The sequence below is a fragment of the Euphorbia lathyris genome, chromosome 10 (genome assembly GCF_963576675.1).
Source record: "Euphorbia lathyris chromosome 10, ddEupLath1.1, whole genome shotgun sequence".
NCBI classification, from domain to species: Eukaryota; Viridiplantae; Streptophyta; class Magnoliopsida; order Malpighiales; family Euphorbiaceae; genus Euphorbia; species Euphorbia lathyris.
The window spans coordinates 59,021,752-59,093,840 of NC_088919.1; the positions used below are offsets into that span (position 1 = coordinate 59,021,752).

Sequence of the window (72,089 nt, forward strand, 5' to 3'; positions counted from 1 at the left end):
GCTCCACCTCCATTCCTGCGTCTGAGCCAACTTCTACTGAGCAATATGCCTACCTTAGTGCAACTCAGTCTGGCCGTCGCATCATTGAAACGGCTCAATCTCTTCTCCAGAAGTTCACCACTTCTGATGCTGCTAGGTCTGCTCATCCTGAGTCCACAAATATACCTGCCATCACTCAACTTCTCATGAAAATTAAGGGACTTAAGGATCTTGTCAGTATTGTGACTACCGTCCAATCACAGCAACCTAAGCAAGATCACATTGCCAAGCTGACTGAGCTATTCCTTCTGATGATAAACCACATGAACTCCCTTGAAGGTAAAATCAATAATCTCTCTGCCCCTAATCCAGGCTATGCAACTTCAGCTGAGTTAGATCAACAATTTGCCAAACTGAGAGCAGAACTACCCAACCTTGGGCCAACAGCCAATCCTGAGTATGCAACATCTGCTGAGTTGCAGGGATGCTTTGCCAAGCTGACTGCCGATCTTACATGTACACGAGAGCTCGTTTCCTCCACTTCTCAATGTACAATTGATCAACTCAGTGAAGTCGTGAGTCTTCTCTGTGTCAACAAAGCTCAGATGGATGTTGACCCCATCAATGATAAACTTTCACAAGGTATTCTACAGGCCGTTCGCTATGACAGTGCTCAACACATCTTCTATGATTCTGCCCTCTTGAAGATGTATCATCAATCCTTTGCTCAGATCACCAGCTCCCTTACTTGGCTTAGTAAGTCCCATGAGTGCATTATCAACCTGATCACTGGATCCATCCCCGTTCCTCGAAATGTTCGAGATGATTGCGTTCCTGTAATAGACGGCTTGAGTGAGAGCACGAAGCATTTACAACGCTATTCGAATGTTCTATCCTCAGCTGCAAGAAATGAAACCTTTGTATACAAACCCGATGCTGGCAAAACGGGGGAGAGAACTGGAACTCAACAACAGACAGGTGCATCAGGAAGCAAAGTGAAAGGAAAGGGTAAAGCTGTGTGACTAAGTGAAGAAGTGAAACTTTAAGTCTTTGTTAAGTTTTTGTTTAAAAATCTATTTTGTGGGCATAAGTTTTATGTATGTGTATGTTTCATTCAATGGACTGTTTTTCTTTATTCTGTTCAAATGTCATACTTGTCAATACACATTAACATAAGCCAATTGAACAAGCTGATACTCAGTATATACAATAACGAGTAAATCAAACTGAGTATTCAAGCATTTCTGAAAGCTGACCTAGACTCAAAATAAATTAGAACTAAATCTAGTCAGTACACACATCCTTAGTTTATCTCAAATAAATCTTGGTAGGTTTAAGAGGTAAATTAACAGATGCAACCCTTACGGGGGAGAAATTTCAGAAATATGGAAGATAAATCAATCATGGGGAATTTCAAAATTGAGTTCCATAATTATGCATTTTGCCAACATCAAAATGGGGGAGTTTGTTGAAACACCTTTCCACAAGATTTTGATTTGACAAAATCATCCATGATTAAGAGACAATTAAATTTATGTGCTTTATTTTAATTGTACTAATGTTGAGTATAAATATAAATAAAAGATAAATATAAAAAGTAAGACAGGAAGAGGTCAGCATAGAAGCCTAAAGTATCAAGCTGAGTGGAATCAAACTTAGCATCAAAAGACAAAGACATACACGCCCACAACAACTGTCTCACGAAGCTGAGCTGACTAAACTTATACTCAGATTGAAAATTGTAAATGACAAGTTTTTACGAAGTAGAAGCTGAGTGATTCTTCAGGACAGCATGAAAAAAGTCGTTAGCTAAAAGACAATGATTACCGCCCCTCTGTACCAATAATTGAATCCTTGGAAATACGCAGAAGACACATTCCGAGATGTATGGGTCAATGGATTATTGGTAAAGGACAACTGACACAAAAAGACAAGCCAGACGCAAGAGGACAAGCCCGACGTCTGAAGAAATGCAGAGGAAAGGAATGGCCGAAACAGTCTGAAGCTGACCAGAATCTGTCCCCTAAAAGAGCCGTTTTAACCTTAACGGCTACATCATTTCAAAATGATCCGATCCCAGATTTTCTCCTATATAAGGACAATCAAAATCCTTGGATCATTGCCGGACAACAAAGAGAAAAATACAAGAGAGAAAAGATACAAAAGCACTCAGTTACAAAAATAGATCTTACACCCATCTTTCATTCTTTGTGTAAATGCTAGAGTGATTACTTGTAATCTTCTAAAGTGTTCTTTATTTGAAGAGGAACAAGTGTTTATCAATTGTAAAATTGAGAGTGTAGTGCTGGGTGTTTGGTTGTAAACATTCAGTGGTAGAGAAATCTAGGTGTTGGGCTGTAGCACTTAGTAGGAGTTGAGTAGACGAATAGAGGAAGGTACTCTTGCATATTCAACTGCCTTGTAATTGGTTTGTGCTCTACCTTTAAAGAGCTCAGTATTGGATTCTAAAAGCCCGGAGGACTCTGGGGACTGGACGTAGGCGGAGAGGCCGAACCAGGATAAGTGATACTGAGTAATCTCTAAACTCTCTCTCAATATATATATGTGTATGTGTTGAATATGAAATTTACTCAGCATATAAAATTGTTTAAAGTTGACTCTGAGTAATTTCAAGTGCTGAGTTAGAAGCTGACCTCCAAGAGTGTCAATATCTAACTTATAAATAAAACAGCTTTAGTCAATATCCGTCCAAAGCTGTCTTATAGCATATCTGGCCAAGCTGACCAAAAGCTGAGCTGACCAACTTGCAAAATAACTAAGTCAGCATATAATTAAACGAGAAAAAGTTATATTAGTTCCTAACCCCCCCCCCCCCCTTGGAACTAATCACATGGGACCAACAGGTGTCACTTCCTTGGAAGCTGTCTAGTATCTTGGTTCAGTAAGAAGCAATCATCAGTTGCCTTGTCAACAACTGAAGCTGAGTATATTGCTGCTGGAAGCTGTGTGGCTCAAGTCCTGTGGATAAAGCAACAGCTTGAGGATTATGGTGTAAAAACAGAAACAATAGAAGTCAAATGTGACAACAAGAGTGCCATTGACTTATCCAAAAATCCAATCCAACACAGCAGGATGAAGCATGTCAGCATAAGGCATCACTTCATAAGGGATCATGTACTCAAGGGTGAGATCAAGCTGACCTATGTTCCTACAGATGAACAGCTTACAGATATCTTCACAAAGCCTCTGGCTCGTGAGCAATTTAACATACTAAGGGAAGCTATCGGTATGTCTAATCCTCTTCACTAAAATTCTATGTTTAAATTGAATGTTGAGTGATTACCATGCTGAGTGATTTGTGCTAAATTAGTAACCATTGCATGCTGAGCAAAAAATGAAGTATATCACCCTATGCTGAGTAGACATACATACTGAGTGATTAACATAAGCTGTGTTACTAAGCATAACGAAATTCTTCTACGTAAAAACTGACTTCCTAGAATCTCAAACGATTAGGATTCTTGAAACTGAGTAAAACTCTCATGCACAATAAATGCTAGCACGCGCATTAACAGCCACCTAGGATGACGTAGGCGTAATAATTAGAAAACACATACGCCGGTTGTGTCATAAATGCCAGAATAATTGTCGATTGATTATCTCGAGGTCAAACCGCCACTTCAACGTATCAGATCAACTCGACACCTCTATAAATAGTGGACGAATTCCCACTCATACCTCTTTACACTTGCAAATTCTGGCATTCGATCTCTCTCTCTCTCTCTCTTGAATCCCAAAATCTCTCTAAAATCCTTGGGAAAATCATGTCTGATTCTCAAAACATCTCCGGTGGCGATTACGACCAGAATCGCTCCGATGAAAATCCTCCATCTCCTGCTCAGCAGGAATACGTAGAGACTTCTAGTGAGTCTCAAGGTCATGGTCAGCATGACCAATCTAAGGTCAGCATCTCTGGTAAAGACTCTCAAGCTGACCAAGCAACTCCATCTAAGAAACAGAAGAAGGAGAAGGGCAAGAAACCACTGGAAAGAAATTATTCTCCGGTTTACAACAGTGTTAGGGGATACAAGATCGACCATTCCCGCTGGTTCTCTAAGGGTTTTGTAGAAGCTGAAAAACCCTTTTGCGAATGGATCTCTAAAAATGGCTGGACTGAGCTATTTTCCCTCCGTGAAGCCACTTATCCTAAATTGGTAAGGGAATTCTACACCAACTTACGAGCTGCTGATGATGACTGTGACTACATGATCACCAAGGTCAAGGGAAAGAAAATCTTCATCAATCCCCCCTATCTCGCCAAACTGCTCAAACTGAAGAATGAAGGAACCGAACTCAGATGCACAAACGACTCCGGAAAAATCAAATACCCTGTTGAGTTCTGTAAGCCCTCTGGTCACAAAGGAGAAATAGCCAGCACGTGTATGGGTGAGAATCAGAAAATGGCTCATTACATCCTGACCAACTTTATATTCCCTAAGGTCAACTCCCAATCCTCCGCATCTAACTTTGAACCGTGCTTTATCTGGCACATGCTGACCCACCAGCCACTCAACATGCCCGTTTTTCTTATCGGCGCATTTCAATGTAGTACCGGAACACTCAGGTTGGGATCCTTTATCACCAAAATACTCAAAGACTACAAAGTGAGCTTGGTAGATGAAATTAACGTTTGGGGTACGGAAATCTCTGCTGGCATACTATTCGGTTTGGCCTATAACCAACCCATCGTACCCAAGAAAGGAAAGGGGGTCGTGGTTGACGAAGTGCAAGATGTGCTGACCAAGAAGGGGAAGAAAGTGTTGGTGAAACCAACTGGCCGCACTCGGCAGGACAAAAAGCGGAAAGCTGACCCGTCAGCAAAGGATGTGAACACTGCTCCGAAAAAGCTAAGAATAATATCAAGTGCGAAGAAAGCTGATGCTGAGCAAGGTCAGGAGGAACCTAAGTCAGTAGAAAAACTGAAAAGGCAAGTTGAGCCTGAGGAAGAGAGTGAGGATACTCCTGAGAAACCTTTGCAAAAGAAGAAGAAACCTTCTGGGTTAAAGCCAATTGATGCACCTCCTCTAGATTTTTTAGTCTCTGAAGACTCACACTTTGTGAGAAGTCAAGAAATTGATCTTGAGAAAACTCCTGCTGGCCAAGAAGAAGAACTGGGAAATGATGAAGGTCAGTTTGATGTTGAAAGGACAGATGATGTTGAGCCATGTAAAGAAGTTGATGCTGAGCAGGTTGAGAATCCAACTGTGCCGAGTAAGACAGTTGATGCTGAGTCCACAGAGAAAGACAGAGTTGTGGAAGATCTCAATGCTGACCTTGGGTTGAACTCCTCCTCTAAGTCTCTTGACTCCATTCCTGCTGATCCCTCTCCTCCAACTCATAAGAACAGCAGTGGCAAATGACTCAAGCGCAAAGCTAAAAAATCTCCAATCATTGACATTCTGGATGATTCTCCACTAAGAGAGCCGATTACTGCCCTTACAAAACTCCAGTTTCAATTCTTCTCTGAACCAACTCCAGATCAACTTAGGGAAAAGCAAGCCTCTGTTTCTCAAGCTAAGGAACAAGTCGTCCCCAAAGCTCCACAAGGTTCTGTCGAGCAAGTGCTCGAAGTTCCTGCTACTCAAGACAACGAGTTAGCAAAGGAAAATCCTGCTCAGGTCAGCTCTGAACTACCTCAACCTTCTGAAACTACTCAGCTTCAGACTGACTCTGAACAGGTCAATATCTTTGCCGATCTACCTCTTCCTACTCCTTTATCACAGAATGATAGCCAGTCAGTTCCTGCTGGTGATCTGAATAAAAGCCCAGCTGCTGACCAAGCTGGTACCTCTAAGTCTGGACAGCACCAAATTCCTCCTCCATCCGGTCCTATTCCAATTCCGGCCTCTGAAACACAACATGATGAATCTTATGCCTACTTGCATGCTACTGAGTCTGGACGACGAATCATTGACTCAGCTCAAGCCTTACTTCAAGACATTCATCAATCAAATGCCGATGCTGCTGGGTCTGTCAATGTTGAGCCAACTCAACTCTCTTCTGTCACTCAGCTTTTAACTAAGATCAAGGGTCTCAAGGACTTACTGAGTGTCATGACATCATTTCAATCTCAACAACCCAAGCAAGAATCTATAGTGAAGCTGGCTGAACTCCAGTTGACAATGGTCCAGCATATGAATGCTATCCAGGGCCAACTCAACACTTTGTCAGCTGCGAACCCAATCTATGCAACCTCTGCTGAGGTTAATCAACTCTTTACCCAGCTAAGTTCTGAGCTGACCGGGACTCGTGAATTAGTCTCCTCCTCCTCCCAGTGTTCCATTGAGCAAATCAGCGAAGCTGTTCACCTACTCAACTTGAGTAAAGAAGAAATGGATACTGACCAAGTAAAAACAAATGAGATTCTGCAGTACTCTCAAGCCACACTCAAATATGTCCGACATACCAATGCTCAACGTCAGTTCTATGATGCGGCATTGCTCAAAATGTACCATCAATCATATGCCAAGCTGATAGAATCCATTACTTGGATCGGGAAATCCCAGGAGTATCTTTTGAGCATGCTAAGTGCTAACATTAGGATCCCTGCTGTCACTCTAGACGATGGCATGGCTGTCTTCGACGATCTTCGGGAGAGTACAAGTCAACTCCAAGCATACTCAGCCAAACTAAATCGTGCTGTTCTTCACGAGACGTTTATTCCCCCTTCATCTGATGCTGGCAAAATGGGGGAGAAAGAAACGCAAGCTGCTAGAACTCAGCAGAAAAAGGGAGAAGCATCTGGTTCAGGAAATCAGGGTCAGCAACAAACCGCCAAAGGGAAAGGCAAAGTAAATCCTGCTCACCAAGCTCAAGTCAATAGGAAGAAATAGATTGGCTAGTTTTAGTTCTTGACTTGTAATCTGGCGTGTTCTATCCTGTTTTAAGCTGACCATCTATATATTTATGCATCTTTCATTCAAACTGATAAATCTTATGTGATGCATCTATATATTTATGCATCTTTCATTCAAATTGATAAATCTTATGTGATGCTTACTTACTTATTGTGCTTTGTGCTGATCTGTCTTAAATGAACAAACAAACAAAATTAAAAAGGAACATACTCAGTACACATTAGCTCTGATACATCCTTCCATAAACTCTGATACCTAAACTATCTATGTATCAAACTGAGTAAACATATGTTTCAAGCATTGAACTCTTCTGAAAGCTGACCTAGGTTCATCTGAATTAGATCTTGGAAGGTCTAGAATTGAACTAAGTCAGTATAGGCATGTCTTAATTTTACTCGATTAAAACTTAGAAGGTTTAGAGTTAATTTAAGTCAATAGATGCAACCCTTACGGGGGAGTAACTTCAGAAGTTTAAAAAGGAATTTCAATCATGGGGAATCTCAATGCTGAGTTCCATAATTAAATATTTTGCCAACATCAAAATGGGGGAGTTTGTTGAAACACCTTTCCACATGATTTTGATTTGACAAAATTATTTAAGTTAATCCATGATTAAGAGGCAATTAAATTTAAGTGCTTTGATTTAATTGTACTAATATGTTTGTTCAATGTTGAGTATAAGTATAAATGAAAACAGAAATAAAAAGTAAGACAGAACGAAGTCAGCATGAGAACATAGCACAAGCTGAGTGGAGTGCAACTCAGTATAACAGAAGAAAATTCATCTTCAGAACAAACGCTTAAAGATGAAGCTGACCAAAGAAGTTGAGTGGAACGCAACTCAGAGAAGTCTTCCTCTAACCTTAAAGCTTGCAGACGAAGCTGACCACGGAAGCTGAGTAAGAATATGACTCAGAAGCAAAGAACAAAAGCAACGTCAATAAAGTCAAGCTGAGTGTTCGTCAGGACAGCATGATTGACCCGTTTGCTAAAAGACAAGATCCGACATCTGTCTGCACCAATAACAGAAGCCTTGGAATTACGCACAGAGTCAATTTCGAGATGCATGGGTCAACTTTCTGTTAGCTAAAAGACGAACTGGCACTAGAAGATGCACCTGCAGGAAGAAGACAAGCCTGACGCATGCAAATTTCAAACGACAGGATTGGCCTGCAAATCTGAAGCTGACCAGAACAATGACGCAAGAAAGAGCCGTTTATATTCAACGGATAGATCCAGATTCAAATCATTAGAGCTTCAGACCTCAACTATAGAAGGACAAGTTCATTCTTGGATCCTTAGCCGATTGCCGAAACAAAAAAAAAAAGAGAAAAAGAGCATACATACAAAGCACATTCAAACAAGAAAAAGATCTTACACCAAATTTCCATTTCTGTGTAAAAGCTAGATTGATTTTGTAATCATCTAAAGTGTTCTTCATCTAGAAAGAACAAGTTTGTATCAATTGTCAAATTGAGAGAGTGGTGCTGAGTACTCTATTTTAGTAATCAGCGGTAGAGAAATCTAGGTGTTGGGTTATAGCACTTAGTAGGAGTTGAGTAGACGAATAGAGGAAGGTACTCTTGCATATTCAACTGCCTTGTAAACAGTTTGTGCTCTACCTTTAAAGAGCTCAGTATTGGATTGAAAAAGCCCGGAGTGACTCTGGGGACTGGACGTAGGCGGAGAGGCCGAACCAGGATAAGTCGTGCTGAGTAATCTCTAACTCTCACTCAATATATCTATATATGTGTTGCTTGATTAAATTGCTCAGGATATAAATTGTAAAACCTGACACTGAGTAATCTTGGTGCTGAGTTGGAAGCTGACCTCAAGGGTTAATTCCCAACTCACAAGTAAAACAGTTCTAGTCAGCATTTGACTAAAGTTGTCTTACATCTCTCGTCCGTGCTGCCCTAAACTAAGTTAAGTAACTTAAAGAATTGATTAAGTCAGCATAATTAAGCGAAAAAGTTACATTAGTTCCTAACCCCCCTGGAACTAATCATACGGGACCAACAGGATGTTGTCCAGTGATTAGCAATTACCCCCTTTAAAGAATCATTAGTGGTCCACATGGTATGGAATCTGAACCTAGCTATCTTTGGTTCCCAATTCTGCATTGAAGGAGCTATCCAGACGATATTCAACATGAGCCGCCCCATGCCGACCATTGGACCAAGTAAACCTCTGACCCAAAGTATCAATATCAATAAGATCACAATCATCAATAAAATTCCTGAATTCCCTGTAGGATCCAGCAGGAGGAGGGGAACCAAGGTTCTCATGAGAGCCTATAATAGCATTGAAATCCCCAAACACCAACCAATTATTATGTGAAAAGGCACAACTATAAAGAGAAGACCACAACTCCCTTCTTTCCGAAGCCAGGTTACTAACATAGATAAAAGAAAGAAGAAAAGACTTACCACCCAGCTGGAGTTGAACAGTAACATGCTAGACATGAGAAGAATGAAGAGAAAGAGAAGAAGCATCCCTAGAAAGAAGCCAAAGAGTCGACGAATCCTTATCATTCCAGGCAAAGAGAGATAGACCCAGAGATCTCTAAAACTGATCAGAAGTGTCACTAAAACAAACAAGAGGTTCTACAAGACACAAAAAATCAGAACGGTGTTGCAGGCATAGAAGCTTCAGGGCTTGTTGAGTGCGATCATTACCGATGCCCCTACAATTCCAAAATAACACAATCATTGAAACCGCATAGGCGGCTTGCTATGCCGTTTACCACTGACCTCAAGGGGAATGTTGTTATCTTTGTGCTTCTTCATTTTCTAGACTTTAGACCAAGTCTTTTCCTCTCGATCATTAACCACCTGCAAACTGTCACTGTTTTCTGAATGCTCAATGATTTGCAATTTAGGAAATTCAGAAACCTGAGGATTGGGGTGAGAGGTTTGCCAACCCAATATTCCCAGCTTTTTATCAAGTCGATAAGATGGAAAGCTAAGAGAAGAAGAGGCGGGGGCCGTGCCAGAATCAGAATCAAGAACCGACTCACTAATCTTGACTGAACTATGAAGTACCATCTGTAAGTCACAATTATTAGGTTTGTCAGACTCTCCTTTAGCAGGAGCCCCTTTAGAGGATTCACCAGTATCAATGTGAATTCCTGGCTTCTGTTTCCAAATCCGAGTAACAGACCTACCTCGGGGCTCGGAAGATCCCATCTTTTTCTTCCCATTTCTTTGCTTTATGTCAACATGTTCTTCACGATGAAGGTTCCTCCTACAAGCTCTAGCAGAATGACCAATGGAATGGAAAATGGAGCATAAGTCAGGAAGCCTTTCATATTCAAGGGAAATCCAATGCATTGAGGTGTCAGTATCCACCCTTAGTTTTATTGAAGTTCCTTAGAAAGCTCCACATCAATCAAGATACGAGCATAATGACCCATTTCACCATCCACATTATTCTTGTCAAAATGAAAGGGCACCCCAATCACCCTTGCAATGCTTGCCATGATCCGCTTATCCCAGAATTCCCAAGGAAGATTGTAGAATCGGACCCAGACTTGAGCAAATGTGGATTTGTGAGAGTTTGGATTAAATCCCAGACTCCAAGGAATGAAACGCATAATCCCAGGCCTAAGAGCAATAGCACCTCGACTCCAAATAGATTGGAGAGCCTCTGCGGACGAAAGAATGATGTGGTAAAAACCTCTACCCAGAGAAATCAATTTCCAGTTAGGAGAACAACCCCAAATAGATGAAAGTTTAGGGCGGCTTGGGTTTGTCTGAGGTGAGTCCGGTGCATGGTTGGTTGTTTGTTCGGCTCTCGCAGATCTGATGGAGATGGATTGCTCCATTGCTCATCTTTTTTTCTAGATCCTCTTTCTTGAAGCATGCCTTGCCTGGATCTCGTGATGCTGCGACTTGTCCTCCTTCGAGACCCGAGCCCTCTACTGGGCCTAGGTCCTATGCGGCTACTCTTGAGAGAGAGAGAATATAGATCTGAAAAAGAGAAGATAGATCTGGAAAAAAGAAGATATATCTGAGAGAGAGAAGATAGATCTGAAAGAAAGAAAACATATCTCTTCTATCATGTTTTCATTTCTAACATTTATTAAAACTCTTTTCCTTTTTTATATTATATTCAATTTTATGCTTTGCAAGGTTCCCCTCTAAACGCAAAAACCGACTTTTACATAAAAAAAATATGATTTCAATTTATTATAATTTTTCACTTTAGTTTTGCTTAAAAGAAGCCTCACACGAAGATAAATCTTTATACGTGGAAAATTGCATTTTAAAATTTTCACTATTTTATATATATAACTGATAATTAATGACTTTAGCAAATTATATCGAGTTTTTGGTTATTGCTAGGAATATAAGATATAGTTGTATTTTGTATTCCATTTTACATGTGTAAATTTCATTTTAAATTGTCGAGTTAGACTATTTTTTGAAAATATAAAGAAAAAGAATTGTAATAAAAGTATTAATGAAATATCCATTTTATCCAAAATCAGTCTATAATATAATATGATCGGTTATTTTTGTTTAGTTTCGCTGACTTATTTCTTTTGACATTTATCCTTTCTATCATCTAGAATTTAGGAAATTAATTGATTTTTTTAAATAAGTTCAAAGGATCAGTCGATTGTTTTTCAAATTTGATTGTTTTCCGAATTTGAAAAGACAATCGGTTTTTTATTTCAATTTATAGTCAATTTCGATAAAATCAATAATTATTTTACTTAAAAATATGATTTCAAATATCAAGTTATTCTTCATATTTTCACTATATTATAAATAAAACTGCTAATTAATCATTTTATCACATTATATCGAGTTCTCTATTATATTATTATCAATGTAAAAGATGTCTCATCGTAATTGTGTTTCATATTCCATCATACACATGTTAAGTTGTCAAGTTAGACTATCTTGGCAATATATGGAACATTAATAGCAATATTAATGAAAGATTCGTTTTTATCCAAAATAATCTATAATATAATATGATCATTTAGTTTTGTTCAGCTTCGCTCACGTGTTTAATTTATAACATTGACTTTCTCTGTCATCTAAAATTTATGAAGTTAATTTATTATTTTAATTAAATTCAAGAAATTAAATAATCGTTTTTAAACTTGATCATTTTCTAAATTTTGAGAGAATTTATTTTTTATTTCAATTTATAGTCAATTTAGATAATAATGATAATTTGTTCAAAAAAAAGATAAGAATGATAATTATTTACTTATTTTTTCTAAGAGTGGATAATTGTTTTAGTAAAAAATATGATTTCAAATATCAACTTATTCTTAATAAAATTTGGATGAACACTCAAGTTTCATGGACATCATTCATGGGTTAAACGCATTGTTAGTCACTAAACTTATATGATTGTTTTAAAATAGTCTCTCAACTTCAATTTCTCTCAATAAAATCACTACATTCTGAGTTTTGTCTCAATTAGGTTACTCCGACGATTCCAGCGATTAAAAGGGATAGGAATGATGACAAGAGTGACACATCAACATTATTTAACTCAGATATCTGATCAAAACAACACATGATATCCGTTTATGCGCCACCTAGTAGCCACGTGTCGGTTCTTTTTATGGAAAAAATAAAATTTAGTTTTTTTTCCATAAAAATAACCGACATGTGCTTGCCACATGTCATTTCGATTAGACATCTGAGTTAACTCATACTCATGTGTCAGCGATCACATCATTCTGATGCATTTTAACCATTAAAATTTCTAGAGTAACCTAATTAAGACAAAACTTAAAGTTGAGTGATTTTATTGAGACAAGTTGAAGTTGAATGGCCATTTTGAGACAGCTATGTAAGTTCAGTGACCAACGGTGCATTTAACCCATCACTTCTCTATGAAAATACATACAATATAAAATAATACAAAAAGAAAAATGATTTCAAATTATATCAATATTGTTGTGTTTTTTTACTCAAATTATGTTCTCAAATTCCATGTTTTTAACTAGATGTTTAGATTCATGTCGTGTCAATATCGTTTTTTTTTTTTTTTTTTTTTTTTGTCAACTTTAACTCAATCTAAAAACTTGTATGTGATACTCGTGTTAATCTAATCTGATTAGTGTCGATTCTGTATCGTGTTTTCAAGTAACATGTAATTTGATTACATATGTATATTAATATAGGAGTATATGATACTATTTTTAAATATTTTATGTCATTTTAGGATTAATATATTAACACTAACCATCCAAAGTCTACTAATATCATGTTGGATGTTATATAATGTGTTTATAACAAAATAGAAGGTTCGAGTCGTGTTTGCAAATAATAATTATAATCTTATTATATATATTAATAACGGTGACATGTAAAAACATTAGAGAATATAACAATAATTTTAAGGGTAAAGTATAAAAAATTAAACCATATGGTTTGGATGATTTGCAAAGATAGTCTCAATGGTTTAAAAGTTTGCAAATATGAATATGTGTTTTGTGCAGTTTACAAACTCTAACATTCCATCAAAAATTATTGTATTAACTATTTGCCCCAAAACGTGAGCGAGTTGAAGCAATTTAAAAGACCGTATTTTACAAATTACACAAAATTCAAGGTCTTACTTTACTAATTAATTAAACCACAAATATTGTTTGATAAAAAAATTGACTCATAAATCCTTTAATTGTAAATTTTACAAAGCATCGACCCATGTTTGTAAACTTTTAAACCACAAAAATTGTCTTTATAAATCGGTCAAATCATAAGATTTATTTTTATACTTTTCTCTAATTTTAAATATTCGTGTCATTTAATGTCATTTTCCAGTTTGCTTGTCAACCTTAACTCAATCAAAAAATTTACGTGTTAATTTCGTGTCAATAAAAAAATGACACAATGCCTACTAAACTAAACCAAGACATTAAAATTGTGTGTTGATGTCGTATCATGTGTACTTTTATCACACCTCCATTTTTAACTACCCTTTTATTTCAAAATAATTGTCACATTAGTGGTGAAGTTCTTAGCCTGTTGGTTGAAAGTTTACATATGATCGTAGAGGTCATGGGTTTGAATCACATGGGTGGGGTGGGGGTAGATTAAGGGTTTTCCTTTGTCTTTTAATGTAAGTGCATTGTGCACAACTTTTTTTAAAAAAGAATTGTCACGTTTGATCAAATTACACATATTAAGGAAATAGTTCATTTACGTTTATTTATATAAAATAGATTAAAATACTATTTATCTCTCTTTATTAATAATCTCTATTTTTTGTTTCATACATTAAATTGAACTAGGAATGACAACGAGTAGAGTATCCACACAGGTAGTACCAATCTCAAACTCTTATCCTTTTATTTTTTTAATTACCCGTACATGTCTTATTATAACGAATATACTGTTTGCATTCCATACCCGTCCCATTTAATTCATGGTTACCCGTGGGTATCCTTACTCGTTAAGCATTAATAAATAAAACAAAAAATATTACAAATTTAATAAAGTATAAATTTAATAAATCATCCATCTAAAAATTGAACAAATTGAACCTTAATGAATAAGACTAAAGTAACTTACTGGTATCACTAAATGATTGAAGAACAAAAGGTTAGGGTTCAAATCTCACATCTTACATCTAAAAAATAATAATCCTTTTTAATATATAAAAGAGTTATAATGGGTAACGAGTACTAAGTATCAGGTACTCTGGGGGTATAACCATACTCGTCCCATTACCCTAACGGGTAATAATTTTGAACTCATATCCTTTTATAGAGATGATAATTTCGTATTTCATATCAAAATTATGTTATGTCATATATATATTCCATGTGGTTTTATATATTATAAGTGTTAGAAAAAATGCTTTTCGTGTCAGTCTATAAATCGTATTTTTATATCATAAATTACCACCCCTACCCTTTTATATAAGATACATATAATTCTATTATGATCAGATAGTACCGATCCAACCATCTCTAAATTGAACCACTATTTGTATATTGAAATTTATAATGATAAAAAGTACCATTAATATTACTCATTAATAAAGATAAAATAAAAAAAACATACATTGAAAACTAAGATAGACAAATAATATAATAAACCATTGAAATATGGAAATATAAATTTTTTATTATTTTGGTGAGGGGTATTTTTGGCACACACTGAAAACAAGGGCTAAGACAAACTTAGCTGTGTACCCAAACTACCCTTGAGTAAGAGGGAATCTAATTAAAGTGACAGCACAAGAGGTGTGTACACGTGGCAACATGCAAAGAAAGTGTGACGAAATCTTCATACACTGATAATGATGACTAAATGCCAAAAGAGGTTACACTGGATAAGAAAGAAAAGTTCAGATTTAGAGTCACGAGGCGGTGACCGACAGATTTTTTAGGATTCTTCAGCTATAATTCTTTTCTTTTTATTTATTTCTTTAATTAAAAAAATCCTTTATTAATTTTTAATTATTTTTATACGATGGAAAAAATAAATTAAGTTTTATAATAGTAATTTCTTCAAAAAAAAATTATAATAGTAATAAGGTTTAAAATATTGTTGAGTATGTATTTATAAACATTAATTCATCTTTAATAAATTTACTGTATTCTCAAATTTTTATAATAATTTATTGATTTTCTAACTTGTTAAGTTCAACTGGTTATAATCTCTTTTTATTTTTTCATTTAAATTTATTAATAAATTATTTTAAACTAGTTTAATAACTATGAGTTCGTTTGTTTCACATGTTCATATTAGCTTTTTACTGTTACTTATAAATAGCAGATATTAGTTGATTTTTCCGTTTAAACCAATTGTTTCGAATTTTTATCAAATAATTTTTTATCTTTTGTTTAGAATTAAATGGTAAAAATCAGTTCTGAAAAATATAAACAAATAGACACTAAATTTAAGAAAAAGAGTTGATAGTTATTACAGTGTCATTATCAAATTCAAGTTTATTAGATTTAAATCTTACAATACTTTTAATCTCAACTATAAAATTTGAATAAACCTATATCTAACAGTAAATAACTAAATTCATTTAAACCAATTATTTGTTTGATTGGTTTTTTTTCTAACTAAATACGAAGACTAGACATGTATTTAAAATATTATTATTCTTTGAGATAAAATATTAAAATAGATTTATGGATTTTAGGTAAGTATCAATTTAGGCTCTATGTAAAAAAAAATAGTACTAATATATACCTAACGTTTAAAAAATGGTATCAATTTAGGCTTCGAAAACGGATTGGACAAATCATTTCTATTACTCCATTAAGTTATGATTTATCCCTCAATATACAATTGATAGAACTTAACGGAATAATATCAATACGTGTCTCGTTCCGTTATCAAAACCTAAATTGATATTCCCTCCGTTCCACAATACATGTCTTTCTAGAAAACTTTTTTCTTGTTCCACAATATATGACATTTTGATTCAATCTATGCATATTAATTTACTTTTACCAAATATACTTTTATTTAAGTTAACTTTTTACTTTGAAAATAGATAAAGTTACTAGTGAATGCAATTAATACAAAAGTAACAAAATCTTTTACTTAAAACTAATTACATTTTTTAATTAGTATACATTAACTTAAAAGATATGTATTATAAAATAGATAGAATATTATTTATTAAATATTAAATTTATATTAATATTATTTTATACATAAAACTTAAATTAATTTTTCTAAAAAATAATAAGTTTATTTTGATATCTTATCCTTATTCGTTTGTACTTGTTTAACTAAAAGTACAAAAATCACAATTTTATATTTTAAAATTAAATATATAATAAAAAATCGAACTGAACCAAACTAAATTAACTATATCAGCCGCAATTCCATGGAATTGGGCTGTACCATGAAAATTAGATTCTTCTACTGTTGCTTTAAACGTGGCGCCGTATAAGTCCACGCCTATTTTTAGCAAGTCACCTATCATTTTCCAAGTAAAAAGAGGAACTCATAATTATTAAAATAAGCCACGTCAGATTAACGGATTTAGTAATAAAATAACGGCATAAACGTTGACATTTGAAATGGAATGGTCTAAAATTTGGAAGAAGTTACCAAATAATTCCATGGTTCTTGAGAAATATTAATTTAAATTCTATCTATATAAAATTAGGGGGCGTTTAGTTGACAAAAGGTAAGGAAAAAGGAATCAAGAAAGAGAAATTAAAAGAAAGGAAAGGAAATGAATAACCATTAATTCCCCTATGTGTTTGGATATGTTTAGAAAAGGGAATGAGGGTAAAGAGAATCCAATTCCCTAGAGGACATGGGGTAATGGCTTAACCTAAAGTGAGGTAATGGCTTAACCTAAAGTGGGTAAAGGGAATGAGTTTTTTTTGTAAACAAACAAGAACAAATGGAATAAAACCCTCCAATTCCCATTCCCATTCCTAAAGACCTCAAACCAAACGCCCCCTTACAGTCTTGATTACATACACCTTTTAAGTATGTAGAATTTGTTTATTCACCATTAAATCTAGGCTTATTAGAATTCTAAAGTGGAGTTTCAAAGCATCATGAGGCTTAGATTTAATAAGCCTATATCTAACGGTGAAGGAGTAAATTCACTTGCTTATTAAGGTGTATGTGAAAATTCATGTATAGGACTAATATAAATTTAATATTTAAAAAAGAGTATCAATTTATGTCTCGATAACAGAACGTGACACGTCATTCATTTTACTCCGTTAAATTCTATCAATTGTATGTGGAGAGAGAAATCATAACTTAGCGGAGTAATATGAATTACGTGTCACATTTCATTATCGAAACCTAAATTGATACTTTTTTTAAATGTTAAACTTACATTGATGTTATTTTATACGTAGAGCTCATATTGATACTTTTTCAAAAAATTTAGGTCTATTTTGGCACCTTATCCTCCAAAATTATATAATTTTATCCTAAATATATTAACAATTTTACTCCTAACATTAATAAATTAAGTTAATTTAAAAAATAATTCATAAAATTGTCTTCTTATCATGAATCTCGTTATCTCCATTGTAAATATATGTTATTTTATCACTCGTCATTAACAAACTATAAACATACGTATGTACGTAAAAAAAAGTTTCAAAAACTATATTCTATTTTGTACAAGTTGGATAAAAAAATCAAATATCTCGTCAAATTTAAAAATATCAATCTCCAATTCTACTGTGAAATTACAAAAAAAAAACGTAAAATCTTAACTAGTGCATAATATGGAACATAATATATGTGTTATATAATGATATTTAAATTGACCCAACTTGCTAGTATGAGGGTTAAAAGTTGTTCAATTTTAGATATTAGGAATAAAATTGATTATGACTGTCAATATTAGAAATATTTTTCAACATTATCCTTAAAATAATTTTAATTTATACATGGAGGACTAAATTAACATAGTAAATACCTTTTTAAGTAACGTATTTCTCCTATAAACTTGCTTATAATAATTTATCGGTGCATATGACCCATGTATGCACGCTAAGTTGTCTAAGTGAATTTTAAAAGGTAATTCCTTACTGTTTTTATTGATGTACTTATTGTGTTTTAATCTAATGAAATTATAAGTATGTTTATAAAAAAAATAAAAATATATATATAATTTAAATGGTTGCATTAATTATAAAATCATATCTAATTAATTCAATCTAAGATTTTATTGTAGTTAATGTTTATTCAAAGCTATATATGCTGCAAATATTATTTGAGTATTATTAGTACTCCATTTATTATAAATTAAAATTATACTAAACTTAGAGTAAATTAAAATTTCTTATAATATTATTTCTATAATATTAAAGTTACTTAGTTAGAGTAGTCAAATATTAAAGAACTTTTATGTTGATTTTGAAAAAAAGAATCAAATATATTTTATCAAAAGAAAAGTTAATTGCCCTCTAAACTTTTGAAAATGTCTTCTTTACTACCTGAACTTAACTTACTAAGTTGACATATTAAATATTTCAACTTTTTTAAGTGGTGCATTTACCCCTGTAAACTTGGTTATAATAATATTTTGGCCTCTATACTAACATCAATTGTCTAAATCTCCCCCTGCTCTACAAAATAAATTAAATTTTAAAGGGTCAAACTGCAAAAGCTAGAGATGTGTTAGGTCTTTAGTAAAACCCTTCATTTTTTTTTTTTAACCAAAACAGAAACTCATATTACTCATTAGAAATATTATCCTTCATTATTACATCGCTAAGTCAAATTGGCAAAAAATCAGAACCTAGTTCGTTAGCATTGGAAAGAGCCCGCCTTGCAATACAATGGGCGGCCTCATTCGCTAAACGAGGAATGAATACGACTGAAAAGCCGGAATTTTCTAACAAAATTTGCTGACAATCTTGAATGACTGACCCGAATTCAGACAAGTTTACCTTTCTTGAGTTGACACCATCCGCCACTATTTTGGCATCAGTTTCAAATTCCACCCTGCTGAAGTTGCAATTTTCCATATACAATAGGCTATCACGTAAACCCAACGCCTCAACCATTTTCGGCTCCCTTATGATTGGGTCAATTTTGCTGCTCCAGAACTTAATTTCACCCCATTCGTTCCTCACAATCAGCCCGTATCCAGATGCCCTTTCGGTTGCAAAAATCGCCCCATCCACATTACACTTCAGATAACCAGACTTGGGCTTTTTCCACCCGCACGTTGCTGCTCTTCCGTTTCCGACAGGTCTCCGGACATTCAGCCTCGCTTTTTGCCATGCCAAAAATACTTCCTGTCCGCTCTTCCAACAGAACTCCGCCGGCCGAACCACATTATTCCAAAGGTAATGGTTTCTCTGTTGCCAAATTGCAAACAATACACATGCAATTTTTCCAAATTCAATATCAGATACCACTTTACCTTTTGATTACAGCCATTCGTCAATCCCCCCATCCGACTCGTTAGGACCAGCAACGCCCGCCGCCCTCCAGCAGTCCTTCGCGAAACAACACTGACCAAAAAGGTGCTCCCGATTTTCAGTCACCAAATTACAGATTACACACCGCTCCGGAACCTGCAAATGATGTCTAATTAATTCAGCCCTTGTGGGTAAACAGTTAGAACATAGCCTCCATATGAATATTTTCAGTTTTGGTGGCTAATTCATTTTCCAAATTAAATCTCAATCTACAATACTCCCCCCTCCATTAATTGCTTCGTCAATGGCCCGGTATCCGGATTTCGTTGAATATATCCCATCTCTCGTGTGCTCCCAAATTAGCTCATCATTCGCTTGGCGCCTAGGAATCACCATTTTACAAACCTGATCAGCCTCCTCCTCATTTAGGCAGTCGTATACTTTATCCCTCTCCCAATTATACCCATCCTGGTTAATAAAATCAGCAACAACCATATCCTCTAAACCCGGAACAATAAAAGACCGAATATTGAACCCCTCAATTCCCGCCACCCACGGGTCTTTCCATACACGAATGCTAGCGCCATCCCCTATCCTCCATCTGACACCCAGTTTAAGAAGATCCAATGATCCCCACACACTCCTCCAGACAAAACTAGGATTACTACCTAATCTGGAGGACAAAAAACTTCCGTTAGAAAAATATTTAGCTTTAAGTAACCGACTAACCAAAGTATGCGGAGAGTGAATCAGCTTCCATCCCTGTTTGCCCAATAGAGAGAGATTATATAGTCGCAGCTCACGAAACCCCAAACCCCCTTGTTCCTTAACTTTGCATAATTTTTGCCACCCGAACCAATGAATACGCCTTTTGCCACCCTCCTTCGAACCCCACCAAAATGAGTTCATCATTTTCTGGAGTTCCACACAAATTGACTTAGGTAAAAGAAAGGTGCTCATACAGTATGTTGGGAGAGCCTGAGCAACCGACTTCAACAACACCATTTTCCCAGCACTAGAAAGAAATCGAAACCCCCAGCTTCCAAATCTTTTCCGAAGTCTGTCAAGGAGGAATGTGAATAAACTCCGCTTTGAACGGCCAATCAGCGAGGGAAGCCCCAAATACCGCCCTGTATCTAATGGTTGACTGACACGAAGAATTCCCCCCAATCCGCTCTCCTCTCCACCCCCACGTTCTTGCTGTAAAAAATGCCTGATTTGTTAAGGTTAATAGCTTGTCCAGAAGCCCGTTCATACTCTGACAGAATATTGACAATGGTATCAGCTTCAGCCTCAATAGTTTCAGAGTCAGCAAAAGTGGAAGGTGCAAAAAGCTCACTGAAGTAATTACAAACATGATTTCCCATATCAACCGGATCCTCAATCACAACGCCACTATCATCTGTCAGGCTTGATAATCTGTTTTGGAATCTCCTGGCCTTCACACTACAGTGGAAAAATTTCGTGTTTAAATCCCCTTCCTTCAGCCAAAAGACTTTTGATCTTTGCTTCCAAAAAACCTCCTCCTGATCCAAAACCAATTCAAGCTGTTTTTGTGCCACTAGGAATCTAGCAATTGAACCACTATCCTCCTTATCCCTTAGCAAACTAAGTCGTTTTTTCAGATTATCAATTTTGCTACGGAAGCGCCACTGGAATTCCTTCCCCCATTGTTCCATAACATTCGCACAAACCCGTAATTTTTCCATCAGGCTCAGCTCAGAACAAGCATTCCACTTGGATAAAATCAAATCAAGAAAACTAGGTTCACCAGCCATGCTAGCTCAAATTGGAACCGTTGCTTACCTGGCCGATTAGCATTAAGGTTGAGATCTAAGATTAACGGGACGTGATCAGAATAGCACGAATTCCCCGACCTCAATTTGTGATTGCCAAACATCTGTAGCCAACTATCACTAGCGAATGCTCTATCTAGCTTTTCCCTGATCCAGCCCGGGGTACTGCGGCCCCTCTCCCACGTAAAAGGGCTTCCAACCAAAATTAACCCAATCAGTTCACAATCCAAAATCGCTTGCTGAAAATCCCTTATCAAGTGTTCAGGATAGACAGCTCCTCCCCTTTTCTCTCTTTGCGATAACAAACAATTAAAATCCCCAGCTATAACCCAAGGCAAATCAGAATTTCTGAATATTTTCCTAATCAAGTCCCAAGACTCTCTGTGTTTACTCCTATCAGCAAAGCCATAAAATCCGACGAATCTCCATTTACCCTTCTGAGCATTTTCCACAACAACTTCAATATGGTGCACTGAAAAACTCAATACAGACACATCAGTACCCTGTTTCCACATAACAGCGAGCCCTCCACTGTGCCCAGAGCTGCTGACCCCAAAACAACCACCAAACTTCAATTTTCTTCTCACAAACTCAATCTTCGAATCATCCACTAGTGTCTCAATTAGGAAAATAATATCGGATTTACTAGCCCGGGCTAGTTCACCCAACGCCTGAACTGCACGAGTATTTCCCAGACCTCGGCAGTTCCAAATAAGGCAACTCATTTGGTTCGGCGGGTCTGATTCTCAGACCTCGCCGCTTCGTTGATTAAACAGGAATCCTCATCCAATTTGGAAAAAGAATCACCTGTGTTGACCATCACAACTGTTTCATTGCCCTCTTTTAATTTGTTATGTAAGTTCAGCTCACTCTATTCTCCTACCTCCCCATCCTTTTCTCCTCTCCTGCGTTTCCTTAGGTCAGGAAACTCCATTCCTTCCTCCTCCCCACTTACCATCTGTGTATCCTCTTCGTACCTTTCTTGCTCAGGTTGGGTATTTTCTTTATTCCTAACATCTGTTCCTCTATCTACATTATAAAAAATTGAGACACCCTGAGGAATACCATCCTTGTAGACCACTCTACTTCCCTGCCCTATCCTTTCCCCTATTCCAGTTGTGATACCTGGCGTAACTAGCTGAGCTCCCACCATAGAGTAACGATTTGCATTCGGGGAATACCCTCCCTTTTCGCCTCCTGACCCTGTCCTTGTTTCACGAAGCCAACGAGATCCTCCCTGATCTCCTCCTCTTCTCAATGGGGCTTTTAACCACTCCCCCCATTCCTTCGACAGGTCAGCTTCTCCCTCATCAAATAATCTCCCACAGTAGCGTTCAGCATGTCCTATCCTACCACAGAGATAACAAAAAACTCCTATCCTCTCGTATTTGAAGTGAACGTATGACCATTCATCCCTTGCCCTCTGTATCTTCTTGAACCTCTTAATGGGTTTCCTAACATCCAGAGCCACCCTAATACGCATATATTGGCGATAAGACCCTGTGTTATTGTTAGGATCATATTCTTTAAACACTCCTAAAAAACTGCCCAATTGCCTTCCCACTTTCTCAGACATGGCTCCAAAAGGCAAATCAAAGATTTGCACCCATATTTCCATAAAGTTCAGATCAATCAGTTCAGGATTAGTACCTTCCTTCCAAAAATTGAGAACCAAATTGTGATTATCGAAGGACCAAGGTCCTCCCGAAAGAACTCTATCACAATCAACCCGATGAAAGAATTCATATGAGTACAAGTTTGGTGCGATTTCCTGTATCAAGACTCCCCTTCCCGGCCGCCAGATATTAGCTAGCCGAATCTTCATTGCGAGGAAATTCACCAACTTATCCATAAGGAATCGCCCGACCAATCGCATGCCTTCCCCTATTCCCGTCAAAACCTGTGCTTCGACACCCAGATCAACCCCTGCTTGCTCGTCATCAGCGATACTAAGATCTTCCAGACCAGCCTCCATTGGAGAACCAATCCACCAGAACCAACCAGAGAAGACAACAGAATCAACGTCGATCCACCTCCGAAGGTCCTCTCAGATCAAGAACAAACGAAATCAGAAAACCCAGAAAACCCTAACACGAGGCGTAGGGACGAAAGACTCTCACAGTACGGAGAGAAAAATTACCTTAATGTTTTAAAAAAAACACTTCATTATTTTAAGGTGCATTCAAAAAATAGGAATAAATATTTAATTTTTTTCTTTTCTCTGTATATAAATATATTTTTGCCTAACTGAAAGATATAAATTATCATCCATGTAACTAAAATTACAGCAATATTTGAGTAATTAGTAATTACTAACATTTTTCATAAAAAAAAGTAATTATTAACATTTTTATTATGCCAGCTTAATTACAGAAATAAAGTTCAAATAAAAATACTTTAAAAACAACTTATTTACTCCCTAAACTTGTTAATTTATCTATTAAATATCTCAATTTTTTTAAATTATCTATTTGCCCCTTAAACTTGTTTATAATAATCTACTGGCCCCTATACACACATCGACTTTTCCAGATCTCCTCTTCTTGTTCTACCACGTTAATTTTAAAGGGTCAAAATACAAGAGCTGGAGATAGTATTAGGTCTTTAGTAAAACACTTCATTATTTTAAGGTGCATTCAGAAAATACGAACAAATATTTAATTTTTTCTTTTTTCTGCATATAGTACATTTTTGCCTAACTGAGTAATTTTATCATCCATATAATTAAAATTACAGCAATATTTTTGTGCCAAATTAATTACAAAAAAAATCTCAAATAAAAATGGATTAATATTCACCAATATAATTTTATTTTAATTTAGAGAGATACTCCATATAATTAAAATTACAGAAATATAGGTACCCCTCCATTTAATTTTTTTCATATGAATAATATTTATTTTTTTGCCTAACTGAGAAAGATGCAATTTATCTTCGATATAAATAAAATTACAGCAATATTTGAGTGCCAGCTTAATTGCAGAAAAAATATCAAACAAAAATGGATTAACATTCACCAATATAATTTTTTATTTTTTGAGTCCATATAAAGCAATATAGAAAATACCCCGCCATTTAATTTTTTTTCATATGACAGAGCTAGGACCCACCAGCGAAAGTAATACCTTGACAGCCAATGAAAATAGACCCTATTATTTTTCACAACTAACTAGGAACTTTGGGGCTTCTATTTTTGACAAGAATCAGGAGGATGTACTTGTGGGAGATAAGAATGTGGACAATGAAGGCCTTAACTTGCCTGAAGAAAAGAAACGAAGGAGAGAGGAGATTTGCAAAGGGAAAAAGGTTCAGCTACCTGAACAGGCGGAACAAATTCAGGCAATGGAGATAGAGCAAACTGAGCAAGGTCAAGAGGAATCCGAAGTGATTAATAATAATGAAACTAATGTGCACCCAGACAGGGGAGTAGGGGGCGGAGGCACAGTGAAACTGAATACAAACATCCAGAATGAAGAAACTCAGTCAAATTTGGAGTCCGATCCAAAAAACGGAAGTCAGGCAGGCCCGGAGAGTCGGGTCTGCCAGCCAAGATGAAAATTCTCAGTTGGAACTGCCGAGGGCTAGGGAGTGCCAAGGCAGTTCCAATTTTCTGTGAGCTGGTAAAAGCTCACCGTCCCGATGTTATTTTCTTATTTGAAACGCTAGTTTGTAATTTGCATATTGTTGAAATTCGTAATAAAATTTGCTTTGATGGGTGTTACTCTGTGGATTGTGTTGGGCATAGTGGAGGTTTATGTGTATTTTGGAAGGTAGCGGATTGGTGCTCGTTACTCTCTTTTTCTAGAAATCATATCGACATGGAAGTTAAGGATCACATAAATGGTAAATGGAGAATCACAGGATTCTATAGTTGTCCGGAGAGGGGTAGAAGGAGAGCGTCGTGGGATATCATTAAATCTATAGCTGATGCCTCAGATTTACCATGGGCTATAATTGGTGATTTTAATGACTTATTGTCTGAAAGTGATAAAAAAAGGGGACCAATGAACACCCGGAGTGGTGTATTGCAGGCTTCCGGAACACTATTAACACATGTGGTTTAATTGAAATCCCATTGAAAGGGTATCCTTTTACATGGATCAGACATAGGGGTAAAGCTAATGAAGTTCAAGAACGGCTTGATAGGGCCTTTGGGTCGGATGAATCGTTATCAAAGTTTCCACATAATACGTTGCACAACACAATTGCACCTTATTCGGATCATAGCCCAATTGTACTCCAAACTGGCGACTCAATAGGGACTCGGCCAGCCAGACGATTTTGCTTTGAGAATAAATGGTTAAGGGAAGCGGGATTTAGGGAAATGATCAGTCAGAAATGGGCTGCTACTTCGGAGATGAATATATCAGAAAGATTGGAGAGATTGGCGCAACACCTGAGCAATTGGAACCAGTCTTTGCAGCAGAATTTACGTCGAGATATTACCAAGAGTACTAAAAGGTTGGAAGCACTTAGAAACAGCAGCAATACTGATGACGTGCAGCAGTTTGAAAGTGAAAAGAACAAACTCATAACTCTTCTCGTCCAGGAGGAGGATCACTGGAAACAACGCGCAAAGGCACTATGGCTGCAAGACGGGGACAGTAATACCAGATTCTTTCACACTTTTGCATCAGGTCATAGAAAACGAAACCATATTACTAAGCTGCAGAATGAGTTGGGAGAATGGAAATCGGAGAATCACGACCTGGCGATAATTGCAAAGGATTATTTTACAGAACTCTATTCGACAAGTCAATGCAATTACAATGAGGTGGTGAAGCTAATTAATGTGAAAGTAAAGCCTAGTGACAACAGCAGTGTCACACTCGACCCTAAACGGCATCGGGTATGAATAGAAAATAAGATACCGAACGCATAGCAGCCTAAAAGCCAAACTTATTTTCTAATAGATAAAAATTTATTTAGACTACCTAAAGTTTTATTAATTATTTGGCTTGGACTTGATAGTTCTACCAAGCTTCCTACGTATCCCGAACATCTTTTAATCTTTAAATCGGGAATCAAAGCCACGTAGTTCTACCTATTTCAGGTAGTTCTCTTAACTTATTAACACGTTGATGAAATTAATAGACTTCACTTTATTGCTATATAGTTTCGTTTTATCGCTACTACTATTCACAATATATTTAGTATCTCGATCTAAGATTTTAACTCGTCAAGTTTTAACCCATTAAAAACTTAATTTAATTTCCTAACTTAACTTAATTTCGAAATAGACCAAAAAACGCTTATTCAGACCGTCTAAAATTTATTTATTATTTCGCGAATACTTTATCGATTCGACAATATAAAACTTAAACTTTAAAACCTTAAAATCACGTTATCAAATCAAATCAAATCTGTAATCAAATAAACGATTTATCAAACCAAATTCGTAATCAATCAAACTCGTAATTAATCAAACGTAAAACCTTATATCATAATCAATTCATAACCGATAACACAAAACCTTATATCAAAATCAATTCATAACCGAAAACATAAAACCTTATATCCTTATATCCATCCTAGAGTTTCTCCCCTTATGTATCAATCCATAACCACACATATCAATTCAATAACCACATAGTCGAGACGTCTCTTTAACCTTGCCTAATCCCGTATTGGTCTTACCCAACACTTCGCTGCCAATACCCAACTAGGTCTTTAGACTGTGTACACAGGCCATGTCCCTCACTGAACATGGTCTTCAAATATCAAAACCACCCGTCCGGATTACTCTAGATGGATATATATAAAATCATAAATCACAATATGCTCAAATCTCTTTTCACATTCAAACTTCCAATTAATTCCGTAACCGTAAAACCATTTAGCATCAATTGACTATTTTCGCAAAAATAATCACAATCATTAAAATCAAATAATCTTTTAATGTAACTAAAATTGTTAAAAATTCGTATAAAATCATCGATTCATAATTTAATCGAACTCCAAGAATTAAATGGCTCAAAATATTGTATCGATAAAATTTAATATCGTTAAAAGTAAATATTCTTATCGGACTACTTTCAATCACCGAACAAAAATTCTGAACCGAATTACTATTAGACCCGTTAACTACTAAGAGTATATTCGTCCTAATTTTATATTCAAATTATTCTACTAATTTTATATTCAAATTATTCCACCAACTTTTATATGAAATTTTAACAAATATCGGTATTAATCCTTCTAATTTATAACGCATTTTAACTCGATAATTTAAAGTCACTTAATTATAAGTAACTTAAAACTAAATTTTAAACCAAATACTTTATCGACTATTATTCTCGTTTGTCACCGAAATTGTAACGTATAAGCAAAATTGTATCATTAATTTCGAACGAAGGTTCAGTTAGACTCGTGACACTGCTAGGAGTTTATTAATACTGAGTTTCACGTTATTAAATCTAAAGGACAACTAGTCTAAAATTTATATATTTAATAGTAACTCATAAACTTAATAAATTACTAATCATAAATCTGTTAAAAATTTGAGGAAACTACCCGAATCAAACTTACTCAAAATTATATCTAAAACATCTTAAAAATAATTTGAGTCTAAAATAGAGTTATCGAAATGTCGTCGTCAGTCACCGAAATTCATCAGTGTAATCCGTTAACAGCTACTGGTTCACGCCGTTGTCCGAAATTCAATAATGGTTGTTTTCTACCACATTTCTTCATGATTTGATATATGAAGATCTAAATACCCAATATCCACCTCAAAACAAGCTAATGAAAACACTTAAAATCATATTATATATATATATTTTTTTTTTTTTTTGTTTAATATATTGGTTTCCCTTCTCTCCCCCTCTTTCTCATACGTTTTTTCCTATCTATATAATAATGTATCTTTTAACTCTTATATTCATTTTCAAAAATTGTGACATTTGGACTTTTTTTATTGATATTTGTAATTTAGATTTCCTTAAATAAAGACATGTGGATTTCACAAAAAATTAGACTATTGACACATGGATTTCAAATGGTTGAAATGTAGACATATGTCTTTTTATTACTTAAAACAATGACACTTAATTAATTAATTATTATTGTTATTTTTTTTTCAAGTACCACATGTATCATAATATATTATGACATATTATTGTTACTATTATTATTATTATTAGTTGCAAATTCGTATGATATGTATACGAAATGTTGATTTTAATCCTTAAATTTATAGCTTTTTATAAAACATACTCAAAACTTTTAATTTACACCTTAAGAAATATTAAATTAAACCCAATAATATACTTAAATTCATAATTAATTTATACTCTAAAAGATGTATATTGTAATCTAGTTCAAAAAATCGAAATTCGATTTTTTTTTTTGACACGGACGTGACAAGCAGATTGGCGATACCTTTTGTCAAAGAGGAATTTCGCAGGGCGTTGTTTGAAATGCACCCAGGGAAAGCACCAGGACCTGACAGGTTTAACCCGACTTTCTATCAGCGTTTTTGGGATGTTCTAGGAGATGCAATTTTTGAAGCCGATTCACTATGGCTAGAGGCTGGATCGTTTCCTCTAAACCTTAATGACACTATAATAACACTAATTCCGAAGTGTGAGGAACCGAGCACAATGAAAGACTTGAGACCGATTGCATTATGTAATGTAATGTACAAGATAATTTCCAAGGTCCTGGCTAACCGACTGAAAAATATCTTACCAGATGTTATCTCTGAACCTCAATCTGCGTTTATCAAGGGGCGCTCTATCCTTGAAAATGTCATGGCTGCCTTCAAGATTATTCATAGTATGAAGAGGAATGTGGCGAAGAAGACGGGGGAGATAGCCCTAAAGATTGATATCAGTAAAGCCTACGACAGAGGTGACTGGAATTATTTGAGAGTTGTTCTTATCCAAATTGGATTTGATGAGCGTTGGGTAAAGCTGCTAATGTTATGTGTTACTACAGTACGATATTCAGTTAAAGTTAATGAGCAAATTGTAAGTCCTATTGAACCACAAAGAGGACTTCGCCAAGGCAACCCCCTATCCCCTTACCTTTTTCTATTCTGTGTGGAAGGATTGTCTGCATTATTACAGGATGGTGAACAGCAGGGCCTTCTCCACGGCTATAGAATTAGGAGAGGAGCTCCATCGGTGTCACACTTACTGTTTGCTGATGATGCTTTCCTATTTTTCAGGGCATCTATTGAGGAAGCACGATTTATGAAGCATATACTGGAGCAGTACGAGCATGCATCAGGACAAGCAATTAACTTTGCAAAATCGGGAATAATGTGTTCTAGTAACATTGATGGCATGCTTTTTCAGGGTATATCTGATATCGTGGGTGTCTCACTTTCGATTAATACTGGAAGATACCTGGGTCTATCGTCTCTAATTGGCAGGAAGAAGAGAGTCATATTTGCGCATTTTAACGAAAGACTGTGGGAAAAATTACAGAGATGGAGGGGGAAGAACCTTTCAAAATCTGGGAAAGCAACTTTAATTCGTTCAGCTGGCCAGGTAATTCCATCCTATTTTATGAGTGTCTTTTTGCTGCCCATCTCGACTGAGGAGGAGCTTAAAAGGATGCTAAACTCATTTTGGTGGGGAAATAAAGCATCAGGAGAAACGAGCCTGAATTGGATGAGTTGGGATCGTATCGGAATTGCAAAGAAGTATGGAGGACTGAATTTCAGAAATTTCACTGCTTTCAACTTAGCAATGTTAGGAAAATAAGGTTGGTATCTTATGACCAATCCAGATTCTCTAGCCAGTCGCTTCATCAAAGCCAAATATTACCCAAAGGGGGATTTCATGAGTGCCGTATTGGGTCACTCGCCTAGCTATTTATGGCGGAGTATCTGGTGTTCCCAACTATTGCTAAAAGAAGGATATAGGTGGAAAATTGGAAATGGTCAGAATGTTAATGTGTGGAGGGAACAATGGCTGCGGAATGAAAATCAAAGAAAGATTCAAACCCCTTGCATTGAAGGATTGGAATGATTGAAAGTGGTTGACCTGTTTATCCCATATACAACTGAGTGGGATTGGGAGCTGATCGAAGAGTTTTTTGGAGAGAATGATGTGAGAGAGATAAGACGCATTTACTATAGAAGAGGGATGAATGAGGATGATCGGTTAATATGGGACTGCTCGACAACAGGAAATTACACGGTCAAAAGTGCATATCAGCTCATTACTGAGAAAATCGATCCAAACCTTCAATTACGAGTTGCGGGTTCATGGGAGGCTGTTTGGAAAGGTAATGTTCCTCATAAAATTAAATATTTCTCTTGGCGGCTGTTAAGGAAATGCCTTCCGACATGAATCAATTTAATCAACAGAGGTTTACCTATCAACAGTTCATGTGTGATGTGCGGATTGGATATTGAAGACGAATGGCATATGATGATTGAATGTGATTGGGCAAAAGCGGTATGGGAGGAGGCGGGATGGCTTAATCGAATGGAACGAAGGAAAAATGAAGCTGATACTTTCACTCACCTGATATTCTTACTATTGGCTGAAGAAAATTACCGTAATCGTGAAAAAATCTTACTGCTGTTATGGTGCATCTGGCAAGGACGTAACGATAGACTATGGCGGAATACAATTTTAACAGCTCATCAGTTGTGGAGGAAAGGCTGCGAAATTCTGTCAGACTGGATACAAACCCGACAAACTCGAGAAACTAAGACGGGAAATCAGCAGAGGAAGGAATGCAACCAGTGGCACAGACCTGCAACAAATAAATACAAATGCAATACTGATGCTGGTTTTTTCAGCAGCCTGAACAGAACGGGAGTTGGGGCAGCGATCAGGGACAACAGCGGCAATTTCGTAGCAGCGCGATGTGCTAGTGAGGAGGGACTGTTACCAGTGATGGAGGGAGAGGCCCTGGGACTGCTAGAAGCGATGATATGGGTAAGAAATTTGGGCCTGATTACTGTCATTTTTGAAATTGACGCAAAAACAGTTTATGATGCAATTAACGGACCATGCGAGGCGAGATCGGAGGTCGGAGATATTATTCATCAATGCCAGGATATCCTACCTAGCAATGACAATTACTCAGTTTGCTTAATTCGAAGGCAAGCTAACGAGATGGCTCACGCGTTTGCGCAGTCCTCTCGTTTTTCATCTTGTCCTGTTTACTTTGATACTTTACCGAGTTACATTTCATCTGTAATGTGTTCAACTTGCCCCATTGAGGTTTTATTAATGAAATTTGAGTTCAAAAAAAAAAAGAATACATTACAGTATATATTAAGTAACACATTAAAAGTATATACAAACAACTATTAATCATAAATTAATAGAGTTAAGTAAAGCCAATAATAGATTAATAGAGTTAATGACAGTTTGGCCGAGTGGTCTAAGGCGCCAGATTTAGGCTCTGGTCCGAAAGGGCGTGGGTTCAAATCCCACAGCTGTCAAAAAATCATTTTTTTCAGTTTTTTTTATAGGCAGTTTTTTTAACAAGAGAGGAAAAGTTTGAATTTATTGTTATAATGTTTTTGATATATATAAGACTTATTTTTTGAATATTAGGAATAAAGTGCAAAAATATTAGGAATAAAGTGCAAAAATATCCTAACGTTTATAGTTAGAAGCAATTTTGATCTTAACATCTAAAATAGTGCAATTTTATCCATAACGTTAACAATGAAGAACAATTTTACCTCTAACATTGATAAGTTTACTCAAATTGAGATATAATTCATCAAGCTGTCTTATGAATGTTGTCATCTACATTTTATTTATGCGTCATTTTATCACTAATTAGTAACAGATCACAAACATAGGATTAGATGTGAAAAATAAAAAATATACTGTATTTTGTATAAGTTGGAAAAAAAGTTTTAAATATTTCGCCTAATCCAAAAATATTAATCTTCAATTCTATTATTAAATCACAAAAAAAAATATATGAAACCTTTTTTTAGAACTAACGAATATTGGTGCTAAATAAAAAATAAAAAATCTGTGTTTTATAATGATTTGCAAAATTGACCCAACTTATTAACAATAGGAGTAAAATTATTTTCTACTATCAACTTTAAGACTAAAATTATACTATTTTAGACATTGATTATAAAATTATATCTGATTGTAAATGTTAGAAGTTTTTTTTTTAATCCCTAAATACTAATTTGACATGGTTAACTAATTTGTGGAATGAATGTGCTTATTGTTATTGTTTTTCTAACCTTCCATATGGATTAGGCATCTTATACATTTTTTTTTTGTCCTAATAACTCAAATCAAAATGGGGTGATTTTTTTAGGAGAGAGAAAAAATTAATATCTGCAGTTAATTTGATTAAAAACTTTGTTTCATTTTGTAGTTTTTTTATAGTTTGTCCGATTTTTTGGTTTAAGAGTACTCGAATTTAAGACCTAACTGAATTTGTCATGAAAGTCTCTCCTCCGCGTGAGAGTTGGTAGTCTCTTCGAACTCCATCGTAAGAGTGTTTCTTGAGAATACGTTTCTTATCCGACGCCCTGATCGACGATCCTTTCCGATCGCCGGCAAACCACCATTGAGCAAGGGATCCTTGACAATTATTCTGAATGAACGAAAACTACAAGCAGAGTGATGGACAACGAGATGGAACGTTTGAGGATTGGGGAGGAGGAGCATGAAGGTCTAGACTTGGGATTGGAACCGTAGGAAGAACAAAGGAAGGATGAAGGATTATGTTTAGTCGGCCGTTTTATAACTGACAAACTGATAAATTACTCAGCAATGAAAATAAGACTGGAAAATTTGTGGAGGCCGGGTCGGGGTATATCAATACAGGAGCTGGCACCAAATCTATATGCATTCGAGTTCTACCATGTGGTTGATCGGGATAGAGTGCTGTCCGGAGGTCCTTGGTCCTTCGACAACTACGCACTCATCATGAAGAACTGGAAAAAAGGTACGAATCCGAGAGATGTCCCGTTAGAGTTAATGGACATCTGGGTACAAATTCATGAGCTACCGATTGGTGCTATGTCCGAGAATGTGGGGAGGCAGCTAGGAGATTTTTTGGGTAGCTATCTGGAATATGATGTTAATAATGACACGGGACTGTTCAGACAATATATGCGGATCAGGGTATCCATCGACGTAAACAAACCATTAAAGAGATTCAAAAAGATTCGACGTTCAAAAGACGAATGGGTGTTTGTTAAATTCAAATATGAAAGACTTGGCACATTCTGTTATCTGTGTGGTTTACTAGGCCACTCTGATAAGTTCTGTGGAAGGTTGTTCGAAAGGCAAGGAACTGAGCTGACAAAGGAGTGGGGTGAATGGCTAAAGGCGCCAATACGGAGAGGGGGAGACCAAGGTGGGTCGCGGTGGTTGAGGGATCCAGGAGATGGAGATCATGTTGTTTTTGGGAAAGAGCCAAATGCTTTTACCTGGAACCAATCGAAGCAAGGAGCAGGAAGAGGGAGTTATACGCATCCAAATACCAGCAAACAGCAAAAGGGGAATCAGCAAAATATAAACCCAAATCTGAACATGTTACACAAGAGAAGGGGAACTGAGGAGATGAAGTACCAGAAAGAAGGAGAGGGAAAGGGTCAGGAAACAGTTAAGGAAGTGACTGGCCAGATGATTCACGATCTCAACACGGAAAGTGATGAGGAGGAGGGCATGGAGTTGAAGGAAGATAGGAAACGCAGACGGGAGGAAGAAAGGAGGGATAAGGGAAAAGGTCAGGAGATACCAGAGGGCAGGGTTGAAAAGGAATTGATAAATTGTGAGAGTTCTGATTCTATGATTGATGCAGAACACTCCGAGTCTAATGAAATGGCGAGGCCTGAGATGCAGGTCCGCCAAGGACTATGAGTTGCATAAGTTGGAACTGCAGGGGTCTCGGAAATCCCCGTGCAGTTCGAGTATTAGGAGAGCTAGTCCGGGCTAGTAATCCTGATATATTATTTCTGATTGAAACGCTTGTTGACGAGTCTAGAATGGAAGGTTTAAGGAGAGAGCTAAGGTTCGATAACTGTCTGGCTGTTAGCAGAAGAGGCAGAAGCGGAGGTTTGGCAATGATGTGGAAAAATACCCTGTCAGCTTCAATTACAGGATACTCTGACCACCACATAGAATTGTTAATTTCAAGTGGAGATACGAGGGAGTGGAGATGTATTGGCTTTTACGGGTTTGCGGATAGAAATTTGCACAAGGAATCATGGAAATTACTAAGATTACTACATAGTAATTCCTCGATACCAAGTCTGTTTATGGGAGATTTCAACTGCATATTGCAACAGGATGAAAAGGAGGGAGGAGCGGTCTACCCAAACTCTTTGATGCGGGAATTTAGCAAGGTGATAGCGGACTGTAATCTGGTGGAATTGCAAATGCTGGGAAGTCGCTTTACCTGGGAAAGGGGAAGAGGAACTGATGCCTGGGTTCGGGAGAAACTCGACAGAATCTTTGCTAGTGCGAGTTGGATACAGAAATTTATGAACTACAAGCTGCGAAACGTTGTAGCAACCTACTCCGATCACAGACCTTTAGTGTTGGAATTACAGGAACGTGTCTTTAAGAAGGGCCGAAAGCGGTTTAAGTACGAAGGGGCGTGGATTCGGGAGGAGGGTTTTAAACAATTAGTTCGGACGGAATGGGAAAAGGAAAGCCGCAACAATCTCACAGGAAAGCTGCACGCCTGTACTAGAACGATGGAGGCATGGGGGAACGGGTTCAGACAACGGTTTAGTGGGAAGATAAAGGCTCTAAAAGGGATTCTACATGTGCTTAGTGAGAAAACTGATAGACACTCAGTGACTAGGTACCAGAATGCGCAAAGGCAGCTGAATGAAGTATTGGAACAGGAGGCCGATTATTGGAAGCAGAGAGCCAAGGTTTTTTGGCTTAAAGACGGAGACCGTAACACCAAATTCTTCCACGCATGTGTTAATGCCAGAAGACGACAGAACGCAATTGAGGGTCTACGAGATGAGGCAGGTACGCTTATTACTGACCAAACGGAATTGGGGACTCACGTTAAAGAGTACTTTTGTACTTTATTCGCTCCATCGACCCCTGGGCAGAACCATACAGTGGACGTGATTATACGAGTAATTACCGCGGAGATGAATGAGAACCTGGTAAGCCCGTTCAGTATTGATGAATTTAAAACTGCTATATTTTCCATGCACCCCGATAAATCTCTAGGACCAGACGGTTTGGGTCCTGGCTTTTTTCAGCATTTTTGGGATCTAATAGGGGTGGAATTGTTTAATGCATGCTCTGGATGGCTTGAGAGGGGCGAATTCCCGGCTAATCTAAACGACACAATCATTGTGTTGATACCAAAGTGTGAGCAACCCCAGTCAATGAAGGAGCTTCGTCCAATATCCTTATGCAACGTTACATACAAAATTATTGCCAAAGTGTTGGCAAACAGGCTCAAAATCATTCTCCCTGAAGTAGTAAATGAGAGCCAATCTGCTTTTGTCCCTGGAAGATCTATAATCGATAATGTCCAAATTGCATTCGAAACGATTCATTACATGCAGAGACACAACAAAGGCAAGAAAGGGGAAGTTGCTTTAAAGATAGACATTAGCAAGGCCTATGATAGAGTAGATTGGACTTTCCTGTCAGCAGTAAAGATAAGGATGGGTTTTCATGAGAAATGGGTGAATTGGATGAAATTGTGTGTGCAGACAGTGTCGTATTCGGTTCTGGTTAACGGATCCTTAGAGGGACCTATCAATCCTGGAAGAGGGTTAAGACAGGGAGACCCACTATCTCCTTATCTTTTCTTGTTATGTGCAGAGGTCCTGTCCAAATTAATATTAAAGGCGGAAGAAGATAACTTGATCCGTGGCTGTCGCATTTGTAACAATGCACCGTCCATCTCTCACCTCTTTTTTGCAGATGACAGCTTCTTATTTTTCAGAGCAAGGAATGAAGAGGCAAGTAAGATTGGAGAGATTTTGGCAGAATATGAAGCAGCTTCAGGGCAGGCCATTAACCTCAACAAGTCTGGTATTTTTTTCAGTACAAACGTTCAGGCTAATATGCGACAAAGCATCACTGGCATCTTACACGTCACTGCGCCACTTGACACTGGGAGGTACCTTGGATTACCATCGTTAATTGGGAGATCAAAGTGCAACGTTTTCAAATTTTTGATTGACAGACTTCAGAAAAGGTTCGGGAGCTGGGGTTTTCGATTTCTGTCAAAAGCGGGCAAGGCAGTGCTTCTCAAGTCTGTAGCTCAGGCTCTCCCTACCTATTGAATGAGCACTTTCTTACTGCCAAAAAGAATCTGTGATGAGTTACAGAAGATGATGAATTCGTTCTGGTGGGGAACGAAATCTGATGGAAAAAGAAACATACACTGGTTCAGTTGGTTGAGGCTGTGTGCAGGAAAAGATCAGGGAGGATTGGGTTTCAAGGACATCCGGTCTTTCAATCTAGCACTGCTGGGCAAACAGGGTTGGAAGTTGATTCAGTCACCACACACGTTGGTAAGCAGATTGTTCAAAGCAAAATATTATGATAATGGGACTTTCCTCACCTCCAAATTAGGCACTAATCCTAGTTATGTTTGGAGGAGTGTGTGGGCATCACTGGATTTACTTCGGTTGGGAGTAAGATGGAGAGTGGGTGATGGAAGTAGTATCAGTGTATGGAAGGATCCTTGGGTTCCGACGCTCCCCAACTATAAAATCCACTCGTTCTGTATTCCAGGTCTTGAAATGATGAGGGTGGAGGATCTATTCATACAAGGAACGAAGACATGGGATAGGAACAGACTTAGGGGCTGCTTCAACGAGGAGGAAGCAGACAAAATCGAGGAAATGGTGATACCAGTAAAGCAAAATGAGGACTCTTTCATGTGGCAATTCACCAAAGATGGGGTCTATACATCGAAATTTGGATACCGGGCGGTAGATGGGGTATTAAATGACAGAGAAGCGATTGAGGGATGGGCAAATATCTGGAATACACGAGTAATGCCGAAAATAAAACACTTTACCTGGCAGTTGTGCTCGAGATGTCTGCCCACGAGATCAGAACTGCTGAGGCGACATATCAGCATTCCGCGGGAATGCTTATTGTGCGGGATGGGGGAGGAGACGGCAAGCCACTTATTTGTGGAGTGTGAATTTGCAAAAGCTTGTTGGGAAGCGGTTAATATCACGCCCCCAGATGTAACACAAGGTGAGTTCGTGGAGGGACTGTTAGAAATCTGCAGAAACAGGAGAGCGAATGAAGTGGAGGTAATTTTGTGCGTAATGTATGCGATTTGGCTGCAGAGGAATAATCACCTGTGGAATAACGAAGTGGTAACGGCGGAGCAGTGCATACAAAAAATGAACAGGACGCGATCTGATTGGCTGGACGGAGGAAAACAGCAGCAAATTATTCACGGTCAGCAGATGGTAAAGGAGACCGAGAGAAGCCCGACGGACAAACAATGGAAAAAACCAAAAGCTGGGTACCTTAAGTGCAATACATACGCCGCAATATTTCCAGAGTCGGGAGAGTATGGCACGGGAGCAATACTGAGGGATGCACAGGGCTCGTTTATCGCTTTTCACAGCAACACGGGGAAAGGAGTAACGGAGCCGACGCTAGCGGAAGCAATTGCTCTCCGGAAGGCGTTGCTGTGGGTCGAAGGAATGGGGCTGTCAAAGGTTGATTTTGAATCAGATGCACAAGTTGTAGTGCGGGGGATTAATTCGGACAAGGTAGACCTATCGGACAGAGGAGCAGTCATCAAAGACTACAGGAGCATTATTTCTACAAATGACTGTTATGCAGTCTTTCATATTCCGCGTTTAGCGAATGGGGTTGCACATGTGATAGCTAGGCAATCTCGTTCCAATGCTAACGCTTTAATGTCTTATTCTATTCCATATTGGCTTGTTGATGTAATAGCACAGGATGCTAAGATTGATTAATTAATAAAGTCGATACCTTTCAAAAAAAAAAAAAAGATACAATTTATCTTCCATATAAATAAAATTACAGCAATATTTTAGTAATTACTAATAACATTATTTTGTGCCAGCTTAATTACAGAAAAAACCTCTAATAAAAACGAATCAATATTTCACCAATATATATATATATATATATTTGAGAGAGATACCTCATATAATAAAAACTACAGCAATATGAATACTCCTCCATTTAATTTTTTTCATATGAATAATATTTAATTTTTGCCTAAATGAGAAAGCAATAATTTATCTTCCATATAATTAAAATTATAGAAAAAATCTCAAATAAAAATGGATTAACATTCACCAATATTTATTTATTTTCTGGAGAGACTCCATATAATTAAAATTACAGCAATATAGATACCCCTCCATTTATTTTTTTCATATAAATAATATTTAATTTTTACCCAGCTAAGAAAGATATAAACTATCACCCATATAATTAAAATTACAGCAATATTTGAATAACTAGTAATTACTAACATTATTTTGTGTCAGCTTAATTACAGAAAAAAAACTCAAATAAAAATGTATTAATATTTCACCAATATAATTTTATTTTTTTGAGAGAGATAATCCATATAATTAAAATTACTAGAAAATACCTCTCCATTTATTTTTTTCATATAAATAATATTTAATTTTAGCCTAGCTGAAATACAGAAAAAATCACAAATAAAAATGGATTACTATTAACCAATAATTTTTTTTTTTTTTTGAGAGGGATACTCAATGTAATTAAAATTACAGCAATATAGAAAATACCCCTCCATTTATTTTTTTTCATATAAATAATATTTAATTCTAGCCTAACTGAGAAAGATACAACTTATCTCCATATAAATAAAATTACAACAATATTTTAATAACTAGTAATTACTAACATTTAAAAAAAATACAGAAAAAATGTAAATAAAAATTGATTAATATTAACCAATATTTTTTTTTGAGAGAGAGATACTCCATATAATTAAAATTACAACAACATAGATACCCCTCCATTTAATTTTTTTTGATATAAATAATATTTAATTTTAGCCTAACTGAGAAAGATACAATTTATCTTCCATATAAATAAAATTAAAATAATATTTTAATAACTAGCAATTACTAACATTATTTAAAAAAAAAAAATTACAGAAAAAATCTCAAATAAAAATGGATTAATATTCACCAATATAATATTTTTTTTACAGAGATAATCTATATAATTAAAATTACAGCAATATACAAAATACCCCTCCATTTAATTTTTTTCATATGAAAAACATTTAATTTTTTCCCAATTGAGAAAGATACAATTCATCTTCCATATAAATAAAATTACAGAATTTTTTATTAAGTACCACACTTTATGCCAGCTTATTACAGAAAGAATACTCATAAAATTGCAGTAAACCTCACCAACCTCACACCCATGTCACTATAAAAAGCCCCCCTTCCCCTCCCATTTCCCCACACAAGTCATCAGAAAATTCTCAGACACACCCACTCCAATTCTCTCCACTGCACTCAAACACACCGGCGACGGCTAAGTGACCACCACCACCACCGATCCACCAGTAGACCACCACTGCAGTTTTACTGATAACCATGTCAGGTAAATCCTCTTTGCTTTTTTTTTTCCTTTGTCCTCATTATGCTTTCATCTTATTAAAATGAACCTGTATGTATGTAAGTAAGTATACAATGGATTAAAGGGGACCACTTAACGGCGTCTCCGTCCGACCGTTCTGTCAAACATTGATCTGATTCTGATAGTCAGTCTTAAACGGAGTGATAACGAATAAGAGGAAGAGAATCCTACTATGGACATAGACATTAGACACACAGTCAGATGACAAGTGTTTTTCATGCGCTGCCACGTTTTTACTTTCACTGTGTAGTTTGCTTACGTGTTTTAGTCCTTCCTTGACACTTTCATACGCCGACGTATTATTTGGACAGCTATGCCACTGGCTGCATGGGTTAATTACCGGCAAATAAATATTATTTGATTACGTATGCAGTGGGTAGTATAGTCCAATTATTCATTCCTATTGTCAAGAACAGAAATCAGGTTGCTGATTGGATAACAATTTTTAAATTATTATAAATTAATACACCCTTTATGTAGTTATGTTCTTTTTAAAACTGTTATTTTACCGCCAAAGAAATTGCGTTGCTGATTGGATAGCGAATTTTTTATTTTTTTAAATCACTTTCTACAAACATCAAATATATTCTTTTAAAGTGATTTTCTATCAAAACATTCAATATATTCTTTTTAAAGTTACAGATCTATGTAATGTGACATTTTTAGATGGATTTTCTTATATATATACACGAGATTTCTAACTTAAACGACTTTTAAACAATAACAAAATATAGTCAGATTATAAATTTTAGCAAAAGACATGAGATCTATGAATTAAAATATCTTCTAACAAAAATTAAAAACTATATTAAAATGAAATCTTGGACTTGTTTACGGGGAGAAGTGATGAGTTCATATGTATATATAAAGAAGAAAATCTGGTCTTTAACACTCAAAACTTTCTCTTTCTACAGAAAAATGTTATCTTTTTGTTACTCTGATTTCATCAATTTATAGAGAGTTAAACAGATCTTAGGCATTGACTCAATCTTCAGGTAAGTTTTGGTACCAAAAAGATTTAATCTTTTTCTTTTTCAATATTTACAAATAAAACATTTTCTGTTAAGCTGGAGGAGAATTATATGGCATTTTATATGCAGATTGCTGAAAGAATCTACAGGGATTTTAGTTGCTCCTTCCATTGATTTTTCTTTTTTTCTTCTGTTTTGGTGTGATTAGAAACACCTAAATTCCCAAATTCCTGATTTCTCAATTTCATGATAAGATCCCTCTTTCTGGGTGGAGCTCCACGACGTTTGACGGAGCTTCAGTCGTCTAAGCTAAGAATAAGATCCTGGTGGAGGAGTCATAGACACAACAGCTAAAACTGGGCAATGACCGTACTAAAATCTCACCTGAATCTGGGTTTTTGCCTAATCTGTCACTGGTTTTATTTAGGAGGTTGAAATTTTTAGGTTTCAGTCTTCAATTTCTTTCTTGCAATATGGTCGAAGTGAGGGAGGGGTAGGAGGAAATAGAATTGCAAAATTTCTAACCAATTTATCAAAACCCAGAGATGGAATTAGGCAGCGATGCCCGAAATAAGCAGATTGAGGAATCATGGATTCCACAAACCCCATTTAAACCTATTCTACCAAAACCACAACAACATGTTATCTACATCGATAACCAAGGACACGAGATGGAGCAATTTAGATCAGAGGGGTTACCATCTAGTTTTTGTGAAGGAGCTACATTTGAACCATGGGGTGCATGTTCAGATTCAGTCCACGGCCACGGCAACGGCAACTGGGAGACTGCTTCCATAGCTAAAGGAGGCACAAGTGAAGAACCATGGGCAGAAATGCTCAATTTTACATCTCTCTTGGCTCTGCAAGATCATGCTTCCACTGCCTTATTAACAGGAAGTGGAGCAGCAGCCTATGGAAATGGTGATTTACTGCTTGAATCAACCGATCTATGGAGTGACAATTTCATACAGAATTTCCAGCGTAAGCACAACCCTGTCTTCTGTAAAAACAAAAAAAGAAGTTATATATCTTCAAATTCTGTTTGGCTTTCATTTACAGTATCCACACAAGTAGATTATACTCATGCTTTTAATTTAACTTAATCGTTAGAGGGCAGACATTTGCAAGAATTAATGAGAGAAGCAAGAGAATAATGGCTTTAAACCTGCAGGGCACGCTTCAGAGGTGATTATAGCAGCCATGAAATGCTTTTTTTCATTGTTTTAATTCAAATTACTTTTTCTCCTGCAGATGAAATGCCGATTCCAAGAGGAACTCTTCATGATTTGAACTTGCTTCCTGGAGAAGAAGAAGATTCAGATGTCTTCCAGACAAACACAGTTTTAGCTCCGGTGACACCAGGGAAGACCCCTGAAACAGAATGCGGACAGGGGAGTGAGAGCAGCGTGGCTGTAGGGGGCACAGAAAAAGATTCAGCTTCTGCAGCCGTGTCTACTACTGCAGTCACAACAGATGTTGAAACACCACAACCGCAAAAACCAAAGAGAAGAAAATACAGACCTAGGGTGATAACGGAAAGCAAACCTCGGGTGAGAAAGGAAACACCAAAGCCTGCTCCTCCTCCCCCTCCTACTACAGAAACTGGTAAGAGGAAGTACGTGAGAAAAACTCCCCCAACAGAACCTAGTGAAAAATCAAGAGGGAAGAGGAGAAATATCACAAAAGAAGCAGTAGAACCAACTGTGGAGGCTTCCACCAGTTCACAGGCCTCATGCAAGAGGTCCTTGAACTTCGTCAATATTCAAGAACAGACCAATGTTGAAGCAGAAGATGTTAGAGGAAGATGTCCATCTAAATTAACTGTGACCTTGGGGCGAGGAATTGAAATCATGGTAGAACCTACATGTGATTTTAATAATTCCATCGATCAAATGCAGCAGCAATACAATCAAATGCGGCAGCAATACGAGGTATTGCAACGAGCAGCAAATGAGCCAATTGCTCCCAAGAATAATCCCCAGAAAAGAAAAAGGGGAAAGCATGTCACCTCTCAAAATGCGCATCAGAGGAGTACAGATATGGTTCTCTACACCAGCCCTCACCTAAAGACAAATGCAACAAATTGGGAAGACAGGAAAAGCATGGCTATACAAGTGAAGGAAAATAGAGAAGCTTGGACACAGCAGCCTTCCACACAGCAGCAAGATGTCTGCAGCACAAGTACATCATGCCTAACATTTTCAGCCAGACAAGAAAAAACAGGTACACAAAATGAACCTCCTAAAATCCATTTGCACTTATAGTTGATTGGTTGTTTCCTAATTGTTCTAACGTTTATGAAATTACAGGCGCACCTGGGAGGAAAGGGCAGTCATCTGGTTCTGCCTTGACAGAAGTCAAGGGGTCATCTACAAGAAAGAGATCGAGGACCCCTACCAGGCCTCGTGATGTGGCTTCTCTTATAATTGCAAGAGGGGAGGATAATACAGCGGCTTCAAATACACATCATGCATTTGGCGGTGCTCTGGCTGCAGAGATGCATAACCAAATGCCGAAAAAAAAGAGAACAAAAAGAAGCGTTCCAAACAATGGTAAAATAATGTTACACAATCCAAACCAAATCCCACCCACAGGTACTTATATGAAAGAAAAACAATTCAATCTTTTACTTTGAACTAGAATCTGTCAACATACTGAGTGTTGTTTCATTCATCCGGAAATTTCATTGCAGGTACATATTCAGAAGAATTATGGATGACTTATCTATCTGTAGTTGAGAAACTTGAGCGACTGGACATTAACAGGGAACAGAATGCACTTGTTCCTTATAATACTACTACTACTACTACTACAAGGGAACAACAGAATGCCTTGGTTGCACGCAGGAGAGAAGGAACTATTGTACCCCTCAAACCCATCAAGAAAAAACCTATACGGGCTCAGGTTGTCGAAGATGAAGAAACCATCAGAGTATTTAACCTTCTAATAAAAAACATCGACAGCGAAGGCATTGATGGAACTGATGACGGGACGCGAAGATGGTGGACAAATGAAAGAGAACTGTTTCGAACACGTGCTAGCTCGTTTATAGCACGAATGCACGAAGTACAAGGTACGAATACAATTTGGTGAATCAGCATTTTTCCAAGATCATGTAATTAATAGCAAAAAATAGCATGAAACTATAGCAAAACATCCCAATGTAATCCATCCATGGTATGAATATTTTGCATCTATCAAGCATGGGCATAAATAGCATAATTTAATTATTCCACAACTAAGTATAGGGAGACACAGTCATTAAGAAATCTAGTTTTAACAAATTTAAAGCATCTCAAAAAGAAACTCAAATGACATGTTCATCTTTTATAAGCTTCTTCTGCCAGTTATAACAGAATGACTTAGTTATATAAGGTATGGTCTGCAGGGGACAGAAGATTCACACAGTGGAAGGGATCAGTGGTTGACTCTGTAATAGGAGTTTTTCTAACTCAGAATGTCTCGGACCACCTTTCCAGGTAAAAACTTGTTCCAAGATAGTTTTATCAAGTATTCAAGTAAAAAAGAGGGTATAAAAGACTTGTCTATTCATTTTATACAGTTCTGCATTCATGTCTATGGCCGCACGCTTTCCACTTGAGTCAACATCGCATGAAGCTGTGAGAGAGTCGGAACCAATCGTGTGTGTTCCAGATCTCGAAGATGCTATCAGTGATTTCCAATACTCTGAGCCAGACTCAGAAAGAGAAGCAGATAACAGTCATGAGTGTTCCACTGTTTCATCTCAAAACTCTGTGGTTTCATCACAGAACTCCACACAGTCTCCAACTCATCAAACTGCTGATTTATTGTCAGACATTGGTGGACAGAAAGATAGCTTGTTAAATAACTCCAATACCTTCATGGAGCTGTTAATGATGGTTGGGAGGAACGAGCTATGTGAAGTTCCTAGGATTGTCAATGACCTCAGCATTGTTGAGAAAAATATGACGTCACCAAATCTGTCTTTAGGAAGACAAGACGTCGCAGAAAGCAGCAGCAGACAAATTAATGTGTTAGAAAAGGATTCACAAGCTGAACATGGCCTTCGAGAGATGGATCAGCAAAAAAGCATAGCAACGGCTAAAAGAAAAGCCAAAAGCAGACGGGTTGGAGACGAGATAAGAGCTGATATTGACTGGACCGCTTTGAGAAAAGAGGTAGAATCAAATGTAGGAAAAAGGGAAAAAACAGCCGATACAATGGATTCAGTGGATTGGGAAGCTGTAAGATGTGCAAATGTTAATGAGGTTGCCGAGACAATAAAAGCTCGTGGAATGAACAACATTCTTGCAGGACGAATGCAGGTATAAATATTCCCTTCCCAAATAAAAACAGATCATTTTTTCATACTGTTTCTAAAGCCTCATGTTGGCTGACATTGATTAATAAATTTATGCAGGAATTTTTGAATCGGGTAGTAGGAGAGCATGGGAGTATCGACCTGGAGTGGTTGAGAGATATTCCACCCGACAAAGCCAAGTAAGCCCATAGTTTTTTTTATTCAAAAGTACTTGAGCAAATTAATATACATTGCCATGGCATCACTGCTTTGTTACCAAAATCATATTGTGAAAACTAAGTGTATTAGCTGTTTGGCCTTTTAAAGAGTATCTAATATGTATATTTATATTACATAGCACATATCATACTTAATGCAAATTCTTATTGTAGAGAATATCTTCTAAGCATGAACGGTTTGGGATTAAAGAGCGTGGAATGTGTACGGCTGCTGACACTTCACCATCTTGCTTTTCCAGTAAGTTACGACAAGTTTAAGATATATTTGAGAAATTGGACGGCTTCTTAACTTTTATCTCTCTATAGGTTGATACAAATGTTGGTCGAATAGCTGTGCGACTGGGCTGGGTGCCCCTTCATCCAATGCCTGATGAAGCTCGTATGCACCTGCTAGAGCTGTAAGTATTATGAACTAAAAGACTAACTTACTAGTTATATGTCCCTACAGCGGTACTAATGACATTGTTTCAACATAGGTATCCAGTAATGGAATCAGTTCAAAGATACCTCTGGCCCCGGTTGTGCAAGCTGGACCAGAAAACACTGTAAAGACTACATTCACTTTATGTCAACATCATATAATATTTAATTTGATAACTTATACTTAAATAAAATTGTCCCACTAATCCATCATAATCAATTTAACAGGTATGAGCTACACTATCAAATGATTACCTTCGGAAAGGTGCATTACTTGCTACCAACCATAAATTATATGTTTATCTCTGGTTAACAGAAGCTGAGAATGGAAGTTTGTTTGAATCTGTGCAGGTATTCTGTACCAAGAGAAACCCCAACTGCTTGGCCTGTCCGATGAAAGGAGATTGCAGACATTTTGCAAGTGCAGTTGCAACGTATGCATATCCTCTTCCAATCCTTACTCTTTTGATTGTCATACTATTGGAACTTGGAACATGACGAAAATGTAACTTTATTTGCTTAGAGCAATCTATAGAAATGTCATCACAAAATCCAAGTTAAAAGGTCCAAAACTATATGGACTCTATAGCTGAAGCTACAACTAGTGGAGCTATAGTCTATCTAGGCATAAGAAAATTATATGAAAACCGAGTATAGCACTTCTAAGACAAGTCATGAATTAATCAATTTAGTTATTCCATTGAGCAAGCACCACTGTTGAATGATAGTACAAAAAAGCTATAGTGGTGAGCTTACCCTAAAAGTTGTTACATTGAAATATATGAAAAATAAAAGATTTACTATGCTAACTTACTCGTGTCAACTGCAGGGACAGACTTTTGCCTTGGCATGAGGAACCAATGAGTGCAAGTGGAAAGCAGGGGGGACAAAGTATAGTGAGTGCAAGTGGACAGCAGGGGGGACAAAGTATAGTGAGTGCAAGTCAAAGCAGAAGAATTGGGCCAAACCCTGCTGTAATGGTTCATCCGCCGTACTTACAGATATCAGAAACAAGACATGAAGTCAAAAATTGTGAACCCATTGTTGAGGAGCCAGCGTCTCCAGAACAAACAGCAGAACCAGATTGCACTCATATGATGGAAACAGACATTGAGGATACCTTCTGCGAGGATGCGGAAGAAATTCCCACTATAAAAATCAATGAACTCGAAAAAAATCTGGCAAGTTTTATGAAAAACAACATTGGAAATATGGGAATTCTGGGAGCTGAGTGGTCAAAAGCCATAGTCGCTCTGACTGAAGAAGCTAAAATACCAATGCCCAAGCTTAAGAACGTCAGTAGGCTGAGAACAGAACACCAAGTGTAAGTAGTCATGTTCCCAAAAAAAAACCAATTGCTATTAGTTCTTTCTGAATGGAGCTTTAAATTTTAAGGATGTTCTGACCATTTATGAAATTTAATCCTTTTTGGCCAAAAAAACCAACAAATTACAAGAACATCAGAAATTAGCTGCTGTCACAGTAAATTTTTAATTATGAAAAAGTTCACAATAAATTTTGGGCCACTTATGGTCACAAAAAAAAAAATTGAGTGTCTGCTAATTCTTTTTTCACCGCATGCAGATATGTACTTCCAGATTCCCACCCTCTACTACGAAAGGTTAGTTAATTCTACCTCCACAAAAACAAGATTGTTGTTTGCCCATTAGCCACAATTGTTTTTGACTGATATTGTTGCCTACAAGTGCAGATGGATAGAAGGCAACCTGACGATCCATCTCCCTACCTGCTGGCTATTTGGACGCCAGGTAAATAAGAATATGCTAAGTTCCTATTGTAGATTCCTTTTCGTACAGTAGGAATATGACTAAAGTTACTACCAAAATCCTGCTATGATCGACTTGCCAATCAAAAAAGCCAAACCAAGCATTATATGAGTTCTGGATATTATAGAGGGTGAGAAACATGCACACGGACAGATAGAGAGAGAGAGAGAGAGGTCCAGACTTGGAAGTTCTAAATATGCTTGCAAGCCTTACGCATAACTTAGCCATCTGCCTAGTTGAGGGAGTACTTGTTATATAGAACTTATCATTGAGATCTTGATGAAAAAAATATAAAAATTATAAATTACCCGCTGAAACCAGCCCAATGAGCTTTTGTTTTTTCTTATTTCTTTTGGACATTCAAGACCATGCATGCATATTTCCGAGTTTTCTATCTTAGAGAACTACTATTCACATAAAAGAAAATCAACTTAAGACCCGGAACTCTTTTATCTACATGCCTTTACATATTGTTAATTGCTCTAATTAGGTGAGAAGGCAGACTCCATTCAACCACCAGAAAGTACATGCAGCTTGCAAGAACATGGCAAACTTTGTGATGAAACAACATGCTTCTCTTGCAATAGCATTCGGGAATCAAATTCCCAGATTGTTCGAGGGACTCTTTTGGTGAGAATATCTATACAAAAGATTCATCATTCTAGAATGACTCTTAGGTATGACAGAATCATTACAAGTAAAACTAACAAATTGTTAATGCATCTTTAACAGATACCGTGCCGGACAGCTATGAGAGGAAGTTTTCCTCTCAATGGGACCTACTTTCAGGTCAATGAGGTAAATTCACCCCAAAAAAAGGCTTGTAGAAAAGCTGCAGCATCTATTTGTGAACTTCATAATACTTACAATATCCTTTTATGAAGGTTTTTGCTGACCACGAGACAAGCCTTAACCCAATTGAGGTCCCCAGATCGTTGTTATGGAATTTGGAAAGAAGAACAGTATACTTTGGGACATCGGTGTCAACCATTTTTAAAGGTGAACTTTGTAAATAGATCGTGCTCTTCAAATATAGTGCTAAGTCAAAATTTGGCACTTAATTTATATTTTTTTTTTTTTTTGGTATATCAGGGTTATCGAAAAGAAGCATTACGGACTGTTTCTGGCACGGTATGATTATAATTCCAATCACCAACTTTTATGCAAGTTTCACATAGTTAAACCTGATTGGTGATTGCTCATCAAGTAACATTAGTTGCAAAAGGGTGCTTAACTACCTGCACTTAATGAATTGCAGGGTATGTCTGTGTCAGAGGGTTCGACCAGAAGACCAGGGCGCCTCGTCCTCTACAGAAAAGGCTGCATGTTGCAGACAGCCAATTAAAGCAGGAAAAAAAATATGATCGAAAAGAATAGTGAATGTCAGGAAACATGAGAAAAAAAAGAAATTTTGGTTTTAACCCTATCCGTCCGTGCCTAAGGGCATATGGGTCGGTTGAAAGAGATTCTTCGTTTTGAGCCATCAAAACCTCTTCCTACCAAGTCTAATAATGAAGACTATATTGAGAATGGCAGGTGACAGTCTTTGGGTTAAAATGAGGAACAGCAGCAGCATCACATCACAGTGCAACCTGCTTTTCACAGGAAGAAGACAGATGTCAGTTGAAATGTATGATTCCATAACGTATAAGCATGGTTAGTTAGGCTGTAATTTTATAATTTTCTTAGTCTCATGCTCATAATTTTATGATGGCACTGAATACATCCATTGAGAGACAATTCTAGAAATGCAACAAGTCCTAGGAATACGGACAACCATCAACAGTAAATAAATCCACAGATTTATTCAAATAATAGAGCAAACTACAGATTATGTATTTTCTTTTCTATCCATCAGCTTCATCATTTGGTCGGCAACAATCATAATGTATAAATCATGTTTAAACAACATATCCAGCTAAAGAACAATTCATGTCAGAGAGCAAAACTATAGATCAAAGTTACCTGATAATATCTCAGTTTACTTGCTTGGTTAATGAGGAAACACAATCTGCAAAACACAGATAAAAGGAACATGATAACTCAGTTTCCGTAGTCAATGTGGAAATATAATCCAATAAAATGCAAAGATATATGAGATTGAAAATACCTATTTTCAACTACAGCAGCCTCAGTAACTCCAACCTCTTCTATTCACATAGGATTCATAACAACGGTTTGGGTGAGAAGCAGCTAAATCAATTTCTTAAATAAACCTGGAAAACAACATGATTGAAAGGCAATTTCAGAAACTGTGTTGGTAAAATGGCTTTTTAGCCATTTAAGCCGTGTGCATGAAGAGTGTTTTGATATGGCTCTTAACCTTTTGGTCATGAAGAGTGTTTTGATATGGCTCTTAACCTTTTGGTCAGTTCAAGTGTTTTTCTATAACATACGCTAGTGAAGGGGCTCTTAACCTTTTAGTCATTTCAAGTGTTTTGCTAGTGAAGGGGCTCTTAACCTTTTAGTCATTTCAAGTGTTTTTCTATCCCATGTAGGAAATTGTTTTATCATTTCAAGTGATTTTCTATGACATACGCTAGTGAAGTGGCTCTTAACCTTTTAGTCATTCCAAATGTTTTTTTTTATCTCATGTAGGAAATTGTTTTGGATTTTATGGATAAAGTTTTAATAAATCTACCGCAATGCCGTCCAGAAGTGGACCCAAATTTTAATATTTTTGTGATATTGTTTGAACCCAAATTTCAATTTTTATGTGATATTGTTTGAACCCTTTTGACTAACTATTCAACAGTTTAGTTTTAATTCTTTGCAACAATTAAATATCGAGAAATTTACAAAAATGGTTCAATGGAGAGGTTCATTTAGACATGCTAACAAACTAGACTCTTACGATACATTTTACTATTATTCACACAAACCAATCACCTTTTTATTGTTGTTTGATTTCATGTTGATTTAGCAATAGATTGAATGTGTTATGTTTGGTTAGGATTAGGGTTAGTGTTAATGGGTTGTATTTTTTGGATTTATTGGTTTAAACCTTCTCATTTGTGATTTTGCTTCTCGTTTTATGATTTTGCTTCTTACCATTTATGATTTTGTGAATCGCACTTTAGGTACTGATTTGCAGTTACAGGTAATGTAAATAATTTTGCTTCACAATTGATGAATAACATTCACATTTTGTGATTTGTGAAGCTATATCACATATTAAATTACATTCGCATTGCACTCATTGCTCTGTAAGTCACATTTAACAATTTGCGAAGCGATTTTGCAATGTAAATTAATAAATTGCGGACAAATGATGTATGAAAAAGGGAAGAAAATGAGATTCTGAAATGAAAAGAAATTGAGAGTCTAATTTGGTAAGCTAGGAAGATAGGAAATTGAAGAGTGTAAAGGGATTTTGATATATTGGTTGAAAGCATCTAATTTGATAGTGTATGTTTCTTATGTTGGAACAGGTCTAAATAGACATCCCAAAAAGCTAATTTTGTAATTCTTAAATATCAAAATGTAACTTCTTGATTTATCTACTTCTTAAAGATTTTCTCCAGAAATTTTCTCTACAACTCCACTCCTAACGTTCTTTGGAACAAATATAGTTCCAAAATAGAATTGGAAGTTTTCTTTTACATTGAACTTTTATTCTTCCAAATTATCTTTGGGAAATCAATTTGTTTTGGGCAATTTTCGATTTGATGTTTTATTCCTTTCGACCTTGATTGTACAAGTTCGGAACCTTGAAAAACACATCTGTCGAAAATCGGGGCCATCGCAAAACACTTTTACATAAATAATGCCATGGATGCATCCAATTAAGAAAGCAGAACATACCGAATTCATTTGGGCCCTATCAGCTTCCTCCATTCGGTTAACGCTGCAACAAACACAATCCAGCTATTGACGTATTCAATGAGGGAGAAAACCTGCAAATTAGTTACTCTTATTATCAAGTTCCCTAAAATCAAAATCAAAAGGTCGGATGACATTACAACTATAATGGTGCATAAAAACTGCCAGTGATTGAAAGTACTACTTGATGAAGAAAGTGCAATTCAATCAAATCGTTCACTTGTATGTTTAGCAAACTTACCATATTCCAACGAAAGATGCACAGATATGAGACCGGTGGCAACGAAAAGATAATTAAACTCGAGAATAGCAAATCTAAAATCCATAGAGGAATCAAAACATCGAAATATCGATAGTCAATCGGTTTGAGATTACGAAACGTAAGCATCTATGGAGGGAGATGAGAGAAGGTTTTATGAAATTTTATGCTTTTGCCGCCTTACCGCCTTTTTCATCTTCCTTTTCCCTCCTAATTAGTCCTTATAGTTTAAGCCAATGCCCTTGTGTTTGAAATACATGCTACACGTGGCAGAGATTATACTTGTGCTGGATCCTGCGGCCGGATGAGTGGAGTGAGTGACATCTGACGTAGAATCGAATCGACACGTAATAAATAAATAAATAATATTTTTATATTAAATATATAATTTGAAATTATTTTTATAAGCGATAACATATCAAAATAAATTTATAGTTTTTGGAGAAGTATCAATTTAAACTTTACGTATAAAATAGTATTAATATAGATTTAACGTTTAAAAAGAATATCATTTAGTTCTCGATAACGGAATGTGATACGTTATTCATATTATTCTGTTAAGTTCCGATTTCTCTCTCCACATACTATTGACAGAACTTAATGGAGTAATATAAATGATATATCGCATTCTGTTATTGAGGTCTAAATTGATATTTTTTAAACGTTAAACTCATATTGGTGTTATTTTATACGTAGAACCTAAATTGATACTTCTGCAAATACCATAAATCTATTGGTACCTTCTTTTTTGTAAATTATATATATAAAAAATTATAAATAAATTTTGGTTTGTTAATAAATAAAGTTTATAATAACTTGAAATACGTCAACGTACTTTATATCATGGAGTCTTTTTAACGGTGTATTATAAGATCAAAACAGAAAAATGATTCATAAAAAATTGATTCTCTAATTTAACCACTTGAAATAATTTTGAAAAAGATAAATGAAAATAAAGCTTTCTCATCCCACATAAGAAATAAATGAAAATTTTCACTAGTTTATAAGCTGATGACTTTTACAAGCTTTTAATTAATTATTAGGAGAAAGATTATCCCACATGCAAAGGGTGCAATCGGATTGCCACCAAATTAGATTGCAATCAGATCGCCACTATATTAGGGTGCACCCGTACGATATGCACGATACGAATTCCGCACTCAAAGGTGAGCCACTGAGTCTGCTTATTTTTGCTTCCCCCAATTATTTTTCGTGTTAATTCAGTTTTGTGATTTTATTTTCTCTTATTTTCTATAATATTTTTAAATTTGGTTCTTTAAACCCTCAATCCTTAAAAAAAATTATAAAATCGAGGTCATGTTGGTTCACGGTCGGACCGCCACTTCGATTTTGATTTCGTCTGATTTGTTGTACATCCGTTAAACTATTTCGACTCAAACCGAAAACTTGATCAGTTCCTGGTGCGACCGGTTCAACTGCTCGGTCCGGTCTAGTTTGAGTTTTATAACATTGATATTGATAATGCGACTTTATAGTTTAAGTTACGACTTATCCTTGTTTTTTTTACAACATCCAATGCATTCAAACACATTTAGGATTTTGCCTAACCAAGCATCAACCTAATAGTGTTTGAGATAGATTTAATAGTTTTTTACTAGAGTTACTATTTTCTAATGAAAAACCACTGTATCGAGTTAACCTTAAAATGCACACAACATATAATTATTGATCCATATGAGTTAACACGGGGATCCTAAATCATATTCTTCCATTCATACATTTAACAAATTAATTAGGGTTAATTACATATAGATATCATATGATTTCATCGATTTGTAGATGAGTACATGTCGTATTTTTTGATACAAACGCAATCATGTGGTTTGCATCATTGCCAAAATCAAGACAATGGCCTTAACTCTGTTAAATAAGAGGGGTAATTTTAAAATCATTTTTTCTTTCTTTTTCTGCTTGAATTGGATTCTAGAATTTCCATAATTCTAGAACTTCTAGAATCGTGTTGGAAAACAAAGAGGGTATTTATATAGGTTTTTTAGAATAATAAGAATAACTGACAAGAGTTGTAGGAGAATCAATAAGCATATCTAGGGGCTAGAATACCTCAGAATGGAGGTATTTATATATGTTTTTATAACTTTTGGCATTAATGATGTTGTTGTATTCGAGCAGTTATGTCCTTACTCTATTTAAAGACTATCAATTGCCATTTAATTATATTTACAATTAAACCTTGATAAATGAATGTTCAATGAAGTAATAACCTCGTTTATATAATAAATGCTTTCGATCCCGGCTTAGACCGATGGACTAAAGTAATAACCTCGCTAAATGCATTAAGTAATAAAAATATTTAAATCCTTAAGGGCCCAATGAAAATATTAATTAATAATTATTAAATTACATATAATAAATATATATAGACAATAATCTTTCAATCAATCAACTAGAAGTCATTTCTTCTTAAAAAATGCATTTATAGTTGGATGCTCATTCTTATGCTCACAAATTGTACTCCTCTTCAAATGATGAGAAGCCATTGGAGGAGAAAATAATGTGTACTTGGAATATATCTTCTACCTTTTATAGCTAAATACTAAACATTTTCATTTGCTATGTACATGAACTTAGTTTTAAATGCATTAAGTTTCACCCAAAAACTTAAACGTCTCTAGATTCAAGTAATACTTTAATTGATATCTTTTGATTTTTTCCTACCACATACAATGTATGCATTTTATAATGAAAAATTATCTATAAAATAATAAATATTGATTTACCGATAAATGAATAATTTATTCATTTATCGATAAATAAATAATCTCGCTTAATGAATATTTTTTTCCGGTCCCAATGATATGCATTTATCGAGGTTTTACTGTATTATCATTCATGGATGGTTGTAAAGATGCCCCTTGGTATTCTTAGAACTGCCAAGGTCTATATATGCTCTTCGTGAGAACAATGGCGAGTCTCTTTTACCCGCTCTCATCGGGGCGTATCTTATTATGACATGTCTCATCATGATCCACGCGGCATGACATAATGCTAGAGACGTCTTCATTTTCTTAATTATTGCATGTTTACACCTGTATTAATTATCATTAATTCTACATAAACCATGCATTAATCGTCATTAATCTGATTTCTAGGAGGAATAACAGGTTGGCATTTTATTAATTTGCCCTTATTTCTCACTATAGAAAGATTCATTTGGGTTGTTATCAGAAACCCCCCTTAAAAGTTAAAAAAAAAAGCTCTTTAGGGTTGTCAAACTGTGCCTTGCATTTAATGTTTTTCTATTTAAATATACTTTCCCAGACCAGTAGGAATGAAACACGTCATTTAAGTTTTTTTACTTCTCTAAGCATCATACTTAACCCAAAAACATCTTCTTACATTTCACAAGCTAATGAAAGTGTTCGGGGGTCTAACTCAAAAACTCTATTTTCTCGACTTATCAAAATATACCAATCTTTTTGGCTTGGACTTGATAATGTATTATTTATCAAGTTTCCTATGTACCCCGTCAATTTTTTGGAAATCAGAGCCGCGTAGTTCTTGAAGGGAAATAGGCAAACACAGGTGCAGCAGAAATATAATTTTTTTACCTATTTTATCTATTTCCCTTTTTCCAAGATCCGTTAATTGTTATTTCATATAAAGATGGATAGAAGGAAATACCTTATTTGATGAACTATCTACCGTTGCTAATGAAGTGCCCTCAACTCTAGTTCCGAGTTCACGAGCACAAAGAAGAACACAAGAACATATCGGTCAGAATCTCAACCAAAATAAAACAATCACTAAAGATTGCCTCTAATAAATCAATACAAGATCAAAGATAAAAGGGAAGAGATAGAATTAATCGAATGGAAGCGAGCAGAGCAATTTCTTCCTCTACAGTAGACTGGTCGAAATTCTCTCTCTCTCTCTCTCTCTCTATTAGGGGTTGGCCAAAATTCACCTATAAGGGGAGATATAAATAGCCTCTTGTATCTAAACCCTAGTTAGGTAGAATTAGGTTACTTCTTTAGAGTTTTATTCTAAATAAATACTCCATAAATATTATCTACCGTTATTAGATAACTTCTTTACAGTTTTATTCTAAATAAATACTCCATAAATATTATCTATAGTTTTTAGATAACTTCTTTAGAGTTTTATTCTAAATATAAAGATAACATTAAGCTGTTTGATAGAAGCAATTTAACCACTTTAAACCTTCTAACTTAATTATCCCATAATTAATTTAACCACAGTTATAATCTAATCATAATTGTCTAAACTAAATTAATTCCCACAGGTATATATAATACATGTATTTCGCCCCCTTTCATTATTTGGGCCTTTATGGATTATATTGGGCTTCCATCTATTAATTACTATCCATTCCTTTTTTTGGCTCTAAGTCTTATATGTGACCCGTTAGGTTCTTATTGCTACTAGCCGTATACAACCATTAAATTAATTTCCCAAAATTACATTTAATCTTTGTATAACGAAATGAGTGCGTGGACTGTGAATAGGAGAACCTTAAACATTCCCCCATAGCTATAAGAAGACAGATTGATTCCGTCGTTGACCTTTCCGTATTAGCTACAGTATAATTCGATCCTTTGTCAACTACATCCTTGAACAGAATCTTATGACTATAGATTATGTCAAGTCACATATAGTGAGACGTTCGTTTTACTTGTACAGGTCGAGTTAACTCTGAATAGATAGGTTAAGTGAAATCTTCTTATTTCATTTCTTAAGCTATCACCTTGCAAGGATTTAGAGTCAACTCTTCCACAAGCGATCCTTGGATATATCTCCCATTTATCAGGAGCGACAAATGCTCAATCCAATGTTAACTATTCTGCAATTACTTCCTATGATACCCAACGCCTGCACGCACACCCCCCTAGAGTCATCTCTGTTATGGATCGTGTTTGAACAGAGTCAAAGTATCACATTCCATAATCCAGAATTACTAATTAACATTCCTTTGAGTCTGAGGATTACTTATACCTATTAATACTAATGTGATGAACAGGTGATATAGGATAAATCCATCCATCCTGTTATCTCAAGTCGGGTCCCCAATCCTAATGAACTCCTTCACTGGATCCATGTAACTGTCTAGATATCCGCATATCTGAAGCTTGTGAGATCAGCTCTCTGTCTCGACAGAAAATATTGTTACACGCAAGTCTCTACAATATTATATCAATCCCTATTCAAAACATATTACTCGACTTGGGGTGGTTTTTAGTTTATTATAATGTTGTCTCACTTCATGCTTGTATGAACACTTTATAATCCCTTTAAATAAACTTAGGGATTTCCTTTTATTAGACTTATTTAGTTCTTAAAAGTAATTGCCTTTATATAGTTGAAACCCATATCTTATTAAAACAAATGATATAAAGAACAATTCATTTACAGCTGGTTTATATCCTAGAACAATTGACTATAGGACACTAAACCCCAACATACTCCCACTTGGACTAAAGCCAATTGTATCTGTTGAAACACCTTTCCACATGATTTTGATTTGACAAAATTATTTAAGTTAATCCCATGATTAAGACAATTAAATTTAAGTGTTTTGATTTAATTGTACTAATGTGTTTGTTCAATGTTGAGTATATTAATAAATGAGAACAGGAATAAATAGTAAGACAGAACGAAGTCAGCATGAGCCACAGAAGCTGAGTAGAACACAACTCAGCATCATAAAAGAAAAGTCTTCTTCAGAACAAACGCTTGAAGACGAAGCTGACCGAAGAAGCTGAGTAGAACGTAACTAAGCCTCATCAAAGGAGATCTTAAAAGACAACGTCAATTAAGTCAAGCTGAGTGTTCGTCAGGACAGCACCAATGATCCATTGACTAGAAGACAAAGTCCGACAAAGGTCTGCACCAATTCAGAAGCCTCAGAATTACAACAAGAGACCTTTTCGAGACGCATGGATCACCTGGCATTTGGCAAGAAGACAAACCTGACGCTAGAAGATGAAACCTAGTGCAAGAAGATGAAACTGGCAAGCCTGACGCCTGCTAAATTCAAACGACAGGATTGGCCTGCAATTACTGAACGCTGACCTATCAATAACGAAAGAAGACCGTTTGAATTCAACAGATATGTCCGAATTCAAATTATTGGAGCTTCAGAAATTGCTATAAAAGGAAAAGTTCATCACTTGGATCCTTTGCCAAAATACAAGAAAGCACATACAGAAAAGCAAATCTTCACAAGAGTGAAAATCCAAAATAGAAGCTGTCTAAATAGAAAAAGCAAGTTCTTACACCCAAATCCAATTTCTATGTAAAAGTCTAGAGTGAATTTGTATTCATCTAAAGTGTTCTTCGTTTAGAGAGAACAAATCTTGTATCAATTGTAAAGGTTGAGAGAGTGAAGTTGAGTACTCGGTTTTAGTACTCAGCGATAGAGAAAATCTGAGTGTTCGGTTATAGCGCTCAGTAGGATTGAGTAGACGAATAGAGGACGGTACTCTTGCATACTCAATTGCTTTGTAAGCGGTTTGTGCTCTACCTTTAAAGAGCTCAGTAGTGAATTGAAAAAGCCCGTAAGGATTCTGGGGATTGGACGTAGGCGGTGAGGCCGAACCAGGGTAAGACTACTGAGTAATCTCTAACCCTTCTCTTGATATATATGTATGTGTTGCTTGCTTAAATTACTCAGTATATAATTTGTATAAGCCGACGTTGAGTAATCAGAGTGCTGAGTTGGAAGCTGACCTTAAATGTTATTTCCCAACTCACAAGTGAAACAGTTCTAGTCAGCCTCTGACTAAAGCTGTCTTACATCACGCTCAGCCTTGCTGACCAAAACTGAGTGAAGTTATTTAAACATTTAATTAAGTCAACATAATTAAGCGAAAAAAGTTATATTAGTTCCTAACCCCCCCCCCCCATTGGAACTAATCCTATTACATTACACGGGACCAACAGTATCTACAACTTATCCCAGTAGAACTCAGATGACGATCACGTACTTTCTAGGTTAAGGGCTTTATCAACGGATCTGCTACGTTGTCCTCGGTAGGTACTCTTTCTATTCTCACATCTCCTCTTCCAACAATCTCCCTTATAAGGTGGTATCGCTTAAGGTAATGCTTGGATGCATTATGAGACCGTGGTTCCTTTGCTTGTGTAATGGCTCCATTATTATCACAGTACAAAGTAATGGGATTCACAATGTTAGGCACCACACCTAGTTTAGTAATGAACTTCTTAATCCAAACTGCTTCCTTTGCTGCCTCCGCAGCTGCGATATACTCAGACTCGGTCGTAGAGAAAGCCACGCTTCCCTGCTTGGAACTCTTCTAACTGACCGTGCCCCTATTCAAGATAAACAGGTATCCTGATTGGGATCTAAAATCGTTTTCATCTATAAGATGACTGGCATCTGAAAATCCTTCTATTTTCAGTTCCCCTTCTCCATACACTAGAAACATGTCTTTAGTCCTTCTCAAGTACTTAAGAATGTTCTTGACAGCATTCCAATGTTCATCACCTGGATTTCCTTGATAGCGACTCGTTATGCTCAACGCGAATGCTACATCAGGCCTAGTGCATATCATAGCATACATAATTGAACCAATCGCACTGGCGTACGGAATTATAGTCATGCATTTCTTATCATCTTCCGTTTTGGGACACTAATGATTATTTAACTTCATCCCATATCGCATGGGTAAGTTACCTCTTTTCGATTCAAGCATGTTAAACCGTTTTAACACATTTTCAATGTATGTAGTTTGTGAAAGACCAAGCAGTCTTCTTGATCTATCCCTATAGATCTTTATCCCTAATATATAAGATGCTTCACCTAGGTCTTTCCTAGAGAAGTTACCTGATAACCATACTTTCACCGACTGTAGCAGAGCTACGTCATTTCTCATTAGCAATATGTCATCCACATATAGTATGAGAAATGCGACTGAGCTCCCTCTAACTTTCTTGTGAATACAAGCTTCTTCGCAGTTTTGCTCAAAACCAAATTGTTTTATGGTTTCATCAAAGCGTTTGTTCTAGCTCCTTGATGTTTACTTGAGCCCATAAATGGATCTCTGAAGTTTGCAAACCTTGGTTGCATCCTTTGATATGAAACCTTCAGGTTGCATCATATATACATCCTCAAGCATGTTTCCATTTAGGAAATCTGTTTTCACATCCATTTGCCAAATCTCATAATCGAAGTGAGTGGCAATAGCAAGCATAATTCTAATTGATTTGGACATAGCTACTCGAGAGAAAGTTTCGTCATAATCAACTCCTTATTTCTAACGGTATCCTTTCGCTACTAACCTAGCTTTGTAGGTGCTGATTTTTCCATCCATGTCTGTCTTCTTCTTGAAGATCCACCTGCACCCAATGGATTTTATCCCTTCGGGTGGATCAACGAAAGTCCACACCTGGTTGGTATACATGGAATCCATTTCAGAATTCATGGCTTCAAGCCATGCTTTGGAATTTGGACTTGTAAAAGCCTCTTCGTAGTTCTCGGGTTCGTCGTCTAATACGGGAACCTCTTCATCATCTCCCACTAGAAAACCATATCTAACTGGGAGTTCACGAACTCTTTGTGATCTACGAGTAGGTAATGACACTTGAGTCCCATCTAATATGACTGTCTCGGGTTCCTCAATCGCCTCTGTTGTTTCAGCTGGTGTTTCTTCTTGAACTTCCCTAAGTTCAATTATGCTTCCCGTTTGTGTTTCTTCAAAAAACTCTTTCTCTAGAAACACAACATGCTTGGACAGTATTAGTTTTTGATAATCTGGATGATAGAAGTAATATCCTAAAGTTTCCTTAGGGTATCCTATAAAGAAACACTTATCATATTTAGCATCCAATTTATCTGATGCTACACGTTTGACAAATGCTGAACAACCCCATATTCTCATAAAAAAGAAAATAGGTTTCCTACCAATGAACAATTCATATGGTGTGGAATTGGCGGATTTGGTGGATACTCGGTTTAGGGTAAACAGGGCAGTTTTAAGGCATAGCCCCAGAACGTCTTTGGAAGTAATGTTGTGCTCATCATGGATCGTACCATATCCAATAAGGTACGGTTTCTCCTTTCGGATACACCATTGTGTTGTGGTGTATAAGGAGCTGTCCATTGTGAGCAAATCCCACATTTAGTTAGATAATTCAAAAAATCATCTGAAAGATATTCTCCACCTCGATCTAATCGAAGTATTTTAATTTTCTTTCGTGTTTGATTTTCTACTTCATTTTTGAAGCATTTGAATTTCTCAAAAGCTTCTGACTTGTGCTTCATCAAGTAAATGTACCCATATCTGGTATGGTCATCTATGAAGCTAATGAAGTATCTAAATCCTCCTCTTGCTTGGACTGACACAGGACCACATACATCTGAATGTATTAATCCTAGAGTGTCTGATACACGCTCGCCTTTATTGCTAAAGGGTGTCTTTCTCATTTTTCCTTTTAAACAAGATTCACATGTTTCCATTGATTCACAATCAATTGAATCTATAAGCCCATCTTGATGTAGTTTAAGCATGTGTCTTTTGTTTATATGGCCTAAACGACAATGCCACAAGTAAGTTGAATTATCTAGCTTATGTTTTTTGGTATCAATTGTGAATACAAAAATTTGATCATCTAAAACATAAATCCCATTCAATGATATTCCTGAAAAATAGAAAATCCCATTTCTATAAAACTCACAAACTTTGTTCTTAATTAAAATGTTAAAGCCATCATCAACAAGACAACTAATAGAAATAATGTTATGAGACATCTCTGGAACATACAAACAGTTTTTTAATTCTATTACAAGTCCATATGGTAAGTGTAAAACATAATCTCCAATTACGAGCGCTGCAACTCTTGCTCCATTCCCAACTCGCAAGTTTATGTCTCCCTTCTTCAAATCCCTAGTCTGCCTTAGTTCCTGCATATTTGTACAAATATGAGATCCACATCCGGTATCCAATACCCAAGATTCAGACTGTGAAATTGTATTGATTTCAATATAGAACATACCAGAGGTAGAAGCACCGCCTTTTCCCTTCTTGAGGGAGGCTATGTACTCCTTGTAGTTCCTTCTCCAATGCTCGTCTTTACCACAGAAGTGGCATTCTCCTTTGGGTTTCTTCATTTGCTTCCTCTTAGCTTGAGCAGGCTTGGCCCCCTTGTTCTTCTTGGGATATTTAGGATTAGGATGATTCCATTTCCTTTTCTTTGATCCCTCAATTACAAGAGCAGGTATTGCCTTATCTTTCCTTATATTGGGCTATGCTGTCTTGAGCATATTTGCAAGCTCTTCAAGAGAGGTTTGCAAGTCATTCATTTGGTGGTTCATGATGAACTGTCAATAACTCTCCGGGAGGGATGCAAGAAGTAAGTCGACACTTAGTTCATGATCCCTCACAAATCCAATATTCGAAAGTTTGGTAATATAGCCAATCATCTTGACACAATGTGTCATCACAGATGTGCCCTCTTGCATTCTGCAGCGAAACAACAGCTTTGATATCTCGAAGCGTTCGCAACGAGTTTGTTTCCCAAACAACTCTTTCAAATGCATGACAATAGAATAAGCAGCCATCTCCTCATGTTGCCGTTGTAATTATGGTGTCACTGATGTAAGTATGATGCATCTCGCGTGATCATCATCGGACTGATGCTTCTGGTAAACATCGATCTCTTCAATGGGAGCATCATCGGCTGGGGTAGGGGGTATCGGTGTATCTAGTACATACCCTATCTTATCGAACTTCAAAACGATTTTGAGGTTGCGATACCAGTCGGTGAAGTTTGAACCGTTCAACTTGTATCGGTAAGTATGTTTTGCAGATTGGTTTTAGTCATGATTTTAGGAGTGTGTTTTAATATAACATGAGAGTGAGAAAGAGTAACATATGTCATTCATTTGCTTTAAAGTATATCAATTTAAAAAATATAGGACTTTTAATTTTATTTTAAATTGCTCCCACTATTTTGTCAAATTAATAGTCCTCCATATTAATTCGAAGAATTTCACAAATCTTTTAGTGAGATATGATCCTAACTCCTGAAATTCCACCTTGAGTTTGCTCAACAAGCTAGTCTCATTTGTTAGGTAGATTCATGTAATCAATCACATCAACAATGTGATTCCTAAGTTATTGGGTTACTAACTACATTAGTAACTAATATGCATTTATATTAATCACAACCATATTGCCCATTAGTTTTTAACAACATGAGTTTGCTCATCCAATTAGTATAATACAATTTAAGTATTACCCCATATGCGTGAAAACAATTTTCAATAATTCAGGTGTTATCCATAAGACATGAGCTTGAGTTTACTCAACAACCCAAAGTCCACATATACTGCCGGCTGAATTATAATATTAGGGAGGGGCAACCGATTTTAATAACTTGCTTATTTACTTAACTTTTAATTAGTGAGAGATTTTTATTTTAAGTCTCATAATCTAACTGAGTCTTGATATGCTTTAGCATACATCAGACGCATATAATTTACATTGGTAGTTATGGACATATAATCTAAATTATTCCGTTGAGCCAGAAACAGAATAAATGGTCAACCCTAGGGAAATACTAACTATTACATATTTCTCTTTAGGTCCTCCGTCTTCTCCTTGGCGCCTTGAAATGACATCAAAATTAATTTCTATACTACTGAAGAAAACTTCAACTAATTTGAAGGGAATTAGATGAGAAGAGAAATTACAATAGAGAGTATATAAGACAGGACTCGCAGACCCTATTTTCAAAAAATACCAAAAGACTACATAAAAGGTCCAAATATGTTCATAACTCCAAACATGCATAGACTCGATTAAATAAATTTAATTGGTTGATTACATAAATTATTTATGTAATATTTAAGTTAATCACATTAACATCTTAAATTAACTTTCATCCAATTTTAATACCGTTAATTTTATATCCCTTATATTTAATCTAATCAAACTGTAACAATTACATATTAGATTAATATAACTATACAAAGATTTACATTACACATATCCCAATTAATTTGTATAATTCATTTAATATTTTGATTTACATATATCAGAAAGGGTGATGGGGGTGCTTGGCTGTCTGAGTTTGTTCACAACTTAGGCATGGGGTCTTCCTTTTCAGCCGAGCTTTGGGGGATATTTTCTGGCCTAAGGTTGGCAAAGAGTCTGGGGTTGAATAAATTGCTTGTTGAATCTGACAACCTTGAGGCCATCAAAATGATTTCCGATAAGAATGCTATTTGTCTAAATAGCCGCAATTTAATCAAAGGCATTAGAAGGCTTTGCTCTTCCTTTGACGTCATCAGTTTCAGCCATGTCTTCAGAGAGCAAAACAGGTTGCGGATCGTTTGGCTGCTGATGGGCATGAGCGAATGTTGGGCGTCACTACCTTATCTTCTCCTCCTGATTTCTTATCTCCTCTTCTTTTGGAAGATGTAATGGGGGTTAGCTTCCCTAGGCTAATCCCAAGTTAATTCTTTGGTTTTTTTGGTTTTTTTCTTTCCTGTTTCTACCAAAAAAAAAAAGATATTAAGTAAAACAAACTTTTAAATAAATTCATTTTATTCGATAATCAAAACAGAAAACAATTTATTTCTAAAAACGTATATATATTTGTTTAAAACAATTTTCAGAATATCAGAAACTTCCAAAAATTTTCCATTTTATCTCTTAGAGTTAATAAAACAAAACTTTTATTAATCTAACTATAAAACTTTTAGTTTTGTTATAATAAGTATCAACCAAATTAATCAGAAACTTTTGCATAATCAGTTTTAATTATAAGGTAATCAAAACTCATTTATCTTTAGATTAATTAATCAAAACAATTTATTAATTAACCTAACAATAAATATTTAATCAATCTGATTGAAAACCTTTTATTTTCATATATGAAATAACGGATTTAACGCAGGCTCTGATACCACTGAAGGGAAATATGCAAACACAGGCGCAGCGGAAATATAGATTTTTTACCTATTTTATCTATTTCCCTTTTCCAAAGATCCGTTAATCGTTATTTCATATAAAGAGGGACAGAAGGAAATACTTTGTTTGATGAACTATCTACCGTTGCTAATGAAGTGCCCTCAACTCTAGTTCCGAGTTCACGAGCACAAAGAAGAACACAAGAACAGATCAGTCAGAATCTCAACCAAAAGAAAATAATAACTAAAGATTGTCTCTAATAAATCAACACAAGATCAAAGATAAAAAGGAAGAGATAAAATTAATCGAATGGAAGCGAGCAGAGCAATTTCTTCCTCTACAGTAGACTGGTCGAAATTCTCTCTCTCTATTGGGGGTTGGCCAAAATTCACCTATAAGGGGGGATATAAATAGCATCTTGTATCTAAACCCTAGTTAGATAGAATTAGGTTACTTCTTTAGAGTTTTATTCTAAATAAATACTCCATAAATATTATCTACAGTTATTAGATAACTTCTTTAGAGTTTTATTCTAAATAAATACTCCATAAATATTATCTATAGTTTTTAGATAACTTCTTTAGAGTTTTATTCTAAATATAAAGATAACATTAAGTTGTTTGATAGAAGCAATTTAACCACTTTAAACCTTCTAACTTAATTATCCCATAATTAATTTAACCACAATTATAATCTAATCATAATTGTCTAAAATAAATTAATTCCCACATGTATATATAATACATGTATTTCGCCATTTTTCATTATTTGGGCCTTTATGGACTATATTGGCCTTCCATCCATTAATCACTATCCATTCCTCTTTTTGGTTCTAAGTATTATGTGTGACTCATTCGGTTCTTATTGCTACTAGTCGTATACAACCATTAAATTAATTTCCCAAAATTACATTTAATCTTTGTATAACGGAATGAGTGTGTGGACTGTGAATAACAGAACCGTAAACATTCCCCCAGAGCTATAAGAAGACAGGTTGATTCCATCGTTGACGTTTTCGTATTAGTTACAGTATAATTTGATCATTTGTCAACTACATATTTGAACAGAATCTTATGACTATGGATTATGTCAAGTCACATATAGCGAGACGTTCATTTTACTTGTACAGGCTGAGTTAACTCCGAATAGATAGGTTAAGTGAAATCTTCTTATTTCATTTCTTAAGCTATCACCTTGCAAGGATTTAGAGTCAACTCTTCCACAAGCGATCCTTGGATATATCTCCCATTTATCAGGAGCGACAAATGCTCAATCCAATGTTAACTATTCTGCAATTACTTCCTATGATACCCAACGCCTGCACGCACACCCCCCAGAGTCATCTCTGTTATGGATTGTGTTTGAACAGAGTCAAAGTATCACATTCCATAATCCATAATCACTAATTAACATTCCTTTGAGTCCGAGGATTACTTATACCTATTAATACCAATGTGATGAACAAGTGACATAGGATAAATCCATCCATCCTGTTATCTCAAGTCGGGTCCCCAGTCCCAATGAACTCCTTCACTGGATCCATGTAACTGTCCAGATATCCACATATCTGAAGTTTGTGTGATCAGCTTTCTGTCTCGACAGAAAACATTGTTACACGCAAGTCTCTACAATATTATGTCAATCCATATTCAAAACATATTACTCGACTTGGGTTAGTTTTAAGTTTATTAGTTTATTATAATGTTTTGTCTCACTTCATGCTTGTATGAACACTTTATAATCACTTTAAATAAACTTAAGGATTTCCTTTTATTAGACTTATTTAGTTCTTAAAAGTAATTGCCTTTATATAGTTGAAAACCATATCTTATTAAAACAAATGATATAAAGAACAATTCATTTACAGCTGGTTTATATCATAGAACAATTGACTATAGGACACTAAACCCCAACAGTTCTACCGTCATTCTAGACATTCACCGCTATAGGCTTTGTTCCCCCATTTTAAGATTTATTCGCCCTTCTAGGGTTTTGGCACTCTAGGCACTTGCCTTTCTAGCCTTTACTCATTTCCAAAGTGTCTTTACTTTGTTGTTGTGAAGGCGAGACTTCATTGTTTCTATGAAGACGAGGCTTCATTATTTTTATGAAGACGATACTTCATTATTTTTACGAAGATGAGGCCTCATTATTTTTACAAAGACGGGGCCTCATTATTTTTATAAAGACGAGGCTTTATTATTTTTATGAAGGCGAGGATTGATTCGTTTTTCAAAGTACGTGTCATTTGTGAAAATTTTACTTTTCATTTGTCATTATTGCTATTCGCCATTTTCATTTGTCATTCTTGGCATTCGTCACATCAAGCTTTATTTTATTCATTTGCCATTATTGGCATTCGCCATATCGGGCTTTTTCTTCATTTTCCATTATTGGCATTCACCACACTGGGTTTTTTCTTCATTCGCCATCCAATAGGCTTTATCTAGGCGTTCTTTTCATTGTTCGTCGTTCAATAGGATTTATTAAGGTGCTCTTTTCGCCATTCAAGGTATTCGCCACATCGTGCTTTATTTCTCATTCACCACATCGGGCTTTTTCTTCACCACATCAGGCTTTATTTTATGCCAGTGTTTGGCTCTAACTGTTGAATGTATAGTTTGATATACAAGAATAATATGGAGATAGAGAGAGATAAGTAATAGGCACAATATTGATTTGAATCACCTTTAATATTATGGCTCAGAGGCCTTGTATTTATAGTGAGCCAATCGTAGTTTGTATATGAATACAATACACAAGTATAATAGTATTGAAACTCTACCTAGCTAGGGATATAGACAAATTGAAACTCTAACTATATAAGAATCTATTTACAGAGATAATAGGAACATTATCTCTAACACCCCCCCTCAAGCCGATGGCGGGCATGAACAAAAAGGCGAGAGCGTAGCATCGTGAAGCGAGCATGAGCTATCGGCTTGGTGAGTATGTTTGCAACCTGATCATCGGTTGGAATAAATCTGACGCTGAGAAATCCTTTGTGAACTTGTTCGCGGACTCGTACGGGCATGAAAAAACTGGATTTGAAGTGAGATAAATTGCTCCAACATTGTCACACCATATTTGAATCGGGGTGGGTAAAGGAAAGCCCAGATCCGAGAGAAGTGATTTGAACCATAGGAGTTTTACCATGGCATTTGCCACTACCTTGTATTCACTTTCGGTGGAAGATCTGGCTATTTTTGGTTGCTTGCGGGTCTGCCACGATACAATATTGGATCCAAGATAGACATAGAAAGCACCCGTGGATCTTCGATCATCAGGACACCCTCCCCAATCACTATCTGAGTAGCAATGAATATGATTTATTGGTTTGATGGACATGACTATCCCAAAGTCTGATGTGCCTTGAATGTAGCGTAGGACCCTCTTGACTCCTTTCCAGTGCTCATCAGTCGGACAGTGCAGAAACTGACACAATTTGTTAACTGCAAATGCAATGTCAGGACGAGTGAATGTTAAGTATTGAAGTGCTCCCACAATGCTTCGATATTCATCTCCAGAGGTTAAACTGATGTCGAGCTCTTTTAAAAGCATTGGCGTGGTGGCCATGGGAGTCAGTGTAGGTTTGGAGTCAATCATCTTCACTCTGTCTAGGATGTCAGCCACATACTTGGCCTGACACAGGTGAATGCCATTCTTCTCATATCTTATCTCAATTCCCAAAAAGTATTCTGCTTTGCCAAGATTGCGAATGGGAAACTCATGTTCAATGGCTGTAATTGTGTTAGTGATGTGAGCAGGGTGGTTACCTGTTATGAGTATATCATCAACATAGCACAAAATGTAAGTCTTTTTAGTGTCAGTGCGTCTGATAAACAGAGAGTTATCAGCCCGTGACATCTTGTACCCAAGTGAGAGGAGGAATGTTCGAAGTCGTGTGAACTATTCTCGCGGTGCTTGCTTTAATCCATAAAGACTCTTTTTGAGAAGACATACATGATCTGGTCGGTCACTATCCTGAAAACCCTGCGGTTGTTCCATATAGATTGTCTCTGATAAGTTTCCATGAAGGAACACATTAGAGATGTCCAGTTGATTGCGGAAGATCCGAGGATTCGAAAGAAGCAGAAGTTGAGACTACTGATACCATGTTAAATGTATATTTTGATATACAACAATAATATGGAGATAGAGAGAGATAAGTAATAGACACAATATTGATTTGAATCACCTTTAATATTATGGCTCAGAGGCCTTGTATTTATAGTGAGTCAATCGTAGTTTGTATAGGAATACAATACACAAGTATAATAGTATTGAAACTCTACCTAGCTAGGGATATAGACAAATTGAAACTCTAACTAGATAAGAATCTATTTACAGAGATAATAGGAACATTATCTCTAACACTAACGGCAGTATTAGCGATTTCCTTGTACTTGTGGGTAAGTACTGAAACAACTACAAAAGTGGGGCATACTGATAGGGGTCAAAAACCCCTATCTTTGGGTACGGTTTTAGGATGGGTTTTAGCGTTATTTCATGAATAAGCGAGCAATTCTCGTATTTATATGCGTTTGTGTGAGTTAGTTAGAAATTGGAAATGTTTTATTTACTTTTCGTTGTTTAGGCTCGTTTTCTGGTTTCTTTAGGCAAATATGGCCAAACGGAGTGTTTGCTCAAAATGAGCGTTTGGCTGGTCAATTTAGCCCTGGGACTAATGCTATTTGGAGTTTTCGTGCATGTGCAGGAATGAGTTCCGGCGAAAATTACATTTCGAGACATCCAGCGACCGCGCAAAAGCGTGCTGGGCAAAACCGCTCGTCGAACTGGCCTTCGTAGGCCAGCTCGCCGAGCAGGCCCTCAGGGGCCTGCTTGGACGAGCTGGCCTTCGTAGGCCAGCTCGCCAAGCTGGTTGTGCCAGCTCGCCGAGCAGGAGGCCAGCTCGCGGTGAGCTGGCCTGCAAGAGCCAGCTCGCGGTGAGCTGGCCTGCAAGAGCCAGCTCACCGAGCTGGCTCACCCAGCTCGGCGAGCTAACCTGCGGGAATCAGTCAAAAGACTGATTCCCAGCCCCACGAAGTCCCGATCGGCCCCACGTCTTCCCACGTGCAAAAGGACATGAATTAGGTCAGAAAGAGGGCCCGAACCGCGTCTATAAATAAGAATTTCCAATTGTAAATTAGACATCTTTTATCTTTGTAAAAACCTAAGCTCCCAACTTGAGAAATCCTCTCCACCTCCTCCGTCTCCTTCAACCTCCATTGAAGACAGCTCCGAAGCTCCGTTCACCGAGGATTGCTCAAGTCCCATCCTTAAGTCCTAGGAAGACGCCTGCATTGGTAGACAGGTTCCCTGAAAGGGATTTTTCTTCTTTTATATTCTATCTAGCATCTGATCCATGTTATGAATCCTAGGCTCATTGTATCTTCGTGACAATACTTTTCATCTTTAATATATATTATAGTTTTGTTTATTCAATTGTTCTATTGCTTAATTCTTTGTCTTACGCTTTGTCTGATTGGTTTAACTCATTCGATAATCCCAAAATTAAGTTGGCACATATTGCGAGCTGAATCTGACCTAGTCAGTGCCTATAGGATTGACGACCCTATAGAAGATTAAGCCCAAATTACTGAGCCTCAGAGCTAGTTTCGGCCTTACAAGGGAATCACGAACTAGGGACCTCAGGAGGATAGGTAGGGTTAATCGCCTCAAACACAAGTGACTTAGATTAGGTTTTAATCCCGTTGTCTAAACAATCTATTTTCATTATCATCGCATCCCTTCATGTTCCTTCGGGTAATTACATTGGTAAAAGATCACTTAGGAGTAGCATAACTTAATTAGGAGTAGAATAACTTAGTTCGAATTGGTATAACTTAGCTAGGAGTAGCATAATTCAACTAGGAGTAGATTAACTTAATCAAAACAAACTCAAAACCCACACAGCCTAGATAACACCTGAGACCAAGTAGCTCAATACTTGTAGTAAATAAATCCCGTGGATTCGATACCTGGACTTGTCCAAATTTTATTACTTGATAACGATGGGGTACACTTATCCCTTAGTGAGCCTTCTTAACGGAGGCGCATCACATACCCTATCCATTATTAAAAGATTATAATAAGGCATAAAAGCTATATTTACTTACCTTGGGGACTTGGCTTGATCTATGGAACAAGCTTCATGGCGGAAGACTCTGTTTGCATTGGCCACGTTGGCAAATATTGAGTTCATTGTGATGACTCTTTATAGAGTTTTTAGTTCGTCTTTGAATCAACTTAGCAATTCCTTCACATTGATTCCTGACTCTAGAATGAGATTAGTCAAATGATAAAACCGATTAAATATTTTATATAACTCATGATAGAACTTTAATTGTGTTTGTTTTAATAATACCACATATAAAAGGTCATAACCATAAATGTTACTATTGCACATAAATATTATTTTCATAATGAATTTTTAATAAATAACCATAATGATAATGGTTCGGAAAACAATATCTTCTTGTATTTCAATGCACATTATTATCCAAGATAATATATTTACTTTAAACATCATAAAAGTTATGATATTCTATATTGGATAAGTTATCTTACATAGTCACTATTTATTTGTAGCCAATATTATGCATTCATGTGCTAATGACATTCAGAGATCCTTAAGAAACTTTTATGTATATCCTAAGAACCTTGTATTAATTAATGTTCTCATTCGAAACTGACACTTGCACTCTTTTTTAGTTAGCTTAGGACTTGAAAGTTTTGTTTATCCAATTTGGTAATTCATCTACCTATAATGGCCTTAATAATTATATGCATGTTTATCCAAAAAAACTAATCACACTTAGATCATCTGGAATTACCTGAGCCCCTTTGTCTTATTTTGATATCAAATGACAGGATCACCTTGAATGGATCGATTTTTTTATAAAATTCCAAGATTACAGGCCTTAAACATGTATTTTGTTCTAATTTAATGATAATGGTCTATTACACTCTCATGCATAAAAATATGAGACATATTAAGCATGCAAGATTCAATGAAGATCTGTCTCTATGACTTTATCTTTCACAGTTTGTTAGATTTATCATAATAACATATATGACATTCATAGCATTTCATAAAAATGGTGAACTTCAAATTTCTTTAAATAAAATGGAACAATGAAGGGGAAGAAACTTATCTTGTTTATTATAAAAAAAAATCAAATTAAGGTAGGTATCTTTTTGGCTTAAAGAGAGATACGTAATCCAAATGGGACATCCACCAAATAAAGTCAGTTAAAAAGGATCTACAACCTCCATACGTCTGTC

General features: G+C 36.2%; 1 protein-coding gene, 1 long non-coding RNA gene and 1 other non-coding gene across 5 annotated transcripts; 2 read left to right on the top strand and 1 right to left on the bottom strand.

Annotated features, from left to right (window-relative positions):
- The first annotated feature begins 31,840 nt into the window (after positions 1 to 31,840).
- Positions 31,841 to 31,920, top strand: TRNAL-UAG (transfer RNA leucine (anticodon UAG)). Its single transcript has one exon. It is a non-coding gene; the product is annotated as a tRNA-Leu (tRNA).
- An 8,001-nt stretch (positions 31,921 to 39,921) lies between these two features.
- On the top strand, positions 39,922 to 49,634 carry LOC136208850 (DNA glycosylase/AP lyase ROS1-like). Of its 3 annotated transcripts, XM_066000106.1 has the most exons (21): positions 40,941 to 41,082; positions 41,188 to 42,039; positions 42,310 to 43,281; positions 43,368 to 43,652; positions 43,751 to 44,131; positions 44,447 to 44,537; positions 44,621 to 45,365; positions 45,461 to 45,540; positions 45,733 to 45,817; positions 45,886 to 45,977; positions 46,056 to 46,124; positions 46,228 to 46,264; positions 46,351 to 46,433; positions 46,829 to 47,323; positions 47,584 to 47,620; positions 47,711 to 47,768; positions 48,277 to 48,416; positions 48,519 to 48,584; positions 48,671 to 48,785; positions 48,879 to 48,917; positions 49,045 to 49,634. In XM_066000106.1, the coding sequence occupies exons 2-21, from the start codon at positions 41,604 to 41,606 to the stop codon at positions 49,161 to 49,163; spliced, it is 4,425 nt and encodes a 1,474-aa protein (XP_065856178.1). In that variant the 5' UTR covers positions 40,941 to 41,082; positions 41,188 to 41,603; the 3' UTR covers positions 49,164 to 49,634. The 3 variants fall into 3 exon arrangements, with proteins under 3 accessions (XP_065856179.1, XP_065856178.1, XP_065856177.1); XM_066000107.1 differs by lacking the exons at positions 40,941 to 41,082; positions 41,188 to 42,039 and adding an exon at positions 39,922 to 40,051; XM_066000105.1 differs by having other exon boundaries at positions 40,957 to 42,039.
- On the bottom strand, positions 41,673 to 52,049 carry LOC136208851 (uncharacterized). The gene is made up of 6 exons (XR_010677297.1): positions 51,850 to 52,049; positions 51,591 to 51,682; positions 49,897 to 50,002; positions 49,752 to 49,797; positions 49,025 to 49,378; positions 41,673 to 42,058 (listed from the first exon to the last, which is right to left on the bottom strand). It is a non-coding gene; the product is annotated as an uncharacterized lncRNA (long non-coding RNA).
- Between the last annotated feature and the right edge of the window lie 20,040 nt (positions 52,050 to 72,089).

Coding starts and splice junctions, on each gene's coding strand:
- LOC136208850 (XM_066000106.1), top strand. CDS start 41,604: ATGGAATTAGGCAGCGATGCCCGAAATAAGCAGATTGAGGAATCATGG. Junction 42,040..42,309: donor TTTCATACAGAATTTCCAGC/GTAAGCACAACC, acceptor TTTCTCCTGCAG/ATGAAATGCCGATTCCAAGA. Junction 45,366..45,460: donor TTCTTGCAGGACGAATGCAG/GTATAAATATTC, acceptor AAATTTATGCAG/GAATTTTTGAATCGGGTAGT.